Raw genomic sequence first — 62,969 nt, forward strand, 5'->3', positions numbered from 1 at the left:
AGAATGAAGCTCCACATCATTATTCCCTTGTTTTACACCCAGAAATGTGTTCAATAAGATCCATCACTACAGGGTTCAGTTAAACACAGCTAGCAAATAATATGTTGCGAGAACTTTCCCATTACCTGTTTAAAATAATAATACTGAATAGTCTTTACTCACTCAAGAGTTGATCTACGTTGACTAATTTCCTCAGTGCAGTTTTTATTTTGTTACTGAAACGTAAGTCAACTAAACAACAGTAAAAATCCTTTGTTAATATATTTCTTATTCCAATATATATATTAGGGCTGCCACGATTAGTCGACTATCAAAATCGTCGACGGCTAATTTAATAGTCGACGCATCGTTTGAAGCTTTGTAAGATCCTGAAAGACGCACGCATAAGTAGGTTTTAAGAGTGTAATAACGGACTGAAACAGAAGATGGCAGCAATACATCTACGAGGATGCCAGCTTCCGTTAAACCCCGAAGTAGAAGAAGCAACCTCCGGTATCGTTGCTATGTTCAAATTCAGGGGCCGCATCCTTCGGAGGCTGCATTTGTAGTCCGATTACTTTACAGCGATGCGACGAAGGCTGTCCAAATTCAAGGACTCCTCCAAATGCGTCCTCCTTTTCCCCAGATTTGAAGGATAGGTCTGGTGTAAAACCTTTGTGGCCCAACCTATCCCAGCCAATTCCTGTTTCCAACAATGGCGGCAGCTACTTTTACTTTTTTTAATATTACACTTAATACTCTTTCTGGGTCACAAAATAAAATTTTAACATATTTTCAGGTGAGAAAGTATCTGTGTAAACTTCAAATATTTGCTCGTTTTATCAAGATATTACATACTTGCAAAACTGCTTTGACGTTTTCTGAGACGTCTGTTATCCACTAGCTCGATAGCTAGCTGGGAGCTCGAGGGTCACTAGAGCCGCCGAGAACGGCACAACTCCAGGCATATCATTTTCAGATCACCGCGGTCTTTCGCTACTCAGGTTAAACGTAAAATATAAGTCACTTAGATAATCTAAGTCACTTAGATAAGTCACTTACATATTATATATTATATATTATATATTATATAAAGTTATTAGATTAGATATAGATAAAATAAAACTTTATTAATCCCTCGGGAGGGTTCCTCCTTTGTTTTCACACAGCTGAATAAACGTCAAACAAAAAACTGATTAAACAGAAATGTGAGATGGTCGAGATAATACACCAGTGTCCTGTTATACTTTAGATAGCAAGAAGCAGACGGCTGAGTTTATTAAACTCCACTGAGACAGCGATGACGCAAATCTGAAGGCTAGACTGTCCAATTTCACAGCCGTTTACTTCTGGCCTACCGGACCTTCTGAGGACCCGGCCCACGTAGACCGCGAAGGCCGGGTCCTCAGGAGGATGCAGCCCATGAATTTGGACACGACCAGTGTTGCCAACATAGCAACTTTGTCGCTATATTTAGCGAGTTTTCAGACCTACTTAGGGATTTTTTTTCTAAAAAGCGACTAGCGACAAATCTGGCGACTTTTTCTGGTGTTATTGGAGACTTATTTATGACGACAGTCAGTTCTTCTTTTACTCTTATGCTGTTTTGTGGATCACAAGGTTTGAAAATATTTATAAACACACACACACACACACACACACACACACACACACACACACACACACACACACACACACAAAGTAACTCCACCAGAGTTATTTTATTGAATAAATCTTTAAAGGTTTCGTTTTTTTCAGCTGCAGTGCCAGTGATGCTCTAAGAGTAAAGGATAAATATAAAAACTCAAGTCTACGTGTAAACCTGATGTAAATATGCACTTTGTTTTAATATTGTATATTACGCTAATGTTTAAAAAGCAATAAAACTGCTGTAACATTTTCCCAGCTAACAGAAAAAAATCAAATAAAATAAAGTTTAGTGTAATCATTTCTTGCTAATAATCGGGAAAACGCAGAAATATTAGACTCTACTGGAAAACCGACGGACGCTCATGTTTGCACAAAAACCTCTGACAGATCTTCCAGGAATAGCGACACTATTTTTCGGAGAACTGACAGGAGAGTGGGTGGTGATTTCATACCTGCTGATCTCTAAGCGCCATACTCACCCAGATAAGAAGTGAATCATCTTCGTAGAAAACAAAACCTCGAAATTACCAGAATGAAACAAAATCCTACTTTCTAGTAAAGGCCTCAGATGCAGGTGTGCCACAAGTAAATCACAGTGCTTGTGGCATTAACAGTGTTAATCCATTAGTGCACAGTGCACTAATGGATTAACACTGTATCTGAGTGAAGAAGTTATAACGTGCATGCATTAGTTGTAGGGCTGAACATCCTCAAATCATATCCTCCAGAGACCCCGCCTGTTCATTATGTCCTCTGCAAATCACATAAAGTTACTCTGACAGATACTATTTACCTCAGTTCTCAGGAGGATACAAAAGTGTGTGCAGAACAATAACATTTAGCGAACCGTTTAATTTATTGTTTTCGTGTTAGTGGAGAAGTGTGACTACCGACCGCACAGCAGACTATGTGTCGTGTTAAAAACCATTTCTCTGGTCCCCTCCCCAATCAGACCAGGAGTGACATGTTCAGCCAGATGTTCTCCTTAAATTGCTGGCTGTCTGAGTGGTGTCCCAGAAACGATGTGGGCTTCATAGATAATTGGCAAACCTTCTGGAGGAAACCTGGTCTTGTTAGGAGAGACGGCATCCATCCCACTTTAGATGGAGCAGCTCTCATTTCTAGAAATATGGACAAATTTATTAAACCCCCCAAAATATGACTATCCAGAGTTGGGACCAGGAAGCAGAGTTGCAGTCTTACACGCCTCTCTGCATCTTCTCTCCTCCTGCTACCCCCCCTCAAAAACCCATCTCCATAGAGACTGTGTCAGCTCCCAAACAGACAAAAAACAACCAAAAACCAGCAACAAACAACTTAAACATAAACAATTACAAAGAAAGAACAATACAGTATCCACATCTGAACCAAAGAGTAAAACGTGTGAAATGTGGATTATTAAACATTAGGTCTCTCTCCTCCAAGTCTCTGTTAGTACATGACTTAATAATTGATCAACAAATCGATTTACTGTGCCTTACAGAAACCTGGTTGCAGCAGGATGATTATGTTAGTTTGAATGAATCAACACCCCCGAGTCATTCTAACTACCAGAAACCTCGAAGCACAGGCCGAGGGGGCAGTGTGGCAGCAATTTTTCACACCAGCCTATTAATTAATGAAAGACCAAGACAGACTTTTAATTCACTTGAAAGCCTGAAAGCTTAGCCTCAGAAACCAGTCTTACTTGTTATCATCTATCGTCCACCTGGGCCTTACACAGAGTTTCTGTCTGATTTCTCAGACTTTTTATCTGATTTAGTTCTGAGCTCAGATAAAATAATTATTGTGGGTGATTTTAACATCCATGTAGATGCTAAAAATGACAGCCTCAACATGGCCTTTAATCTGTTATTAGACTCAATTGGTTTCTCTCAAAATGTAAAAGAACCCACCCACCACTTTAATCACACTCTAGATCTTGTTTTAACATATGGCATCGAACCTGAACATTTAACAGTGTTTCCTGAAAACCCTCTCCTGTCTGATCATTTCCTGATAACATTTACATTTACAATAACTGATTACACAGCAGTGGAGAGATTATCACAGTAGATGTCTTTCTGAAAGCGCTGTAACTAAGTTTAAGAATATAATCCACCCACTGTTATCATCTTCAATGCCCTGTACCAACATAGAGCAGAGCAGCTACCTGAACGCTACTCCAACAGAGGTCGACCATCTTGTTAATAATTTTACCTCCTCACTACGTACGACTCTGGATACTGTAGCTCCAATGAAAACTAAGGTCTCTAATCAGAAGTACCTGACTCCGTGGTATAATTCTCTTTGAACACAAGAACACAAGAAAGTTGTATTTTCACTGCTGTTTTATTTAAAGTGGGTGTTCAGTAGGGTGTACATATTGTGCAGCACACTCCTGTTAAAAGTGAGTTCTTTTGTCCCACCCTGGCCAAGTGCTACTCATAACATGAAGCAACTTGTGAATTAGGTTCTTTTTATTGAACATATTTTCTGTGAGTGAATGATATCCAAAAAAATTACCTTGAGCTAATGGCCAGAAAGGTTCTGAAACTAAGTAATACTACTCAACAAACCGTGAATATTAAAAGCATAAAGCTTTCTTATTGAAGACCAAGCCAAATCATTAAAATAGAGTTAATAAAATTAAACTACTGACTTAAAATGCAAAATCAGAAGTTAAATGGCCTGTATTTGTATAGCGTTTTACTAGTCCCGAAGGACCCCAAAGCGCTTTACATATCCAGTCATCCACACACAGGTGATGGCAGCTACATTGTAGCCACAGCCACCCTGGGGCGCACTGACAGAGGCAAGGCTGCCAAACACTGGTGCCACCGGGCCCTCTGACCACCACCAGTAGGCAACGGGTGAAGTGTCTTGCCCACACAACAACCGAGACTGTCTAAGCCAGGGCTCGAACCGGCAACCTTCCGATTACAAGGCGAACTCCCAACTCTTGAGCCACGATCGTTAAGTTAAAAGGTTCCTTGAGACATGAAAACAAAATACAACCAACATACAAACACTAAGCTACAAAGAGAGTAAAGAGACTGGAAAACAATGTTTGCGTGTGAGACCAAATTTTTTTCATGTATAAAAATCAAAGCTTCACACACACTACCTTCCTCAACATCGTCGTCAAGAATCATTTTGGCAAACACTGTGACGTTACACTGTTTCCTTCCTGTCATATTTTCAAGGGAAGACTGTGCAGCAACAATGGCAACAAAGTGACTCATGACACTTGATTTCTTCCTGGCTTCTGTTTGGCCACAGCAATATGTGGTACTCATATAAAATGTTGTGATATGGATAGGTAGTGTGAGTATTGTAATTTCACAAAACATATAATCATATGGAAGCATATTTCTGTCAATACAGTTAACGCTTAAATTTAAAAAACAAAAAACAAACAAAAGCAAACACTAAAATAGAACCAAATCAAACATGCTGATCTACCTGCTGTGGTGACCCGTCAGAATAATCCCTCACAAAATATGTGGGTATTCTTAAACTTCAGTAGAAACTCAATTATTCAAGTACAGTCGATTTACAAATAAAGGACTAGTCATAAGTGGCACTCATACTGTCATGGTCCTGGGTCGGTGACCCAGTGCTTTAAGTTTATTATTATCATTTTCTAGTTTATTATTATGATGATTATTATTGTTTGAGTTCTCTTCGTCACTGTCTGTATATGGTGTCACCCCGTCTGTTTGTGAATCTGTCTGTTCAGTTCAGCTTCTTGTCTGGTTCCCTTTGTTTTATTGTGAAGGTCTGTGTCTTATGTGAGTGTGATCAGATTACGTTTCCCCTGTCTCGTCAGCTGTGATTTCTCCCAGGTGTGTTCCCCTCCTGTCTCTCATCCCCTGATTACCGGTGTGTGTATTTAAGCCCTGTGTGTTCTCCTGCCTGTTGTCAGATTGTCTGTGTTACGCCGAGGTTCACGGTGTCCTGGTCGGCGGCTGCGGCTCATCCCTTTTTGTATCATCCCAGGTTTGTTGTTTAGTTTTCCCAGTTCAGGTTTCTTTAGTTTATTGTTCCCTGTTGCCTGGGCCCTATTTCAGGAAGCCGGTTTAGTGCAAACTCTGAGTAAGTATACCCTGAGTTAACGAAAACTCCGGGTTTTCGGTTTCACAAAGCGAGTTTAGATTAATCCTGAGTGAGTTACTATGACGACACACTCCGTGAAGCTAACCTGCCCCCTAGCAGGTTTACTTCAACTAACCCTGACTTTCTCCGCCTCTTTGTCGGAAACCTGACTGTAGGAAGTGTCAGACATGGCGTGCCCCTTCCTTGAAGAGCCAGTAGATGTTGAAGCCCAAATTCTCCGCAGAGCTCTCCGCCGGGAGAGAGTGATTAGAGCGCGTTCGGACATTTTATCATTTCCTGATGATTTTCTGTGTGAACGTTACCGTTTTTCAGCACAATCTATAATTTATTTGAATAACATCCTCAGGCCTAATATTGCTCATGTGACACATCGTGGACATCCTCAGTTCTGTACATATTATTTGTATTGCACTTCGGTTTTTTGCAAACGGGAGCTTTCTGTATAATATTGGTGACGCTGAGCACGTTTCCAAGGCTACCGTCTGTCGGGCAGTCAGGAATGTTACAGTTGCACTGAAACGTCTCCTGTACTCGTTTTTTGGTGTTCCCCGGTCATAGACCCACAAGATTTATCAAAGAGGGATGCCACAAAATTGCAGGTATCAGGATGAACGAAACTTGATTCATGATGTGGTGATACTTGAACTACTACTTAAATTTTACATTTATTCTCACGGTTCCCAGGCGTGATTGGCTGTATAGATGGCACTCACATTCCAATCATTGCTCCTTCAGTAAATGAAGGAGACTATGTGAACAGGAAGTCTTTCCACAGCATTAATGTACAGGTACATAGTTCCCTGTAGCATTTCAAACTAACAAATCATTTCATTATAGTAATGGATGCTAATTTGTGTTCTCTGCACTGTGAAGATCATATGTGATGCTGCCAACATTATCACAAATGTGGAAGCCAACTGCTCAGCCTCTGTGAGTGGTGGTGGTGGAGGACCCCCACCTGTTTTTCGGGCCTCCGCTTTTTTTCTGTTGGCTATAACGGGTCACATTTGAGCATACAGAGTAAGCAAATACGTACTTGTAATGTGCTCAGATAATTTCAATAAGTGCTTACAGAGGGGAAATTAATGTAGCCTCTAACTGCAATTGATTGACATCGGACAAACAGACCAAGCACTATGGCTCATAATACAATTACACCTCACCTCTTTGGACTATATTTTTATATTTCATTTTTACTTGCTGCCAGGAACGTTTGGGGCCTGTTGGGTTGCACCTGCGCTCAAATCACATCACAAAATAAAATGTATAACATAAAAAATAAAATCAAATATAATAAAATAACGTGTTAAATGGGTGTAAATCCCTAGATCAATGTTTATATTAACACTCACGCATTGACTCTGTCGGCTATGTTTTGCCATGCATGCTCCCTTTCTTTTGCAGCTGTGGCTGTGTTACTTTTTTCCCGCGGAATTTGCATGTTATCGGCATATGCTGCCATCAGAATTTCGGCCTCAAGCGCTGTGAAATACATTGACCGCGCCTTCTTTCCCTCCGTCTCCAGGGTGACTCGCTTAATCTGTGCTCCACTAATCAGGGCTTTATGCATCCTCGTGCGCGCGCTTAACTTGGGGTTAAAGCAACTCCGCGTTGACTGAACTAATTGTTATCAGCCTTTCTGAAACCGAATATTCCGAGTTGGACAGTTCGGGGTTACTCAACCCTGAGTATCGTTTTTCACTCTGAGTTTTCTAAACCGGCTTCCTGAAATAGGGCCCATTCTTCGTACCTCGCTTACTACATCCAAGATCAAATCATCGCGCTAACTCTGAGCTCGCTATTCCGGTTCCCCGAACACACCTGTTGTTGACGATTAGTATAGCTGGATGAAGTAATGTGAGATCACTGGGTGGCCCAACAGGGGCTACGCATCGATAGTAGAAACATTGATCGGCAACCCTTTGATTGGTCGGCGAAAATGTCGAAGGAGCGCGCTCGGTAATTTTTCGGCAGCAGAGCAAGAACTCTTGAGTGAGGGATTTTAGGAGTTTCAGAGTTTAATTAAAACGCAAGGGAACACTGCAAAGGCTGCAAAAGCAAGGAGAGAGGGCTGGCAGAAAGTTGCTGACAAATTAAACTCTTAAGTAATTTAATAATAACAATAATAATGGATTGGATTTATATAGCGCTTTTCAAGGCACCCAAAGCGTTTTACAATGCCACTATTCAGTCACTCTCACATTCACACACTGGTGGAGGCAAGCTACGGTTGTAGCCACAGCTGCCCTGGGGCAGACTGACAGAAGCCAGGCTGCCATATTGCGCCATCGGCCCCTCTGGCCAACACCAGTAGGTGGTAGGGTAGATTTATCATATCACACCATATTATCCAATATTATATTACATTATGTTATATTATATCCCCTTTCACATTAGAGCCACAACAGGACCCACTAGAACATGGGAACAAGTAAAAGTGAAATATAAGAATATTCTACAGAATGGTAATATTTATCACTCTTATTGCTTTTCGTCTCTTGGAAAGAGACCCTGAAATAATCTGTTTGTTCATAACAGCAACCAAGAAAAGGGCAGAGCAAAAAAAGACAGGTGGTGGTCCTGCACCCCCTCGTCAACAAGTTGGTTAAGTAAATAATACCCTCACGGGAAAATCGATATCTCTCTATGAGCACACTGTCGCGCTGAGCTAAAGGATCCTGTCTGTCCCGCAATATACGCTGAATTCTGAGGACTCTCCTTATCAATCTTGCACCTTCCGCAATGGGTGGCTCGCGTATACGGACAGGACATGGCTGCGACAGGCTTCCCAAAGCCACCTTCGCTTTTATAGCCGTGGTCTCTCATCTTGATTACACAAAGTAATTTGCAATTACTACTCTGAAATATGAATTACATCTGTAATAATCACATACATGTAATAGAATGTTAATAGTACATTTCCCTTTTTTAGGAAATGACCTGTATGTATCTGTGTGACATCAATAAAAGGATAAAGTGCTGCATTATCTTTAGTTACATTGATAATATTTATTTATGGTAAGACAGTGGTAAAATATCGCTGTTGCTTTCGTATACATGAAGCGGACATACCTGAGTGGCCGCGATCTAATCCTGTTTACATAAAGTAAACCTGCTCCCGAGCAGGTTTACGCTTACGGCTCTGTTGCTATGACAGCAAGTCCCGGATGGGCTTCGAAGAACCGAACGATCCAGGATCACGCGAAATCAGTCAACAGTCAAATCCGGCTAACTTACTTAGCGAGGTACGAAGAAGGGGCCCCAGTTTTGCCACTTACCCTGTTTGTAAATAAACTTCACTAGCATTTCATCCACTGCTTGCATCTTGGGTCCTTCTTCCTCCAACTCCGTGACACATACATCTGTTTTCTCGAGTACCCCAGCCTGCCCATGGTTATTGTAAAAAATAAATAAATAAAAACAGCAAGAATTGGTTTAATATAAACAGTCATTTAATTGCATCAAATATGAAAAAACCGTCCATTATTATTCAACTGGTGGAACAAAATATGCTTCAATCTGTCCATTCCTGGTTATTTAGGCAAATTCTCAATTTAACAGCTGAAATGAATCTGCAAATATTTTCCCAAACAAAACATTTATTCACTTATCAGCATGCTCTTCAACAATTTATGGTCATTTCCATTATTAAAAATGTTAATACATTTTATTTCCTACTAATGCCCTTAGCTCAGAAGTAAAATATTTATACATACGTTCCCACTCTAAATAGCAAAATAGCCCAAGGTAGACCCTGTGGGGTATGCTATCTATACAGTGACCAAGAGAAACCAAAATAAGTTCATGTTTACCATGGAAGGTGTCTGGAAAACATATAAAACAACATTTCTTACATAGTCTAACCTAATTTCCATGTAGTACTAATATCTTTACACTCATTTGTCTTTTCCACAGTAAATTCAGTAAAGCAGACAGAGTTATTTTTTTATCACGTTGAACCACCTGATGTGGTTTTCTGTTAAATCCGAAGAAAAACTGAGTTTAAAAATTAACTGGAGTAACCCAAATTTTAAAAATTAATAGCAAGATTGTTAAAGTTTAACACTAAACAGCCCGACGTCCTCTCTTGGTTGGCATGTTGGATGCTTGTCCTTGCTTTCTTTTTTGCTCCTGTTGTCCTGTTGTTAATATTAGAAAGAGGAAATACATTGGGTAAAATAAGTACTGCACATGTCAACAATTTTCTAAGTTAATATATTTCTAAACGTGCTGTTGTCATGAAATTCTCACCAGATGTCAGTAACAACCCATTAAAGTTATGTGTAATAAAGAGAAATGACAAACGAAAAGGTATTGAACACATGAACAAAGGAACAGGCAAAAAGACGCTTTTAGTTTTCTTACTGTCCTTCTTCCCTGCTGTTTTTCTTTCCCTCCCCTTTTCTTGAACTTGTCTACGTCTTTCCCTTTTCTATCACCTAGCCCTGTCTGTTCCAATTGTAATAACTGAAAAGTAAAAAAATAACTAAATAATAAAGCTCAATCAAGTGGACCAGTATGGCAAAGCCACAATGATCCACTTGTTTTGCATTTTAATTGGCCTTCAGACAATAATTTTGATTACTGCAGCGCCAAACGGGACAGGAATGAGAAAAAAAAGCCATTTAGTGCAAATTAAAATCAGCTGGTTTAGTCTCAACTGACGGCTTATAGAACCATGTTTCATTACTAAGGTGTCACACAGGAAACATCTCATGAAGGATGAAGCCAATGAGCAAATTCTACACCTTTGCAGCCTTGTTGTTGCAAAACATACTGATAACACTGGTTACCGAAGAATTTCTAAACCACTGAAGGTTCCAGTTCAGGATTTGAAGACTGGGGCCCTATTTCAGGAAGCCGGTTTAGAAAACTCAGAGTGAAAAACGATACTCAGGGTTGAGTAACCCCGAACTGTCCAACTCGGAATATTCGAAAGAAAGGCTGATAACAATTAGTTCAGTCAACGCGGAGTTGCTTTAACCCCAAGTTAAGCGCGCGCACGAGGATGCATAAAGCCCTGATTAGTGGAGCACAGATTAAGCGAGTCACCATGGAGACGGAGGGAAAGAAGGCGCGGTCAATGTATTTCACAGCGCTTGAGGCCGAAATTCTGATGGCAGCATATGCCGATAACATGCAAATTCCGCGGGAAAAAAGTAACACAGCCACAGCTGCAAAAGAAAGGGAGCATGCATGGCAAAACATAGCCGACAGAGTCAATGCGTGAGTGTTAATTTAAACATTGATCTAGGGATTTACACCCATTTAACACGTTATTTTATTATATTTGATTTTATTTTTTATGTTATACATTTTATTTTGTGATGTGATTTGAGCGCAGGTGCAACCCAACAGGCCCCAAACGTTCCTGGCAGCAAGTAAAAATGAAATATAAAAATATAGTCCAAAGAGGTGAGGTGTAATTGTATTATGAGCCATAGTGCTTGGTCTGTTTGTCCGATGTCAATCAATTGCAGTTAGAGGCTACATTAATTTCCCCTCTGTAAGCACTTATTGAAATTATCTGAGCACATTACAAGTACGTATTTGCTTACTCTGTATGCTCAAATGTGACCCGTTATAGCCAACAGAAAAAAAGCGGAGGCCCGAAAAACAGGTGGGGGTCCTCCACCACCACCACTCACAGAGGCTGAGCAGTTGGCTTCCACATTTGTGATAATGTTGGCAGCATCACATATGATCTTCACAGTGCAGAGAACACAAATTAGCATCCATTACTATAATGAAATAATTTGTTAGTTTGAAATGCTACAGGGAACTATGTACCTGCACATTAATGCTGTGGAAAGACTTCCTGTTCACATCCTTCATTTACTGAAGGAGCAATGATTGGAATGTGAGTGCCATCTATACAGCCAATCACGCCTGGGAACCGTGAGAATAAATGTAAAATTTAAGTAGTAGTTCAAGTATCACCACATCATGAATTAAGTTTCGTTCATCCTGCTACCTGCAATTTTGTGGCATCCCTCTTTGATAAATCTTGTGGGTCTATGACCGGGGAACACCACAAACGAGTACAGGAGACGTTTCAGTGCAACTGTAACATTCCTGACTGCCCGACAGACGGTAGCCTTGGAAACGTGCTCAGCGTCACCAATATTATACAGAAAGCTCCCGTTTGCAAAAAACCGAAGTGCAATACAAATAATATGTACAGAACTGAGGATGTCCGCGATGTGTCACATGAGCAATATTAGGCCTGAGGATGTTATTCAAATAAATTATAGATTGTGCTGAAAAACGGTAACGTTCACACAGAAAATCATCAGGAAATGATAAAATGTCCGAACGCGCTCTAATCACTCTCTCCCGGCGGAGAGCTCTGCGGAGAATTTGGGCTTCAACATCTACTGGCTCTTCAAGGAAGGGGCACGCCATGTCTGACACTTCCTACAGTCAGGTTTCCGACAAAGAGGCGGAGAAAGTCAGGGTTAGTTGAAGTAAACCTGCTAGGGGGCAGGTTAGCTTCACGGAGTGTGTCGTCATAGTAACTCACTCAGGATTAATCTAAACTCGCTTTGTGAAACCGAAAACCCAGAGTTTTCATTAACTCAGCGTATACTTACTCAGAGTTTGCACTAAACCGGCTTCCTGAAACAGGGCCTGGGTGTATGAAAGAATGGGACAAAATCACACCTGCACCCAATGCATGTGACAAGTTTCTCCGTGCTGTAGGCATCTTGATGCCGTCATCACCAACAAAGGGTTTTGTTCAAAGTATGAAATAAAATTCAGTGAGCATGTTGAAAACATTTTCCTGTGTCATTATTAGACATAAATTATGGACATGTATACTTTGATTTCATTGAATGTGTGCATTGGATGGGCTGTTACTGACATCTGGTGAGAATTTTATGTCAATAGCACCTTTAGAAATATATTTCCTTAATTCAGTTTTATTTATACAGGGTCAAACCACAACAGCAGTCACTTCAAGGTGCTTTATATTGCAAGGTAGACCCTGTAGGGTACATGCAGAGAAAAACCCAACAATCATAGGACCCCTTATGAGCAAGCAGTTTGGCGACAGTGGGAAGGAAAAACTCCCTTTTAACAGGAAGAAACCTCAGACAGAACCAGGCTCAGGGAGGGGCGGGGCCATCTGCTGCGAGCGGTTGGGGTAGTTTGAAAATCATAAAAAGTGTTCAATAGAGTGATGTTAAAGCTGACTCAATGCCGATCCCAGCCCAATAGCCAGTCCCTGATCTGCCACAGGTAACAAAAGCAGTGATGAGTAGTCAGGATGTAGCTTCCACTTCTCCTGGTTCATGTTTCTACAGTAGACTCACGTTGCAATTGTTTTAAAGTGTCTTTGGTCTGGTTTTCATCTTTGCTTTGTGTTGCAGGCCTTGTGTTCATACCTAAAAACCAAATACCAGCACTGTATGTGTGTCCTCATTAGGATAGGGATTTATGCTGGTTCGTGGGATTGTAGCCTCGGGTTTATCCTGTTACATTGAGCTTACCACTTCTCAAATATCACTGTGTGTCTCCTATATGATATATTTAACTGACATTTTTTATTGTAACAACCAACGATTTATAAAGGAAAATAATGACTATTAACAAGGTTGCCAAACTTTTGCATCCCACTGTATGTGGTATTTATGAGACATTTTTTTTAAGGTAATTTTATAGAGAAAAAGAAATGTAATGTGTAGTATAAGTACTTAGTTTCTCCTGGAAGTAATGGTAGTAATGTACTGCATTACTTTTAATAAGAGTGTTCTGTGTAATATGTGTAATATGTTACTCTTTTGAGTTATGACCTCAATGCTGATCATAGCATTGAGGTCAGCATGTAACCTTTGACCACACAGCGTGTAATTAATTTGCACAAATATATTCATTTAGAGACGGTGGTGACCCTTAAAGCGGAGCCAATGAGAACTCAATGATATCGATAATGGCATCAGAATCACTAAATTCTTATCAATCTCCATTCCTGCTGTCAAATATAAATACAGTAAGAGTCAGAGATGAAAAATAATAACCTTTTTTCTTAGATTGTCCTTCCCCAGACGCATCTTTGGTCTTCAGCTCCACCTCCACAGGGTAATGGTCACTGATGCCCAGGGCCTTAAAGAGTTGAATGACAACACTCATGGTGTCCTTTAAAATACTAAAACCTGTCAAATCATTTCTATCTTTGAGCTTAGAAAAAACTCACCTCCTCATCGGTCAGGTCAAACTCCTGCTGGAAGTTGAAGGACTTGGCCGAGTTGGGTACGATGGCGTTCAGCATGGTCTGTCCATACACAACAATTCTGTTTGACAAAGAGGAGACGCATTTCTTTTAAACAGTTAAGAACTTCATTTCTGTCTGTCTACTTTATAGCGTGAAGCGCCAATAGTTTTATTTCTCCATTTTCTGTCTCAAATTGAAAGTCACTGATGCCAATATTATTTCTTATGTGAGAGGCACTCTGAGAAAAAAATCTTTAAAACATTAAGAGTCTGGGACTACATGCCTCCACTACAGCTATACTGATTTATTTCCTGAATTCCTGCACTTTTTTTCACACAAATTTAATGTACACACAGGTAGATTTAATCAGAATTCGTGAGTCATCCAGCCTCATGTGCACGTTCCCAATACAGACAAAACAGACAAACTCTAACAAACAAATAACAACTAACTCTTATTTCCTTTTGGTCATTATGCACAATTTTTCAAAACACCAGAAGCAAAGAAATAGAAATTAGAAATATCCCAAAAGGTCGTGCCATTATATAGTGATTATATAAAAAGTTTTTTAAACTCGGGCATAGAAAGTGCTATATGTGTGTCACCTGTCGTAGGTGTTATCATTTTTGTTGCTAGCTGTGGTGTCGACATTGTCATCAATGAGCCAGTTGTAGGAAGAAGAGCAGATGCGAATCTTTTCCTTCTTCTTCTTGGAGAGATATCGTCCATCAGCATTAAAGTCCCCCAAAAGCATTATATTCTGCCAAAAAATGCCAAAAGAGAGCAGAACTCACTTAGTACAATGACAGATGTTTGTTACAGCCAGTATGTGACACTCTAATGTCTAATGGTATTAATGTATTCTTTAAATAACAGCACAAAGATTTATATGGTAGGATATATTCGTTATTATGCGATCCCGTGAAGAGCTGTCATTTATTGAGCATCACTTCATTGTAGGATACAAAGATTTATGCACTTGTGTTTTTAAAGTTTTCATTTCATTTGTTAATGAGCAAAGCAGCTTGAAGACTTCCTTCCTTATCGGTCTGTCTAAAGGATGACAAAATCAAGTAGTTAAAAATATATTATAATCTGAGTCACTATATGGATTAACAAGGTGAGATATTCAGGATCTGCTTTAAAACAAAGGTCAGATAAAGTTATTTATTAAGATTCTGAATGAAGGGAGTTTGATCTGTGTCCTGTTTTGGAGCTTAGTTCACAGTTTGTTGTTTATTCGCTGCTTGGTTAGGTTTAGAAACTAAAAGTAATTGTTTAGTTTTAGAAAGATATTGTAGTATTTCAGCTTGAAGATTTCTGCTGTAAGAGAAAATATTCAGCTATATTCTACAAATATTCTAAAAGGCAACAAATCCCAGGTAATTTCATGGTCATACGTGTCACACACCAGGCTGCATAGTCAAGAACTTAACCTTGCTATAAGGTATGTAGTCAGTATAATCACTAGCAACACCTGACCAGGTGCAGTGTTGCTTATTTGAAATAAGCCAAACCCTCTCTTTATTGCAGAAACAAACTGTGACACAAGCAGGCTGGGGGAAAGGCAGGGTGGAGTGGGTCATCATGCATTTTTTTTTTAATTTACTATAACGCCCCTTGAAACAACTGTTGTGTTGAATTGGCTCTATACAAATACAACTGAATTGGTCTGAATTTTTTAATCAAAACATAAAACTTACATCAGTTTTCCATTTCTTCCTGATGTCTTCAACTACATCATGCAGCTCGTCCAGCTCCTTCAGAGAGTCCTCTGGCTTTGTGTGGACTGGGATCAGGACCAGATCGTCCATAACTGAAATACAGTTTTTTATATTTAGATGAGAAGGTGGAGTGCTACACTATCAGGCATCACTGTCAGGCTCAGGTAACAGGCTCCCTCTGTTTGACTACACTGCCAAGGTTGTTAGTGTGAAAAATATGAAGTAAGAATCTAAAGGACAGAAATGGCTAATACAGGGTATAACCTGTGTTTATTGGGCACTAAATAAAGTTATAGTTTTTACACAGCTGAATAAACATCAAGCAGACAGCTGATTATCAGAAGTGTGAGATGTTCGAGAATATACTCCGGTGTCCCGTTATATTTTAGATAGCAAGGAGTTTATTAAACTTCACCGAAACAATCTGCAGATTTCATTAAACTTTAATAAACTATCATCTTGTCTTTATTTTTAGTTAGCACATACCTGAAACACTTCAAGCTGTAAGCTAATGATAGTTATATAAGAGCAGATGCTGCTGGTGCAATAAGCTGTACGTTTTACGTCCAATGGATGATGATCTGATTAGTCGACTAATCGCAAAAATAATCGGTGACTAGTCGACTATCAAAATAATCGTTTGTGGCAGCCCTAGTGGCAGGTAATTTTAAATGCAGCGCTTCTATCTGCTCAACACATCAGCACGTACACAAACTGTTTGTGTGCACTGTGTCGCTAGTTAAAGATCCAGCAGCTCTGTTTCAAAGGGAGAGAAAAGAAAGAGAGCTAACTTCACTCAGAGATGGAGAAAGGTAAGAAAGACAAGACAGGAGAGGAAGAAGAGAGCTTAGATTTAAAGGTAATGATGTTCAGTGGTGCTTGATAAACTGCAAATTTAAAGCTTGCGTGTAATAATAATGGATTGGATTTATATAGCGCTTTTCAAGGCACCCAAAGCACTTTACAACGCCACTATTCATTCACTCACTGGTGGAGGCAGCTACGGTTGTAGCCACAGCTGCCCTGGGGCAGACTGACAGAAGCGAGGCTGCCATATCGCGCCATCGGCCCCTCTGGCCAACACCAGTAGGCAAGTAGGGTAAAGTGTCTTGCCCAAGGACACAACGACCAGGACAGAGAGCCTGGGGATGGAACCGGCGACCTTCCGGTTACAGATACGCTTCCCAACCCCCTGAGCCACGGTCGCCCCATGTAATATCATTTTAATCAAATATTGGATTAGTGTATTTTGATACTGGGAAACATCCAGCAAAACAAACTAAGCTATACTAATATTGTGTTATTCAAATGTTACATGAAAATATTAGGTAGTGCTTTGATTCCAAGAAATGTTGTGGTTTGTGATCGCATGCCACCTGTTTTGATGTGTGGCTCCTCCCATTGGTGTGTGTGTTTTTGGCTGTATCCCAATTCAGGGTCTGCAGCCTTAAAGGCCGCATTTTAAGGCCGATTACGTCACATCAACGCGACGAAGGCTGTCCCAATTCAAAGGCTGCTCAAAATGCAGCCTCAAATGTGTCCTTCATTTCCCTGAATTTTAAGGATGGGTCGGCGTATCCTTCATGGCCCAACATATCCCAGACTTCCTAGTGCGGCGGTGGGTGTGGATAATTTTGCCAAAAAAAACGGCGGAAGCGGGGCAGCCAAGGAGTAAACTTTCAAATGTAAGTACTGAATATTATGTAACTTATTTATGTGCAAATGTTTAATAATGAAGAACATTAAAACATTACTGTTGGCCACATGTCGGCAAAGTTTTGTGACATTAGCGATGTTTCAATTCAATTCAATTTTATTCATATGGCGCCAAATCACAACAAAAGTCGCCTCAAGGCGCTTTATATTGTAGATACAGAGAAAAACCCAACAATCATATGACCCCCTATGAGCAAGTTCTACTTACTTGGTTTTAAAGCCTTTAAAATATACGCTGTTCAATAGTTCTTACAGAGAATGTGACGATTTTATGGATAATTAAATTACATAATACACAATGATTGTTGTGTAAAACATGATTACACAACAATCATGTTTTACAGTTCTGTGGTCTCAGCCTCAGATACTTACAAATCACACAAAGCTCGTGTAGAAACAAACAAATGAACAAAATGTTCTCTTTCATTTCTGTATGACATGTTTATTAAAATAATCAAATTACAGCGTTTGCATTTATGTTAGATTACTTTTAATTAACTGCTTTAGCCCACTTACAATGAAAATGTGAAAGAATCTTGTTCACGACCTGTGTAGTATGTTAACACCATTGGAAGTAAAAATAAAGTAAAAGTAAAATAGTTTTTTTTATAAAGCTCTGACTTGTATTATGAGTCTGTGGTCTGGGAGAGAGTCCTGTAACTCTCTGTCTGCAAAATACAGTAAATAATGACCAATGCTGGGCAATTATTTATATAGTTACTTAAAAGTTACTGAGTTTTGCAAACAACAAAGTTTTTTTCAGCTGTTTACCTAATAATGCAGCCAAGGCAGTTTTAAATAAACATTTCAAACTATTTACAGAACAATCAGCTGTTCTGCATCAAATCTGATGCCACACAGATTATTTGTGCCGCTCCAAAAAATAATTTCTGTCCACTATGAGATGAAGGAGAACAACAGCCTGATACCTGCAGGCCTGACAACAGCAGATGTATCACTGCTGTAACACCTGTGACATTCAGCAGTCGCCTCATTGTTCTGACACACACAACAAAACTACTGACTACACTCACACTAACTACACAAGACAACACACTAACTTTAGACTCCAAACACAAAACGTCGCGAATCTCTCACATCTCAAAACACCGCTGTCACTCCTAAAACTAAGGGACGATTGGTGAAAAGTAGCAATAGCTATAAACCTATGTGCGTTACATCAGCTTTATGTTTTGTACTTGGACTAAGTAAAACTGCACTCTCCCTTTTAACCCCCCCCCAATAAAACGTATAAAACGCTGATTTTACTGTTTCTTCCTGCAGTAAATATAAACAACGATAGTATTCAGGAAGAAAACCAAACATTGCAAAAAATTTTATCAGAACTCTGGTTTTACGTGGCCGATCAACACAATTTAAAAACTGGTATAAAGTCCACACTTTTCCCGTCAGTTGTTCCGTCTGTCCTGCTCACATCTCCAATGGTTGTACACGTTGTCATTCACTCCACATGAGCCACGCCGCTTTGCCAGCTAAAACACCGGCGTCGGCACACAAGGACGCTGTCATAGCCTGTCGACGTTGCTTAGCTGCATATATACGAATGTGAATCGCATCATGGAGCAGTCACCGGTCACTCACTGACTCACACTGCGAAACAACATGAATTTTAACTTATTTATTTACATTTTAGTTCCGGTTAGATTTTTTTGTGCACAACAATTGCGCACGCGTGCAGCTTAGATGGAACGTCGCCCCGAGGCCGGGTCGTAACAGCAGCTTTGTCCAGGATAATAAGGTTAGGTTGAGTTAATGTGGATTCACAGCAAAGCTCTGTGTTGGACTGGTGCACAGTGACTGTAGTGCTCGTGGTCAGATTTAGGTGAAACTTAAACTGATGATGTTTAGATCCATTCACTAAATTCTGACTTTATACCAGCTTTATACCCACCATCACCTCCGTCATCAAGAAAGCCCAGCAGAGGATGTACTTCCTGAGGCAGCTGAAGAAATTCAACCTGCCAACACGGACGATGATGCAATTCTACACTGCAATCATCGAGTCCATCCTCACCTCCTCCATCACCGTGTGGTACGCTGGAGCCACTATCAGGGACAAACAGAGACTGCAGCGTGTTGTGCGCTCTGCTGAGAAGGTGATTGGCTGCAGACTCCCATCTCTGCAGGACCTGTACACCTCCAGGACACTGGGGCGTGCAGCCCGGATCTCAGCTGACCCTTCTCACCCTGGACACAGTCTGTTTGACCTGCTCCCCTCAGGCAGGAGGCTCCGGTCCATTCGCACCAGAACCTCTCGCCACAAGAACAGTTTCTTCCCCTCTGCTGTTGGACACATGAACAATAACCACATGATTGTCCCCGCCACTAACACATGACCCTACGCTGTGTCACTGCATCATTTCATGTTTGGCACTGATCACCACCTGCACTCATGTATATATCTTTCTACGTAGCACTCATAATTCTTATTCTCATGTATATATCTCATGTATATCTCATGCACATATCTTTCTTTCTACATAGCACTTTAATTCTTATTGTCTGCACTGAAGCACCGCAGCAATTTCCTAATGTTGTAAACCTCAACATCTGGCAATAAACCCATTCTGATTCTGATAATAAACAGTGTAGTGTCAATGCAGGGGAAAGACATCAGCCATTATAGCTTGTCAAACTGTGTACATCTTATTGAATTCAGTTCTGTAAATCCACAAAGAGCAGCAGGTCAGCTGATCACAGCAAATACACTAAGAAAATTAGAAATGATTGTGAGCTGTGATTCTTTCCCCTTTGCTGAGCCAATACACAGATCTCAGGGTGTTTGGCACTTCCACTTGTTTTGTTTTGTAACTTAAAGCGTTACTCAAACACAGTAAAAAGCACAAACCTGTAGTTGGACAATCAAACCGCAGGATGAAGGGCTCTCTGGCAAAGGCATCTTCATCTCCAGCCTGATTATCTTCATACTGGTGTGAGTCCTTCAGCGTCACTTCATCTGGTCTGAGAGATAAACACAAATAGTCAGACATCAGTGTGTCTGGCCATGAATCTCACAAATTAAAGTCTGATTAATAACCACTGAGATGTTGTATTCGAGTGAACTTAGACTCACACACCTGTAGAAACAGACATACTGCTCCTTGTAGGTGTCTCGTCCCAGTTGTTTGCTGGCAGTTTTTTTGTAGGGGCGTTTTCTGTTAGTGCTGAGGAAAACAGAAGCAACTTAAACATGCAGTTTTCTACATAAAAATGTTGTAAATAAAATAATTAAATACACACACTATCACTGCAGGGAACTCACTCAGTTTTGTTGAGTTCTTGAAGTAACGTTTCCATGGCTTTGCCGCTCTTATCCACCACCTCCAGCAGGACAATCACACTGTACCGAGATATGATCTGGAGGAAACACATCATTTAAGTGTTACACATTTCGTCATTGATGTTGGATTTAAAGCTTTCTGTTGTAAAGGTAAAATTATTATCACCTTGGTGAGGTGTTTGACGACAGACTTGTCATGGACTTTCTTATGTCCCAGGTTCTTGCCATTAAAGGCTGCTATCTTCATTCTGACTTGATTCTGCAAGAGATCAACTCTGTTTTAGACGACCAACACACAGTGTGTGACGTGTTGTTCAAACGTCTGCTGAATCAAAACAGAGGAAGAAAATGGAGAAGCGTGGCAGAAAAAAGAAGAAACCAAAGCAAAGGGAAGAAAGAGAGACTAAAACTTAAACACTGAAAAAACTGTGGTTGGTTATTTTGCATCATGAATATACTAAAATAAGTCACTGATGACTTTCAAGCTACAACTTCCCAGGTGAAGGCCTCTACTTAACAGCACAGGAGCAACATTTGGAATTGAAAATGGAGAAGTTCCTGGCACTCCAGTTCCTCTAATGCGGTTTCTCATTACAGTAACATTTTTAAAAGTAATTAAATTCAGAGAGCAGGGATAATATATTTTTAGGTTTTACACTTGTTTTTGAAAAAGAAATTCTACTATCACACAGTATCGTGTCCAATGTAGCTAAAACATGAAAGCCTATTATTATTATATAATATGTGATGACTGTTAAACTGTATTCTCACTGCTATATCTAAAAAACTTCATCTGAACTACCGTTTTCAAACTACAACATTAACTAAAACATAAAATCACTTATTCCAAACTAGTCTGGGCCTTCAAAGCAGTGTGAGGAGGTCATGTGTGGTTGGGTCCTGCTCAGAATAAATGGATTCTAGTTGGTCTTTCTGTACATTATTTATTAGCTCATGGGTGCAACTATAATGTTGTTACTTTGATGTATTGCTTTTTTCACCTTACTAGTGTTACTGATCTCTCAAAGTGCTTTTAACTACAAGTCACACTCAAAGGCAAATGGAGAACATTCAAACCTCACACTGAAAGGCCCGGCTCGAGTTAGCTCAATGTAGCAAAAGTAAAAATATTGCTTATGCAGCGTGGAACATTTTAATGGTTTTGAATGACAGAAATAGTTTCGTATCAATAATGCATATGCAGTATTCTGAACTACTCTAAACACTTTCAGAAGTGCAGCTCATACTACTTTCAAATAATGGATATCTTATGAGTAAGATCAAATACTTAAAAGTTATTTAGTGCCTTTTATTTCACTTGAATAACAACTTTTTAACTGAGGGATTCCCTGAATGCACATTAATTAACTGGCAGGATGTAACATCTTCAGCTCTTTGTTCAGTCACAGACACTGTGGGTGTTCGAGCATTACAGCGGCACAAACAGCAGTACTCAGGTTTCATTTTGACTCCCCTTATAATGAAAGCAAAAACGCTGTTACTGATTTTAAAAGCGAGTAATTCTAACTAATGCAGATACGTATTCACTTTATAAAAGTAGTAAAACGAAAAATTTTAAAATAATACTCACGAGTGTGGCTAAAACAGCAGAATGAAAAATGAAAGAAGCAGCTAATCTGCCAGCAAACACACTGACACTGACTTCTGCAAAGACAAACTGTCTAAGCAGCAGGAAGTTCTCAACCACACACACACAAACACACACGCACACACATACATACAGCATATGGAAACCACACCACGCCCGTCTGTCTTTTATCAGCAGCTGTGTTTCCTGTGTTTGCATACAGCTGAGGGGTTTATAGTCTTTGTCCTGAGTCTCGTGACCGAGTGCTTATGTTTTTAATTATGTGAATTTTTTGTTTCAGTTAGATTTTGGTGATTTCTAGTTCTTTGGTATTGTTCTTTGTCTAACCTGTGTTAGAAGTTTCTTGTATTTCTGTTACAATGTTCTCCTGAGGGGCTTACTCTCTCTATTTTCAAAATGTTTTTGAACTTATCTAAATTGGTTGCAATTGCATTTTTTCTTAATCAACTTCCTGTCGGTACTGACTGCTCTTCTGCATTTGGGGGCAGTGACGAGTCCATTAACATTTAATGCACTATGCAAAACGAGACAGAATATAGCACTGCTGTTCTTGCGATCATCCTTTAAACCATTACTGGGGAACAAGTTACAGGGAGCCCTTCATCAGAGCCCCTAATCAACAGACTCCAACGTGAAGAAAAGCAAAATTTGTAGCTGCTCCATCCACCACTGTTTGTTTTACACAGAAAACAAAATCAGCAGTAATCAGACGTTGTATTAAAATATACAGATAAACTGTCAACTTAGTCTGATACCATGTTTAAGCCTGCTGAAGTTAATCAAATGCTGCCATCCCATTTCACATGGAGGCGATTGCAGCAAACTGGTGAATCTTAACATTTTTCAGATTAAAAGAAATAAAATAAAATACTGTGTTAATTCAATTATATTAATATTTCAAAGAAACACTTTTTTCACAAACCAATAGACATGTACATGGACCAGTAAACCTCAGAGGCAGAGTGAAGCTCAATTTTTATGCCTTAGTTTAGATTTAGTATATAATTTTATTTATTACTTTTTTGCCTTTGCCTATTGACTGTGTGAGATTATTTGTATGTTTATTTTATAAGGCTATGTTTATTTAATATTGCACGGTCTTCAGAGTGCCCAATGACAGGAAAGAAGAAAAGGAGAGCGACCGTCCTGCCTGACATCACTGACCGCACTTTAGACGCTCCGATTCTCCGACCAGAGTTCGTATCTAAGCCAGTGGCCATCTCTGTCTCTGTGCATCTCTCTGCAGCAGCAACAGGAGGCAGATCCTTCTCCGCCTTCTCTCACCTCACCTGCGTCCTTCTCAGTTCTTTTTTTTGAAAAGGCTTCTTACATGCATTATAGAAGTGTTTTAGGTAACTTAATCCCAACCAGATCCACCTGTTTTATAGCACAGCTGCTGGAGTCCCGCGCACTGTTGAATCCAGTTTGTTGGACCAATCAGCACAGCACTGATGTTAGGCAGGTGTGCACACTAGAGATCAACAGGCGTGAAATCACCGCCCACTCTCCTGTCAGTTCTTTGAAAAAACAAAACAAAACATCACTATTCCTGGAAGATCCCTCAGAGCTGTTTGTGCAGACAGCATTTAAAGTTCTCCAGTAGTTTTCCGTGAGGATTAGTAGGAAATTGTTAGCGGCCACTTTAGTTTGTTTTCTGTGAACTCTAAGCGACAGTTTTTTAAATATAGTATGATATAGTAGCTCTTTCACGGTCTTATAGATCAAAGCGTTTAAATTCAGTGTTGTGGGTAACTGTTGAAACCTCATTAATTTAACTGGAGCAGCTGTGTTGCATTCATTCTGTATTATGCGTGTAACATCTTTGTATTATTTCTATAATTATAGTTTACTCTTCCATCCTTACTCATCCAGTAACTGCTGGTACATCAGTCAGTGCGATTGGTCAGATGTTACCTGCATGTTAGGGTGATGCAGATAAAGGAAAAAATACCCTGGCTTTGTTGAACTGTGTACAGGGTCCTGGATTCATTTGACAGGTTTTAGCTTGACAATTCCTTTTTCGTGTTCAGACATGACCTCTGGAACTGCCGCTGTTCTTATGTAGCCTACTACTCGCTTACAAAAACTACACAACTATGCATCAGGTGTTTACTTTCCTCCATCCATTTTCTTATGCTTATCTGGGCCAGCAGCCTAAGAATGGAATTGGAATTGATTAGAATTGAATTACTTTATATTCTAAAATAGTGGATCATTGTCTTAACTTCACCAAATCACAAATTAAGTCATAATAAAATACTGGTAGTTATTATCCCACATTCTTACAAAAACATGCATATGAAAAACATCAATAGAACTATTGTATCTTATTATTTAGTATGCTGTATCATGTAGCTACATGTCCTTTACATAAACAAAATAACAATGATGAAAGAACACACGCTCGAGAGGCTCCAGACTAACAAATGTGGGTTGCATACCACATTATAACTGTTTTAAATGTTGCCATAATATCAGCCAAGAATCCTTGTAGAACGAGTTGGACAGTCAACATATTGTTGTAAGATCAGAAAGTATAAACAGTATGTTGAAGTCTCAAAAAAAAAAAAAATCCTGGGTGATCAGTTGATTGTGCCTGCACAGAATTGTATGTGTCCAATATATGAACTTACTGTAGGGACCTGAAGCATACACCACCATGACTGCAAGCTGTCTAAATCCACTGTCTGAAGATTTTTTGTACAGGTCTGCTCGTTGCTGACTTTCCTGTTTATATTTCATCTCTGACAGCTCAGATTAAATGCACACAGTTCCAAAGTCTGATTACAGTTTAGCCACATTTCAGTGAAGCAGATCACGTTGTTGCAACTATAATCCTGTTCGCATTTGATGTGTAGTATTGGCTCATTAATTTAACTCTTGAGAGCTCACATTTGATAGAGTGATTATTGGAAGCGGATGCCCTCTTCCTCATCTCCTTAGCCGGTGTCTGATACTTCATCGAGAGCCTTGCTTTTTTCCTTTTAGTTTCTTCTTGCATTATAATATCTTCCAGTGGAAGACAATGTTCACCTCCATCATTAATCCTGAGGGCAAGCATTCTCTCTTGAGTAAGTAAGCAATCATTTGTGTTGGAAACCAGTTTACTTGGTTTCCACGTGCCACACCATTATGGGTGTTTCCTCTCAGTACCCATATGAAGATGATTTTAAAAAAAAAAAAAAAAAAACCCTCCTGAGGCATTTATCATAACAAGAATCTTAAGAATTACATAAGAAGAATTTTTAAATTACTGGCTGTATAGCAGTGCAATTCAAACCTGCATAAAACACACACACACACACACACACACACACACACACACACACACACACACACAGAGTCAGTAGCAGACACCCCCAGTAATATTTAGGATCATTACTAGCAGATCTGCACTGGGACAAAAAAACAAAAATCATCAGCATTTTTGGTCCAGGCGGCCCACTGTGCTCATTCAAAGCAGCACACAGTGTAAATATTTGTACAGTTCCACAAAGCAGTGGTAAAGCTGAATAGTACAAGCAAAAAATTGAAATAGAATAAAAAAAAAACTGTCATATAATATTCAAATTCTACTTCGAAAACCTGGCTCGATTAGACAGAAAGAAACAGGACTGATGTCAATTAAATGTTTTATTCCCTGAAAAACAAAAGAAAAAATAGTTAAACTTAATTAACTAATAGTCACTTAATGCTTTATTCTCTCTAATTACACTTTCCGTCTTTTTCTTGCTCTGTTGGTGGAAGTATGTGTTGAATCGTGGGGAAACAAGTGTATCAGCATATCAGGCAAATGACAGATTACCAGTTCAGCCCTGTATGTAGGCAAGGCAAGGCAAATTTATTTGTATAGCACAATTCAACAACAAGGTGATTCAAAGTGCTTTACAGAGACATTAGAAACAAAAACAAATAAAAAGCATGATTTAAAATTGATTAAAACAAGCAAACAAACAAACTAACTAAACACACACATTTCACACCTGTTCGCGTGATCTGAACCCTTATCGTAAGGGGAGCTACCAGTCCTTCTGTGGACGAGCTACTTTCTATTTTAAATTCCCTGAATACTCTCTAGTATGTAGGCCAGAAAGTACAAATGGGTGCTGTGCTGCTTATTTAAAAATATAAAATTGTTACTCAGATGATAACGTTGCCTCTAAGAATTTCATATTAACCCCCTGGAAAACGCAAAGTATTTTCACGCTAGTGGAAAAACTTCAGACGCTCCTTCTGTCTGCACAAAGAGCTGGAGGGTTTTTCCAGGAATTGTGATGGGGTTTTTTCGGAGAACTGACAGAACAGTGGGCGGTGACTTCATGCCTGTTGATCTTTAATGTGCATAAGATACTGTGGGATGGACCGCGGCAAGAAATGAAACACTTTAGCCGAAAATTTCGAAGTTACCCGGATCCGACGAAATCCTGGTTCCTGGTAGAGGTCTCAGGCGCAGGTGTGCCACAGGATAAACTGGTTGGACTGTCACCGTGTCAAAGAGTAACAACAGACTAACGTCTACTCCAACAGTCCAGCAGATATAAAGTGTATGAATTATTTGTAGGGCTGACCATCCCTAAATATTTACCAAAGCAAGCAAGAGCAAAGAAATGCATTTTAAAGATATCAAATATTGAGCGCGTTTATTTCTATACAGCTGTTTGACCACCAGTTAGGCCAGTTATAAAACGATGTTCAAACCAAAAATGATGAGTTCAGAAGTTACATACCGGTCCGGCGTCTTCACAGAGGAGGCAGTCTCTACAACAGGCGGCTTATACAAAAGGAACAGCGTATCAAACGAGACATACCTGTAACAGCTATGCGCAAGGAGGAGAATGTTTTTGTTAGCCGAGAATGCGATTGGCTACCAATCAGGCAGTTAAAGGAAACGCCCAGGTTAAAAAAAAAAGAAAGACATGGACTGTCTGCCACACGGAAAAAACAGAGAACAGGTCGGCAGGTAAACTGTGACTGACGGGAGAGTTTCTGCATCCCAACAGGAAACTTCTGCTAAACAGCGGTGCGCACGGTGGAGCATTTAGCAGATAAATATCTACATATTTCCCCCAGGATCGGTAAAAACAAACAGAGCTGGAAGAGAATAAGTGTTCTTGGCTGTAGCTCAGGTCAGCTACTAACTGGAAGGTTCCTGGTTCGATCCCAGACTCCTCTGGTGTGCTTGCCAAATATCCTTGGGCAAGATACTAACCTCATGTTAGTCTCCGATGCATCCATCGGAGTTTGAATGATAGATAGCAAGCATTTAACAACTTGGAAACGGTGAATGAATTAGTTGTATGAAGCGCTTTGAGTGCTCATATAAGAGTAGAAAAGCGCCATATAAGAACAAGTCCATTTACCATTCTGTAGGTGGAAACAAACTGTTTCTTTTTACTGGATACACACACACACACGCACGCATGCACACACACGCATTAACGCGGATCGCCCCGTGCGTGGGGCTGGACGGGGCTAACGTTGACGCCGTGCATTTTTACGGCATCTGGGAAAAATATCCGGACTAAAATCTGAGCCAAATCGAACATGCTGATCTACCTCCATTGGTGACCCCTCAGCTGTGGCTTAGGGTCATTGCATTAACAAGAAGGCCAGGAGTTCGATCCCTGACTCAGCATTACCGAGTGTTCTTGATCAAGATACTAAACTACAAGTTGACCCAGATACATCAAAGGGTGTGAATGTTTAGCAAAAAAGCTATTTATGAATGTGTGTTAATGAATGAGACCTGTAGTAAGAGTATGTTAGTAGAAAAGGACTCTTTTGCCCAGCCATGGTTATTATATAAATGAAAAAAAGACATTAAAATTGTTTTAATATTAAACAGTTATTTAATTACATCAAACATGAAAAAAAAAATCAATGGATTCTGATTATACACCTGGAGAAAAACGATCGCTCCATTCATGGTTGTTAAGGCAGATTATTCATTTAACAGCTGAAAAGAGTCTGCAAACATTTTACCAAATAAAACATTTATCCACTTATCATTAAATGTAAATCCAAACCAGGCAGTCAAGTCATGTTTTGTTTCACTATGAGAACATGAGAGTTTGTTTTAGGTGTGAAGGTGGGCTCACCTGCTTTGTTTTTATAGTTTTCTTGGTTCACCCAAAGCCAATTTGAGTGAACTAGTAATTAGAATAAAGTGTTGAAAGTCAGGACGACTGCCCCTGAGGATGCTGGGAGCATTAAGGGTGATGGTAATTTTGTTCTCCAGCAGTGGAGGTGGAATATTTCTGGAGCAGAGCAGGAAGAACTAAACTTTGATGAAGCTAAAGACAAAACAAACAAAGTTGTGTCCGGATTTCTAAACGTTAAAGTAAAAATACAGAGAGCGATGATTCTTTGAGTTGTAATGGTTTCTTTCCCTCTAATAAATTCTCCTTGTTGATTTTCAGCAGGCACCCAACTCATGCTGAAGCCTAAAACTCAGATTATAGACCAGGCTTCATCACTGTGGGCGTCTTGTTTTCAGTCCAAATGTCCAGCATGTTTATTCTTTCATCTCTGAAGGCTGAGGGTCATCATCGAAGGGTCAGGGGTCACGGAATGGGTGTGTGTGTTTTAATTCGAGGGTCACTGCTCATTCTGCTGTGTGTCTGTGATGGTGGAGACTGCGCCCTGGCCTTTGCTGACATCACTGATACACGCCCACTGACCATCCATCGACTCCTTCCACAGCGTTACCTGAAAAGTTCATAAATAGTTTAATAAATAAACTATAAATAAAATCAGAGTCAGCGCTCAAATCTAATTCAACTTATTCTTTAGAGTTAAATATTAGCTTTGAGAAACAGCCATAATATCCTGAATCAATAAGGTTAAAAAAAATAAGGGCAGAGCTCACTGCAGGTTGATAAAACCATATCAATAAAATATATTCTTCCAGACTGTGGCATGTTTAGTTTGCATATAACCAAGTCAGACAGAAGGAAATCAAATGATATCTATAATTTTATGTGGATTTGGTGTAAATGTGTATTTTCTACCTTGTTGTCTCCTCCTGAAACGGCCAGTATATTTCCAGTGATCGACCAGCTGACGTGCCACACCACATCGTTGAACTTGTGGAGCAGTTTGGCCGTCCAGGTGTTGCCTGCAGGGTCGTCACACGTCCAGATAAATACTCGTCCATCCTGGAAGAATGGAAAACAATTTCCCACATAACCCCAGTGGAAGAAAAACAGGAATGGTTTGATTTTATTCAAATACTTTTTTGCAAGCTGCCAATAACACTTGCTTTTATATGATACCACATTTTATGAAGCACTACAGATTAATGTAACCCGCTTATGAACTGGTGGATCTTTAATCTCACACTTGACTGAACCGGAGGCACACTCTGGCTCCATCTAGTGGTGAAAAACTTGTACCTAAGTTATCAAAACTTTATTTATAATGTCTGAATGAACACTTTATGTTTTAGGTGCTGGAAAGCAGAATAAATTGCATGTTCTGCATGTGTAATCACATCAAATCTCACCTGAGAACAGCTGGCAATGGTGCTGGTGGGAAGACCAATAGATGGAGCCCAGCCAACATCTCTCACCCAATCACTGTGAGCCTCCAGCTTCTGATCCTCCTTCCACTGCCCATCCTCCTCTCTGCAGGCAGGAAATATCAATCAGTGACAATTAGGTTTAAGAAAAAAACAAAAACAAAACAAGAAAATGCTTCAGACCACAAGCCACCCTGAACCACACACTCATGCAGAGCTTTATTGTCTATACTTCAAGCAAGAAATGTATCTTCCTTGGATTCAGCCAATTAGGATAACCAACTAACCCAGTGTGTCTTGTGGTATGTGGGAGGAAGGAGGAGTACCCACAAGGGTACTGAAAGAACATGCAAACTAGGCACAGGAAGGCTCTAGCCACGTTTTTAAACCAGAAGCCTTTCTGCTGCGAGGTTCCACTCACCACTACCACACTTGTCACACAAGGATCACCGTGTTTGTGCTGTGGTGACATTAAATATCAAGATCAGTGAACTTTCCCCAGAGAACCGAAACTTTCTGAAGAGCGAACATCTGATTTATGTTCCACTGAAATATGTTTGTACTCCTCAGGTTTCTTTTGTAGTGTTCAATGCTTCTGATTGGTCAAGTGTTCATGTCTTACACAGCTATGTTATAATAATAATAATAATTTCTTAAATGCTTCTGAAACTTTGAGTGTGTTGCAGGAACACTGCCAGTGCTACCCATCAACCTCCTGGTATGCACCTATAGTATAAATTTGAAAATCCTTTGTGGGTTTCAGAAAAGTTGACCTTTGACCTTTTTACTGAGATTAGAACGTGTCCAAAAGTTTTAGTAGATGCACCTATGGTATGAACTGTAATTTCCTTCAGAGATTTTCAGAAAACATGAGCACTTACTTCCAGAGTTTGACCAGGTTGTCGCAGCCTCCGGAGACGAAGCGCTTGACGTAGTTTGGCTTCTGTCCCGATGGCTGATCAATCAAGCTGCCTGGAACTATAGCGGGAGCCCAGCTTACAGCGTTGCAGCCAATCTGCAGCAGAATCACAACAGTGTGTTACATCCAATGCAGGATGCTGCTAAAGTGACATTTCAAACATTCAGAGCAGTTTGTAAGTCTCACAGTGTGAGCATTGCTGATCTTCTTGACATCCCACTGCTGATCTCCAGTGAACGTGAGAAGGGAAATTGCTCCGTCTGAACTGCCACAGGCCAGGATTAGACCAAACTCATATGGACCCCAGCAGACTGAGTTCACTGTGGAAACACAGGAGGAGGCTCAATGAGACAGAGGCCTGAGGAGTCTATCAAATCTTAATGCAATAAATTGTGCTTCATTATTTTGTGAGCTGACACACCAAACTGATCTGTTAAACTTCTAATTCTACCGAGGACACAATCTACAACACCGGATTTCTGAGGAAGGGACAAAAAGAAACAAATAAAAGAGTACAAGGAGGGGAAAAAACAGCCAGAGGGACTCCAGATCAAAACACACTAACCTACTGAGAAAAATTCTCATAATCACTACAATAAAATTGAGCAATTAAAAAGGAAACATAACATGCAAGATGCCACTATAAGGTAAAGTGGCTGACAGGTAGAGCCACACCCCCCCCAAAACCCACAGTGAGGCATCTGATAAAAGACACTGTGGTGAAGGGCAATTACAAAGTGGAGCTACAGAAATGAGGAACTAGAAAATGATGGTTAAAAACCATAACACTGATACACCACAAATAACAAAAAAGGTCAGTCAATACACAGACAGTGATGGCTGGATCTTCTGTGAAAACACATTGCCCAACCCAGATTTTGTGTTTACACCTAAAGCAAAGTGATTTTCTTTGTGGTGAGAACAATAATGTGAATACAGGAAAATCCACTAAAAGTTAAAAATATTTAAATATATTTCATATATATTCGACAAGTTAGTAAAATTATTACATATACTTCAACTTTGGTGGCATTTTGCTATGAGGTTGGTTAAAAACCTAAAGTTTGAGATTCAGACTTTTTCCTTCTACCATTTAGAAAGACTGTTATCAACCTCTGAGGGCAGGTGGCAGCTGTTTTTTTTTATGTGCATTAAAGTTATATAAAAATTTTACCGTGCAAATGCAAATTCCTTGCTGACAGTTTAACCAAAAGGCATTTCCAGTGGAAACTGGCCGACATATCCTCAGCATAACCATGTATAGATTTCATTTTATTTATCGTTGCCCAACATTATACTGGTATTACCATGAATGGTATGATATGGCCCAGCCCTGTTATACCGACACAAAAATGTGGCAGGTTGAATAAGGAAAATGAATCAGAGGCCTTTTTGGTTAATTTCTGAAAAGCCTTGGACTGAGCACCCTGGATTTATTCTTGTATCCATGGAGATCCAGTAAATGTCCTAAGTGTTCAATAAAAGATATTAAATGTATAGTGTTTAGGGCTGCCACGATTTGTCGACTAGTCACGATTACGTCGACTATCAAAATCGTCGACGACTGATTTAATAGTCGACGCGTCATTTGAAGCTTTGTAAGATCCCAAAAGACCCAGGAATAAGTAGCAGGATTTAAGAGTGTAATAACGGACTGAAACAGAAGATGGCAGCACTGCATGTACAAGGATGCCAGCTGCCGTTAAACCCCGAAGAAGAAGAAGAAGAAGAAGCAGCTTTGTCCCAGAATTCATAGCGCGGCCCAGCTTAGTTTCCAACAATGGCGGTAGCTAGTTAGTTTTAATGTTACTCTTATTATTCTTTCTGGGTCACAAAATAAACGTTTAACATATTTTCAGGCGAGAATGTAGCTGTGTAAACCTCAAATATCGGCTCAGTTTATCAGGACACCACATATTTTCAAAAGCGCTCCGACGTTTTCGGAGACATCTGTTACCCACTAGCTCGATAGCTAGCAGGGGGCTAGGTCACTAGCGCTGTGAGAACACCGGACTCCTGGCAAATTGTTTTCAAACCCACCGCCGTCTTTCGCTACTCAGGTTAAATATATATGAGTCACTTAGATAAATTAAAAATGTTGTTGTTTGGCTTTTTTTTTTCAGTATTTTAGTTGTTCCTGAGTAAATCGGTTTGTCTGAGATTAAAGTTATAGTTTTTACACAGCTGAATAAACATCAAGCAGACAGCTGATCATCAGAAGTGTGAGATGCTGGAGAATTTACTCCGGTGTCCTGTTATATTTTAGATAGCAAGGAGTTTATTAAACTCCACCGAGACAATCTGCTAATTTCATTAAAATTGAATAAACTATCATCTTGTCTTTATTTTTAGTTAGCACCTTAAAAGCTTAAAGCTGTAAGCTAATGATAGTTATATAAGAGTAGATGCTGCTGGTGCAATAAGCTGTAGTTTTACGTCCAGTGGATGATGATCTGATTAGTCGACTAATCGCATAAATAATCGGTGACTAGTCGACTATCAAAATAATCGTTTGTGGCAGCCCTAATAGTGTTGTAATTGTAAATACAAAGAACATGAATTAAATAATCTGTGAGGATCTGATCTTTTCTTGTGTGAAGCCACCTGCATGTATAAGACAAGAATTGAGATTAAACTTGTATCAAACCCACCTGACGACTCGTGTCCGGTGTACTCGTACATCTTGTCCCAGGATCCGTTCTCTTCTTTCCAAATAATGACTTTTCGGTCGTAGGAACAGGAAGCCAGGATGTTGCCGAACATTGGATGAGCCCACGCTACCTGCCACACGGGACCCTCGTGGCTACAAAACACAAGAGATGCAAATTAGTTCTGTTTTTCACTGAGTACCTGGATTTGTCACCTGGCAATTAAATTACAGCAGACAAAAGTGCCAACAAGTTATATTTCATCACCACAAGTGATACAAGTTCATTTTTTAGCTTTAGACTCTTGGTTTGCTCAACAAACTGAGGCTTCATAGTAGAGCAGGGCGATATGACCAAAAATATTTATTACGATATACATTAGAAAATTTCGATAACGATATAACTGACGATATAATTGACACTAGACAAAATATTAAAGCGATATAAAAAAATTTTACCGTGCAAATGCAAATTCCTCGCTGACAGTTTAACCAAAAGGCATTTCTAGTGGAAACTGGCTGACATATCCTCAGCATAACCATGTATAATATCCACAAAACTTAAACAGAGGTTAAACACACACAGTATGGTAACATTATGTTGAAGCTCAGCACGTATCACTCCGCGAGGCTCCTGCCTACGATAGCCGTAATGCTCCGACAATCCATCAAGCGGTGCGGCTTCGTAGCTTAGCAAAGTCGTACTAAAACATTTAACAGATTTTCGAGCGCCGTGTACATAAAATCGTTTTGAGGTCAGTAAACACAACCAGAGTTCATACATAAGGCACACGGGATTATAAGGGGCACTGTTGATTGTCAGAAAAATCAAAGAATTGATTTTAAGTGTGCCGTATTTTCCAAAAAACACGGTAATAACGACGACCCGCTAGCATGCTCTGCCAAAAATAGTGCTTTGTTGTGTATCTGAGGGACAAAAGCCAAACCAGTTACACACCAGTGAAGCTGCAGCATTTTTACAAACTAGTTCTGGTTCATCTGTTTCATTCAACGATCAGCTTTCGCCCTTCTCATTCTCTGCCGCCGCCATGCTTTTTCCACCATGTGAATATGAAAACAAAGGCACTGCGCATGCACGTTTATAGAATAGAATAGAATTCAACTTTATTGTCATTGCACATGCACAGGTACAGGGCAACGAAATGCAGTTATCCATAGTCTATAACAATATTTCATTTTCTTATTGTTGCCCAACATTATACCGGTATTACCGTGAATGGTATGATATGGGCCAGCCCTACTTCTTACCCTCTGAGGTCTGCCACAAGGATCTGCCCTCCGTTTCTGACGTCAAAGATCTTGACGGTGCGGTCAGAAGAACATGTGGCGAGCCGAGTCCCGTAGTAGTCCATCTGGGCATCGTGCTGAAACAGACAGAGCAAAATGTAAAAACCTGAGTGAGAACCTCCACCTCTACCTTTCAATTTAAAGAATATTTTATACATTTTCAGCAACAAGTCAAAGTCAAAAGTAAAATGAACTTAAAAATGCTCATGGTGATTGTTCTGTGATAGTTTAAACATCATCTAACTGAAAATAAAAAGGATAAATGCTGCAACAATGATTTAGTCAAAAGAAAATACTTTATTCTCTTAAAAGGGATAGTTCGGATACTGAGGAGCTTTTGCACATCTTCCTTTGCTGGAGAATCAGCCTTAAATCTAAATAATGTGCTTTCTGTGGCTGTAGTCAGCAGCCAAAAGTAAACACAATAAATCAGTTTGCAACATTAAGAGTATTTTCACAGCTGCCATCAGACTGTTCTTTCCAACAGGGAAATGAAGCCATATCTATGAATGCACTGTATTCAAAACCGGCTTTGACACAAACATTGTCGTTACCTCATTGAACATGTTGGTCTACCACTGCCCTCTTAAGTTAGTTAATGTTATTGTGTCCCTTTCATGTTTTTGAGGGGTTACTTCAGATAAACGTGTAAAACACAAAAGTCCTACAGCAGACGTACAGGTTACAGTTTATAACAAACGTACAGCTAAGTCAAGTTCAAATGTATCTGTGGCAACAGTCACAGGGTATCAGTGGCAAGTTGTTAATGATTTGTTTCTGAAATTATTATTTTAATAGCCTTTGCCAAAGATGGAGCTCAGCTCAATGTGCTTCATCATGTATGACTTAATGATCACAATCAACAGTGAAAATCACTGTTTGTGTGAATTAACACAAAACAGGTTCAGAGTGGGCTGATGATGTTCTGCTGTGTGTCGTCACCCACTGACAATCCTGGTTTTATTGTTAATTTAATCAACTCAAATGTTCTTTTATATGTAATTTAGTTTAGTAGTCTGGACTTTATGAAACATAGTGACATATAGACATGTGAAAAAAGTCAGTTTAAAAAAAACTTTAAGTAGATCTTTGAAATAAACTTAGTACACCCTATTGTTTCTATGAAACGCTACATGTATTGGTCAGTATGTGAAATGCACAAGAGAGTACAACTGAACAAGTCTGGTTTGTTTGGAGAAAGCCTCGTCTCTCCCTAAAGAACATGGTAGCACTTCTGGAATAATGTTCTTTGGACAGACAAGATCAGGTGTAGAAGTCTAGTGAAAACCAAACTCAGCGTACTAGCACAAACATCTCTGACCAACTGTCAGCACAATGGTTAAGAGGTGCTGATTTGGGCTTGCTGTGCAGCCACTGCACATGGAAACCCTGCAGTTACAAGTCGACCATAAACTCCTCTGTATACCAAAGTATTCTATTTATTATTTATTTACTTATAAAGCACATTTAATAACAACAGAGAGTTGACCAAAGCGCTGCACAACGTAATAATTAAACAGTGGCATTAACAGCAACAACAGGTAAGAAAATTAAAAGAAAATTAGGATAAAAAGAATTGGTAACTCTTGTGCAGTATAAAAAGCCAAAGCGAAAATATATGTTTCAAAATGGGATTTAAAAGGATTGACAGTTGGGGCTTTTGTAATGTGGAGAGGTAGATCGTTCCACGTTTTCGGTGCCACAACCGCAAATGCCCAATTCCCTCTATGAACCATCCTAGACTTGTGTAAGGTAAGGAGTAAATGATCACTTGATCAAAGGCCTCTAGAGGACATATAAAGCTGCAAAAGGTCAGACAAATAGTCTGGTGCCTGACAATTTAGCGATTATTAAGTCAAAAGTAAGATTTTAAATTTTATTTTAATTTTGCACTGGAAGCCAATGAAGGGAAGCAAGCACCAGGGTAAAATGTTGGTGTCTCTTCACAGGAGTCAAAAGACGGCTGCAGCATTTTGTACAAGTGTCCTGCCAAACTGGACTGACTGACACCAACATAAAGTGAATTACAGTAATCCAGCTGAAATAAGGCAAACGCATGGATTGCTCGTTCCAAGTTTTTAAAGGATAAAAATAATCTCACCTTGGATATGAGCCTTAATTTAAAACAAGGACCGCTGAACAACTGAATTAATTTGTTTCTCAAATCTAATTTTGTTATCCAAGAAAACCCCCAGATATTTTTTATTCTGGAGTCAAATGTGAAGTCATCAGTCCGACAGCTAAAACTTGACTGAAACAGGGTCATGAATTAGGACAATGATCCTAACAGAACAGTATCAGTCTCTGATGATCAGCTAGCAGTGTCAGATCGCAGCAATATCAGTTTGTTACAACTGGGTTCAAGGACAATGGATAACACGTTACAGTGATAATATTTACTGACGTTTCATTGTACACATGTTTCTATCTCTAGTTATCACGCGTAAAAGCTCACTTACAGGTACTTAAAACAAGAAGGCTAACATCAGCTGTGATTAGCAGCTAGTTTCGGTTAAATGAAAAAGGGAAAAAAATGGAAAACTTACAATCATGTCCTCGTGAGAGGTGTCCACGGTATTAATAACAGAAACCTGAAATGAGCAAACATTATATAATCACAAATACTGCACATGAATTAAAATGTTCATTGATTTTCCTGCTACTACTAGCCATTTTGCTAAGGAGCTACTTGGACTTGGGCACGTCAGCAGCTAACGGTAACCGGGAAAATGCCACAAATGTCAGCGAACAGCTTCACCGGTGGCCTAAATGCAAAGTTATCAAACTCACCATGACCGTGACTGACACAGAAACCCCGAACAACACGAGTAATCCTCCTTTTTTAAAAGAAACCGGCTTCACCGACTACTCCGACGTGGCAACAAGTAAGATAACCGCTTCCCACAGAGTCCAACTGCACTTCATACCGGCGGAAACAACAACCAGTAAACAAGTGTTCCGCATAAGCGTTTAGACGAGATCACCTTAACCTTGTTTAGAAGCTAAATATGAACACATTCTAAATAAATTAAAATCCGATCCCTCCCATATTAGTGAAAATATTTAAAAAAGCTACATTTTCTCTTTTTGAACTGATTTTTAAACATACAAATATCTCTTTCATTAAATATGGGCAGTTTCTTGTCATAATTTTGTCTTTTTTTGTCAGGTGACTCTGTTTTTGTTTCCACTCAAACCTCACCCAAACTTCGATATAATAATAATAATTTGTTAATTATTATTATTATTATTATTATTATTATTATTATTATTATTATTATTATTATTATATTATATAATAATAATTATTATTATTGTTGTTATTGTTATTATTACGTGGTTACATGAAGAACACAGTTAACCCAAACTGTGCTGCATGTGTGAGTTATCAATAAAGTTGAGGAGAAAAAAATCTAAACGGCTACTGTAATTGTTGTTGAATTTGTTTATCAATAAAGTTGGGATAAAACTCCAAACGGTTAATGCTAACCGATAACCGTCGGCATTTTTTTCGGCAAATTAGCGTAAAAATAAGACTTGAAACTCGGTTTATCGGCACATTACCGCCTCCGTATGGCCGGTTGGACTCCGTGTGTCCACACGGCGGCGCCACAAAGCTGAACCACTTTCCCTTGCCGTCTATTTTTGGCCGGGCACGCCGAGTGTCGGGTTCCATCAGGCCGTCAGCTCTCCTCTCTGCCCCCCCTAGCCTCGCCATGTTGTCGGCTTAAATCTGGTGGCCAGTTTTCTGAGTTTACCGTTGGAAAAAAACTTTTTCTCAGCCTGAGTGACAGCCTAAACAGTGGAAAGATGTCGAGTGTGTCCTACCACATCTCCAACCTGTTGGAGAAAATGACCTCCACTGACAAAGACTTCAGGTAAGAAACAGTGAGCAGCTCTCACAGTGAGATGACACTTTTTTAAAACCCCCACTTGTGTGTGCCATTTTACCACAGAGGAGACAATAGTGCCCTCTATACAGTCTTAATTACTTTTATTTAATCGACACATCATTTATTAGTTTTCTCTACCTGAAAACAAAAAATAGATGTAACAATTTTACCTAACCAAGGTTACGTTTTCATAAAAAACTCCAAATATTATATTAATATTATTGACTAATTTAATCATTATCAAAATATGTTTGTAAATATCTGTGTCGGCTGTGATTTTTTTTTAAAGTACTCAATTACAGAAATTGGAAGTAGGGATTTTTTGCTAACATGATAAATTCATGATCTAAATAGTTTTATATTTTGATAAAGTGAGTCGTTGTTGTCCAGGTAGATAGCAGTAGGTTCAAGAATGTTGGAGATTTTTGTTATTTTATTTTGTCTTAAAAATCTTTTAATACATTGCAAAATATCTTTGGAGATGTTTTTAACACTGGAGAACACATATTGGGTTTACTGCCATGTATGACCAAGAAAAGTATATTCTGCAACTGTTTTACATGTTTTGATAACTCTTTGAGTGTTATAAACACATCTATAAGCCAACAACAACACAAGTATAGATTTGAATTACTTAATAATACCAACCTCTACCTCTCTCTTTGTTGTCATTGAATTGATGAGCTAAATATTTATTGGACAAGTAATGTGCACATCTTTACTGAAAGACCACAATTGTAACAGAAGTGTCGAAAAAGCATCTAATTAAAGAATAAATAGACATCTAAACAAATCTAGACACTTAATTCATTATTTGACCCTTTTTTGAGGCAGTAATGAAAAGAAGGATTACTGAAAGGATTCACAGATCAGTTTATTGACTTTGGTCTCTATGTGTGTGTGTGTGTGTGTGTGTGTGTGTGTGTGTGTGTGTGTGTGTGTGTGTGCAGGTTCATGGCCACCAATGACCTGATGCTGGAGCTGCAGAAGGACAGCATTAAGCTGGACGAGGACAGCGAGAGAAGAGTTGTGACCATGCTGCTCAAACTGCTGGAAGACAAGAATGGGGAGGTGCAGAACCTGGCTGTGAAATGGTAAAAATCTCACTCGTACGCACAGTGTGAACCGGTGCCAGAAGTCAGTGTCCTGGTGTGTTTTCTTTCCTTAACTCCACAGTCTGGTCAGGGGTCAAAGGTTAGCTTCAACCACGGGCCCTTTAGTTCATGTAAACTGTATTTTATTTATCCAGATTTATTTTTGGATTCCTAGAAAGGTGCTCTTTGTAACTATCCTCTGTGGAAGGGTTAACTAGGTTTAACCACCAGAGGGCTGCATTATCCCCAACCCTTGAGTTATAGACTATTTTAAGTTTTACTGTATCATCTACTCCCATTTACTCGAAAGTCTGTTTCTGGAAACTTTTGTCTTTTGAATAAAGGTAATGGAAAGTGACAGCATTATATCAGAGTTCAGCGGGGAGCCTCCCACTGTTACCAAAGTGCTTGCTCATAGGGGGTCATATGATTGTTGGGTTTTTCTCTGTAAGTATTATTGTAGGGTCTACCTTACACTATAAAGCACCTTGAGGTGACTGTTGTTGTGATTTGGCGCTGTATAAATAAAACAGAATTGACCTGAATTGAATTAAATAAGGATAAGAGTGTTAATATGTCTGTGAAGGTTCTCAGTCATCCAGGTCATCGTAGGCTAAGGAGCTTGCAAAGAAAAGCGTCTGGACTTGTTTAAGTTGCTTGAAGACGTTTCACCTCTCATCCGAGAAGCTTCTTCAGTTCTAAGGTCAAATGGTGGAGAGTCCCAGATTTAAACCCAGTGGGAGTTTCCCCCCAAAGAGGGACAAAGGACCCCCTGACGAGCCTCTACCTAATCACATGAGCCAAGGTGTGAAAGCGGGTGTAGGTCCCAATCAGCCAGGGTTTCGGGTGAGCTCATTCTGAAACCTGGCCCCACCCTATCATGTGATTTCCTGAGGTCAGATGGCCCACTTCCTCCATGTAAAGGTTGGCTACAAAAGGTGACACGGGGGAGCCCATGGCGCAGCCATGTTTTTGTCTGTAGAAACCCTCGTTATATTTGAAATATGTAGTGGTGAGGCAGAGGTCTAACAGTGTGCAAATCTGATCGGGTGTGAAGTTGGTCCTGTCCTCCAAGGAGCTGTCTTCTTGTAGTCGTTTTCTGACAGTCTCCGCTGCCTCCGTGGTGGGTATGCAAGTGAAGAGGGAGACTACATCAAAGGACACCATGGTTTCATCTGGGTCCAGGGTAAGTTTCTGGACCTTGTCGGTGAAGTCGGTGGAGTTCTTGATGTGATGTGGGGTGTTCCCCACAAGAGGTGCTAGGACAGTAGCAAGGTGTTTCGAGATGTTGTAAGTGGCTGAGTTTATGCTACTGACAATGGGTCTGAGTGGGACAGCTTCCTTTTGGATCTTAGGAAGTCCGTAAATGCAGGGTATGGCATCCCCTGGGTAAAGGCGGTGATATGTAAGGCGGTCAATGATTTTGTCCCTTTCAAGGTCTTGAAGGCAAGCTATAAGAGTGTTAATGCACTAAAATGAGAGTGGTACCTTCATTTCTGCTGGACTTAAAGTATTGATGGTGTCTGTGTAGCAGGCTGCGTGTTAGATAGCCACCTTTTTGTTTTTGCAAAGTGCTTGGTTAGATACTACAGGTCATATTTCTATCACATAATTATTTAAACAAATAGTGGTTTGAAACAAAATTATGACATTTTTTAACTTGGTGTGTTTGTTTTTAAGCCTGGCGCCTCTGGTGAGCAAAGTGAAGGAGCCCCAGGTGGAGACGATGGTGGACGTGCTGTGTTCAAACATGACGTCGGACAAAGAGCAGCTGAGGGACATTTCCAGCATGGGACTGAAGACCGTGATCGCAGAGCTGCCACTCACATCCTCAGGTGAGCGCTCACTGTCCTCCCACCTGTCTCCTCGTCGTGATGATCAGCTTTTAATGGTGGATTTCCATCTCATGTTAAAGGGGCAACTTCGAGAGTATGAAGAGCATCAATAATACATGGCATAGAAGCAAAGCTTACATTGTAGACAGTCATTCATATTTTACTTTAATAAATTTGTAATTTTCCTGGGACTGCATGTAAAAGTGTCTGAAATTACCTACACAGCTACAACATGCCATATTTGTGTTTTCACTAAATAATAACCAATAATTGTAAATTGTCACTTTTTCACCATTAATTTTTGCACACTTTCGCTGCCATCTGGGCTTAATTGTCACAATTATTCAGCAACTACAGTCCTTAATGTGAGCTGAAATCAGGATGTCTGATCATTTGAAGGCAGTGAAAGCTCAAAGTTCTTTAAACATCCTTGTTTTGGGTTGGATCCACAGGTTTGACTCTGACAGGCAGCGTGTGTAAGAAGATTACCTCCCAGCTGATTGGTGCCATGGGGAAACACGATGATGTGTCTGTGCAGTTAGAGGCCCTGGACATCCTGTCGGACATGTTGGGAAGGTAAAAACAAGATCTCGGTCCAAACGTGATGACTGTCCCACATTAGAAAAGTACCAGCTCAAACACACACACACACACACACACACACACACACACACACACACACACACACACACGGTACACGTTGCTGAACTTTTAAGCTTTTCACTGTTTGCTTTTTTTCCACAGGCTGAGTGGTGCACTGGTCAGTTTCCACAGCTCTCTGCTCTCCAGCCTGCTGCCTCAGGTGAGAAACACTCAGCCGCTCAAATGTTAACTGTGGTTTTACAGTGTAGTGCTACCATGACAACCCAAAAAATCACTGTCATCTGTTTTTAGACATAATTATTACTATACTTAAGATAGCAGGATATTTTTCATATTATTATAAGAAACCCGTTTTTATAAGAATCGTGCACATCACTTTCTCTCATTTCACGTTGCTTTCAGTATATTTACTGTATGCTTTAACAGCTTTATGATGACTTTCATTCATTTTGTTGTACAGTTTATTTGATTGTATTTTTACTCATTTGTCCCTTTATCTGCTCGTTAATGTTTCTTCATTCATTCGTCATTTGGATGCTGCAGTTAACCAGCCCCAGAATGGCGGTCAGGAAACGCTCCATCTTAGCTCTCGGTCACCTGGTGCCCTGCTGCAGCCCTGCCCTCTTCTCCCAGCTGACAGAACACCTGATGAAAGAGCTGGCCAAGGGTCCGCCCACATCAATGACAAGAACATACATCCAGTGCCTGGCAACCATTAGTCGTCAGGGCGGCCATCGAGTCGGTGAGCTGATGCTGTGTTTATGCCGCCTTCAGTGCTGAATGGGGAAACAAACTAGTAGGACAGTGACCGGTCTTCTGAAAGGTTTCAGATGTTGATAGTCCAGCGCTCCTGTATTCTGACTGTTTTTTATAGAATACATCTTCTTAGTTTCACTAATGTAGCAAATGTTCCACACTCAGACATGTAAATGCCTTTCAGATGATCTAGAATTCAATTTAGCACTGATAGCTAAGATGATGACTTTCCTCCAACTTTCCCTGTAGGGGGAAGTCGGCTCTTGGCCCTTCATCTGGTGCCCTTGCACTGTATGAAGCCCCCACATGGCTGCAGACTCGTGGATCTTTTTAAACTTTGGTTCTTCATGCATTTTTTGTGTCATTTAGTGAAGAAAAACATCTAAAGTGTAGATTCTTTTCCCATTCTTTGTGGTTTGTAGGTGAACATTTAGAGAAGTTGATCCCAATGGTGGTAAAGTTCACCGGAGTAGAAGATGATGAGCTGAGAGAGTATTGTTTCCAGGCCTTTGAAGCTTTTATACGCAGGTACAAACAAAGTCATGTTTCCATCACTTTAGGGGACAATATTTTCACGCTGATTTCCCACAGAGTTACACTGACTATAACCAGAAGCTCTACAGACCTAACCCTGTTCTAATTGTTACCTTGAAGCAAGTCTTTATATACATTCACTATAGCAGTGTTTCCCAAACTTTTTTTGCTAAGCCCCCCTTTGCTTTACAAGAAAAATGCCCCCCCCCTTCTCATGCACACGCACAAACACATCCTCCAACCACACACACCCATATTTTGCTCCCTTTCACACCTCAAACATTTAGTAAACAATTAAGGAAATACAAGTAAACTGCAATAAATTACAGGTAGTAATAAAATAAGCTACTAACTCTTTTACACTACATCCACACCTACACGGGTATTTTTGAACACGCAGCTGTTTCGTCCACACGTAAACGGCGTTTGGAATCACCTAAAACGGAGATTTTTTAAAACTCCTTTTTTGCGTTTACGTGTGGACGAGGAATACAGACTTCGTCACGCAATGTCAAAGGTATGAGCCTTTTTTCACGTCACGCTGTGCGCCACGTTATTGTTTACATGAGATGAATTGCAGAATGGCAGATAGAGACAATACTGTTAATCTGACTGTCTGCAGTTTTTACACACTTACATACACACACACACGCAGTTACTGTCTCTCTATTTAGAAAGGCAGAGGCGTCACCGTGTGATTATTTTACGTGTAGTTGGGTTTTTTTTCATGTGTAATAATATTCAACATTGCTATCAATACATTTTTCAAAAAATGCCTCTCTGTGCAAAATGGATTTAAAAGCATAAACAGCTGTGGGATACTGTTAGTCCGTGATTTGAACAGCCCAGCGCTGCTCCCGACGCAGGGAAAACCAACCCTGCAGGGAGACCTACCTCAGCACTTGTGCAGGTGAAGCCAAAGAGCAGACATGCTTCACCATATTTTCAAGTCTTTGGCTTAGAATGAAGTTGGTTTGGAAACATATTCAGCGATGCTTCATCTCCTGCTTTGCGTTTGTGGAGGCGCCCCGTGCTAGCAGTGTCCAAGCGTTTTGTTTTTTTCCCCCCCTTTTCATACGCCCCCCCCTGTAATGGCTCTGCACCCCCCCCCCCCCCCCCCCCCATAGGGGGGCGGGCCCCACACTTTGGTAAGGTCTGCACTATTGGGACCTCTGTTCAGTCCATGTTGTAAACAGGTCATTGTCCCCTCAGCATGACCCACAGGCGTACATACCCACACTCCGTGTCCTTACTGTGGCTCTTTCTGTTACTTCCTGATTGGCAGGTGTCCAAAGGAGATGTCGCCTCACATTGCCACAGTGACTCAACTTTGTCTTAAGTATATGACCTTTGACCCCAACTACAACTATGATGACAACGAGGAGGAGGATGAAGATAGAATGGACATAGATGATGAGCTTGAGGAAGGTGTGTGAGATCTGTGTGTCTGTGAATAGAAATTTAGCAGAAAAACTATTAACAGGAAGCAAATAACAGGAACATACAGAACATGATGGTAATCAATCATCATGTTTTAGGTGTCTAGTTTTGAATTAATCCAGCGATTACGATCTGTACATCCATGGTTACATTCCAAATGGCCAAATGATAACTGATCATTTGTCCGTTTTCAGTGGCGTGAAAATGTGAACAAATGAGAGCTCAGAGAGAACAACAGTCCTTACCTGCAGCTGACACCACAGCAGGACAACCTTTATTCTTTAATGCTGTTTTCTTGGTTCCCAAATAGGCCTCTATGTTGTTGGTGTTTACATTTTCATATGTATTTTAAAACATAAATATCAGTCTTTAAAGCAGGTCTTTATAACTGACATTGAAGCATGAAATGTTCGTATGAACACAGACTACATTAAAAACACTGAAGTTAAAGACATTTAGGCTGCATATGGATGATTTTTGTACCTGTATTCTTTAAGTGAGTTTATCTGATTTAGAAAGAACTTTTCAACAAAAGCGGCTGTTTTTGTTCAGATTGAGTCTGTCGATTCTTAAAACTATTACAAACTTCACACAACAAAATGTGAGATCTTTTGAGTTTTGCTGTCTTCCATCCGTCACCTGTATGAAGCAAATCGAGTTTATTCTCGTTTCACGACTTCACTCAGAGTCAGACGACGAGTACAGTGATGACGATGACATGAGCTGGAAGGTGCGGCGCTCTTCCATCAAGTGTCTGGAGGCGTTGATCAGCACGCGTCTGGACCTCCTGCTCTCCTTCTACTCCTCCATCTGCCCCGCTCTGCTGGCACGATTCAAGGAGCGCGAGGAGAACGTCAGGGCCGACGTCTTCACTGCTTTTTCAACGTTGCTGAGACAAACACGGGTGGCATCGAGTCGCCACAGCCTCATCGTGTCTGGTTCAGATCCCGGGGTGAGAAGAGAGGAGGAGCCGGCAGTCGCCTTGCTGAAAAAACAGGTGCTGAGAAGTTTTTGGATGGAGTTTAATTGAGTTTCACAAGTAGAGCTGAAAAGTAGATAAATTTAAATTACATTTTTAAAGGTGTCATTGACTTACCTAAAATTCAAAGATGTTTGGTATTTAAATTTAAAAGGCAGGCTACAGAGTCGAGACTACCTAACAGTCCAGGCAAATCAGCTGATCTTTGCTCATTTCTAGCATCATCTTTTTATTCTTGGACTCCATCAGAGTAGCTCTTTATGATTTACAATTCCAAATGCCTGCATGCTTATCCCATATATGAGCCTAAACAGACCCTTCACTTTCTGTCTGAAAAAACCTGCTTGAGCTTCTTCGCCTTTAAACAAACGTGTCCATATCTAAGATGTTGCAGTCTTCCAGTTCTGCTGAGCGTCTCGTAAATATGAATTGCAGAAATAAATTGTGCGGCGATTTGTGTGTCCAGGTGCCGGCGACTGTAAAGGCCCTCCACAGACAGCTGAAGGAGAAGAGCATCAAATCCCGACAGGGTTGCTTCTGTCTCCTCACTGAGCTGGCTCACACTGTACCGGGAGCCCTGGAAGAGCATATACCTGCCCTGATACCTGGTAGGCACACACCTACACACACACACAACCCCATTCAACTATCTTAGTGAGGTCCTTCAGTGACATAATGCTTTCCCTAGCCCCTTACCCTAACCATTAAAAATGATTGCCTAACCCTTACCCTAAACCTAATCATAACCTAATTGTAACCCAGACACTAAAACCACATTTTGAGCCCCAAAAATGCCTTTAAATGCCTTCAAATTTGTGAGGACCGGGTTGCGTGTCCTCACAAATGACTGTTGGTTCTCACAAGTATAGTAGAATCCAGATTTCGGTCCTCACAAAGATAGCTAGACAGGAACACACACACACACATGCATTACAAATTAATTCTTAACCGTCAAACTGGTCAGAAACTTTCACTCTCTTTTCAGCAAAGTCACATAGACTTTAAGGGAGATCTTTAAGATCTTTAAGATCTAAAACTCACACATTTCCTACAACCGGCTGTTCCTAAGTCTCCCAGTAGCTTTTCTCTTTCACTTCAGCTGCTGTATTTTGGCTCCTTACTCCCACTCTTTCTTTCTTTTTTTCTTTCTGTTCCTGTCCCCTCCTTCCTGCAGGCATCGTCTTCTCCCTGACAGACAAATCCACCCTGTCCACCATGAGGATCGATGCGCTCTCCTTCTTCAACGTCCTGCTCCTCTCCCACCCTCCTCAGGCCTTTCAGCCACACATGCAGGTTTCAAAAACTTCTTTTAAGGCTTTGTCTTGAAACCTGTACACTGTCTCTCATAATGACTCGGGGGATCTGCAGCTTTAAAAAGTTGAATCACTAAATTTTTCAACAATAATGAGAATGTAAAGACTAACTTGTGCTGTGACCCCTGCAGGTGCTGCTGCCCCCAGTGATTGCATGCATTGAGGACACGTTCTATAAAATCACCTCAGAGGCTCTGCTGGTCATCCAGCACCTGGTCAAAGTGATGAGACCGCAGGGACAAGCAGGAGGATTTGACCCTAAACCGTTCGTTAAAGAGGTGAAATAGCTCAGGACTGTTTTGCTTTCTGGTCTGAGGCGGTTTAATTTAATTGTGCTCCATAGCATCCTGTCTATTTATCATTTTTCATGTGTTGTGGGAGCAAAGAATTAATGAAAAACGACTGTGAATGGCAGGTTAAATACTGTGATTTGTCTAAGGAAAATGGACAAACATGACTTTGCCGGTGCTTTCCTGCTTGCCTGAATCAAAGTATTTCTACAGAATTATAGATTTTAAAAACATCTGAAACAAACTGTGATCAAAAGGTTCTGTGACTGCTCCCTCTTCATGGTCTCTGACATCGCTGGTTCATACTTTGGCACCAGGAATTTTGTGCTGCTGTGCTGGTGCCTTCACAAGGCTTTCCTGATGTGTGGAACAGGTTCTACCTTTTCTTTATAATTTTAATTTATTTATTTTTCCCAAAGGTGTTTTCTGTAACGATGAAGCGGCTCAAAGCAACAGACATCGACCAGGAAGTAAAAGAACGAGCGATTTCCTGTATGGGTCACATTGTTTGTCACCTTGGTGACCACCTGAGGGCAGAAGTTCAGGCAGTCTTGGCGATCTTTCTGGAGAGATTAAAGAATGAGATCACAAGACTAACAGCAGTTAGGACCATCACCCTCATCGCTGCCTCTCCGTTAAAGGTTTATTATGACTTTCGTTTTGTTTTTTTAATTTAATGAACACATTATTTAATTTGAAAGATTTTAGTAACTTCCTGTCCTTTTCTACAGATCGACATGTCACCCATCCTGCCAGAAGCGCTCTCTGTGCTGGGATCTTTCTTGAGGAAGAATCAGCGGGCGTTGAAGCTCGGGACGCTGGCGTGTCTGACGGCGCTGGTCACTCATCACGCTGCCAGCATTAAACCTGCAGCCCTGGAGCCCGTGCTGAGCGAACTTCCTACTCTGGTGGATGAGAGTGACATGCATGTTTCACAGGTACAGGCACTGAACCGAACATGCACATGAATCAGGTCAAGAATTAAATCTATAGAATAAAAATTTTTTTCATAAATGAATCAACATGCATGTGCATGACATTTGAACTTAGACAGACAGTGACAGGAAGTTTTACTTTTTGAGATTGCCTTTTAGAAAGCAGTAATGTGCCTATTTTATGTCGTATTATGGTAAAAAATGTGTAATTGCAGATTTTTGGAGGTGGTTCTTTTTGTTCCATCATATAGTTCACACCAAGAAAAACATATACATTTAGGAAGTGGGTTAAGGAATATCAAACATAAAGTTTAGGGCTCAGATTACATGTGTTGGTGGAAAGCGGGGATCTTATTCTGCTCATTTTGATTTTTATTTAGATTTTTTCTCCTTGTTCTCTGTTAGCGTAGCTGCATGACTCAAAAGTTCACAGGCCGCTGAGTCAGCTTTCCTTAAAACAGGATGTTGCCTGCAGACATTGTTGGACACATGAAACATGTTGTGGTTGAATCTACCTGTAGTTTGCCTTTGTTTAGGTGTCCATCACCTTGCTCACCGGTATGGCCAAAGCCTACCCCTCGACTCTGGCTAAGATCAGCTCGTCTGTTCTGCCGGGAGTCTTCAGACTCATCCATTCACCGCTCCTGCAGGGTAGCACTCTGGAAGCAATACTCGAGTACTTGCGAGCACTGGTGCTGTCCAAAACCAGTAATCTGAGCTACAGGTGAGATAGGATGTGGTTGTGAATCTCTTTGGGTCATTTATCCTAATAACACTGGACAGATCAACAGTTTTGGAGTGGGAAAGCTGTTTAGTGCTGAGGATTATTGCTAATGGCTTATTTATAATGTTTTCGTTAAACTATAATGAATTTTAATCACTGATATGAATCAAATGTTTTTAAATAGTTGTTGGAAAGCCTCTAATTTAGCCCACATTTTTAAAAGAGCAGCAGTGCATCATTCCAGTGTTTCCCTCAGGCATGTAAACAGTAGTTATCTCATCAAATGCCATGAAAACCTTCCAAAAGCCACAGTTCAAATGTGTTTAAGTGATTAGAAGTCATTATTTTATATTATTAGACAGCAAGAATATGAAACAGCGCATTGAAACACCATCAGATTCCCAGGAGTCCACATTAAATCACATCCCCTGGGTGTAGACGTCAGTGTGAGTGTTATCTCCAAGAAATGAATATTCATGTAATTACCATCTGCAGGGGAACTCCAAAGTTTTTACAGATAAATATCAGTTCAGTATTCGGAGGGAGGAATACTCAGTCTGTTGTGTAATGTCTTCTCTGGCTTTGGAGAAGTTTGTCTGGTCTGAGAAAATAAGCATGAGTCAGTTTGTTCTGTGTTGACTTTGAGATAATTAAACCAAACCAGGAGAATGACACAACCTGATAACATCTTCTATTTAAAGTGGCAGTAAAGCAAGTCTTTCCCCTGAAGGTTTGTCAGATAAGAGTCAGACTCTGCACTCACAAGCTGCTAAAGTCTTGTTTAAAACATGTTAATCATGACCACAAGTGACCTGGTTAGCCTCAACTAACCCAACATTGCATCAGCAAGTCATGTTGATGTTCCTGTACTGCCGATTAACATATGAGCAAGATGTATAGTGTGTCTTCCTCCGACTGTGTGTATATTTCAGTCCATGTGACCTTCATCAGATTAATTATATTCTATCATTTGTGTACATACTGTCCATATACCTGAAAATGCTTTTTGTTCAGGCAAAGCTTGATCTTGGATCCAGACCAGACGAACATTCAGTTGGGGTGAAATGCCTCAATCACTGCAGTACACTTATTTTCGTGTATGATATATTTTTTACAGAATAATATAATAATGGTCAGCGCAAATGCTTGGTTGGATTCTACTCTGACAGGTCTACGTTTTCCGTCTGCACTCTTCCTGTTTGCTCAAGATTTTTTATTTCTATCTGTAATTTTTCTTAAAGATCTTTAATTATATTGTTTGATATGAATCAGAACATTTTTCCCAGCACCTTTGTTAAACTATAACTGGAAGATTTAATCAGATCAGTCCATTTAGTGTTAGCAACATATCAACACAAATACTACACCCGGGATTATAATCCTCTCCTCTCCTCTCCTCTCCTCTCCTCTCCTCTCCTCTCCTCTCCTCTCCTCTCCTCTCCTCTCCTCTCCTCTCAGTCAGTTGCTGAAGTCTCTCATGGAGCCGTTTCACAGATCTCAGTCTTCTGCAGATGGCAGCATCGTCCATAGGCAGTCCTACCACTCAGTCGCTCACTGTGTGGCTGCTCTGTCCTCTGCTTCTCCCAAAGAGACTCCTGGCACTGTGGCCGGCTTCATACAGCAGGTGTGAGAGTCTGGCATTTGTACTCTGCTTTAGCTTCAATGGAGGTTTCCTCTAAGAATGTGACACAAACAGACATGAGATATAAATTTGTTAGACAAATTTCGTGTTTGTTTGTTTTATAAAATTTGATCTGAAACTGTCCTCTTAGAAGCCACCTTTGTTTTCTTTGCTGTTATTACTTTAACACTTACCTCATTGAAATTCTGCCCTCTCCTCTCCTCAGGTGAAGAATCCCGGCTCTCCAGAGGCTGCTCGTGTCCTCGCCCTGTTGTGTCTGGGGGAGGTGGGGAGGAAGGGCAGTCTGGGAGGAAGTAAGGAGGTGCAGGGAGTCATCTTGGAGGCTTTCTCTTCCACCAGTGAAGAGGTAGGACACACTATCCACATCTGAATATTTAAATTTTTCATTCACAATGAATAAATTTATCTTTTAGTTAAAAGAAGAGCTTCTCCAAATCCGATTGTTTATTTTCCACAAAGGAAAACTGATTGTTTCCCCCACATCACAGTTACATTTCCTTGATATTGAAACCTAATTAGTCAAAAAGTCCGTTTTGTTTTTTACCCTTTTACTGCTTTGATATCAGTGCCAGTTGTTTGTTTTACTACTTATTAGGTAAGTGCTTCTTCAGTGTCTGATAGTTGTTTCACAACGGCCAGAAACAGGAGGTGTGAAAACAGAGCTTAAAGAAGATTTAGAGATCTGACAATCAGTAAAAAAGATCCTTCAGAATGAGATGTTGCTTTAGCTCTGTGGAGCAAACTGTGTGGAGAGTAGAGTGGGTTAGTTCAGTCGATGAATTAATGCGGCAAAGGTTAAATAAGCTCAGACAGCCGACTGTGTGGACATCTTGTTTGTGATTTCAGGTGAAGACGGCAGCCTCCTGCGCTTTAGGCAGCATGGCCGTCGGCTGCCTGAGCGATTACCTGCCCTTCCTCCTGAAGGAGATCTCAGCCCAGCCACGGAGACAGTACCTGCTCCTTCACTCCCTCAAAGAAGTCATCAGGTGTGTGTTCTGTTGAATGTTTGGCTAAATGTGTGTGTGTGCATTTAATTCACCATAATCTGTTGTTGTTCTCTGAAGCAGGTGATCATTGAAAAGCATCATTTATGAGTTCACTGCAGTTTAAGTGTGAATTTTGCAGTAACAGTTTAATATTTAAGCTGATAAAAATGATAGATTTTGCCAAAAAACTTTGCAAAGCTTTGCAACAAAATTTGCATGACATATGTTGAATAAAATAAGTTTAAAGTTTTCTTAAAGTTTCCTTCCTCCCCTCTCTCTTTGTTCAGTGTCTGTCCAGCCTCCAGTCTCTCGCCCCATGTAGAGTCTGTGTGGGCCTTGCTGTTTCAGAACTGCGAGTGTCAGGAGGAGGGCACCAGGAACCTGGTGGCTGAATGTTTGGGAAAACTCACTTTAGTCAATCCGGCAGCACTTCTGCCTCGACTTAAACAACAACTTAAAACTGGTAGGATGATATTTAAGAACTGTTTTATATTTTTGTTTTTTATGTCAGATGCAACAAATAATGCAGAATTAACATCTTCATGGTCAATCTCTGTTTCTGTACATGGTCTTGACATTTTGTATTAATATGGCTTCAATATGAATGAGAAAAAAATATATACAAAAATCTTTATTTTTGTTACATTGTCTCCACAGGTTCTCCTTTAGCTCGCAGCACCGTGGTAACAGCCATCAAGTTCACTATTGTTGACCACCCGGCACCTATAGATTCACTGCTGAAAGACTGCATAGGTAAATGTTTGCATCCCATGTTACTTCATTACTCTTCATCTTTTTACAGTAAAGTGGGAACATTTTTCTAAGATTCAGTTTCATGGTGAAACGTTAATGGCTCACATATGCAGATTTGCAGAGGTAGCCGAGCAATTCTGGTGTTTCCCTTTGGAAAAGGCTGTGTGAAAGCAAGTTCTAAACCTAAAACTTTAATTGCTGACCTGGTCCAACGGGTAGACTGGAACACTTGTAGATGGTGATGGTGCGATGAAGCTCCATGAATGTGTCGAATCTTTCCGAACAATTGCTCATTTTGAAGTAATGACATCTACTGTTCATTCGATGTACAGCAGCCCAGCTGTGATAATACATGTGGGGTGCATACCAGCGGATATCAGGTTCTGTATTTTATTTTTGCTATACACACAGACACCTCTAACCAACCATCCTCTCTGAGATTGATTTGAGAAGATGTGTGTCATTATTAGGAGATATCATGTCTAAATGCTCCCTAACTGCGGATATTTTTCACCTTGTTGGCTCCATAATGTTCTTATAATCTCCTTGCAAGCTTGTGATGATCCTCAGAGTCACGCCAGATCCAGTTCACACAGAAAATTAAAATTCCTGCATCTTTTCAACAGCTCGAGGCACATCACGAAGCAGTGATCTCATGTCAGAGAAACAAGCCTCATTTTGTCAATGCTGTCAGATGTAACATCACTCATTGTAGATGTATGCTCTCCCTTTCAATTCCTGAAGAATCACACTGCATTGAAATACAGGCTTGTACCGGTAGTATCATTACACATAGTATAACATGTCTCATAATCAGATTGACTCGCCTTTCAAGCAGAATCAGAATACTTTATTAATCCCTGAGGAAATTATGTGGTTACAGTGTCCCCAAGACAATAAGAACAGCATAGAATAAGTTGTTCCTCAGCCTGCTGTCCCAGCATGCAACGGCATAGAGGATGGCGCTGGCCACTCTGGTAGAGTGTAGTGGTGTTTTTAACCCAGTCCAGCTTATTATCAACGTTTATTCTGAGGTATTTATAGTCCTCCACTTTGTCCTCCTGGATTGAAACAGGTTTCCTGATCCCCATAAAGTCCACAATCAATTCTTTGGTTTTTGTCACGTTGAGCTGCAGAGGATTCTGCACAATTGAGCAGGTAGATGAATAGGGTCCTCTGCTCCGACGCAGGGCTGGTAAGCGAAATGAAGGGGATCCTGATGTGGCCTGACTGTAGCTCATAGCAGGTCAAGGATGAGACTTTCCAAGGGTCTGTAGTCCTGGGGGCCACTGGGACAGATGTCTTCCACAGCACCAGGACTGTCTGCAAACTCAAACTCATCAGGAACAGTTTATACACAGGCCTTGAGAACACGAGGACTCACCCTGTCTGGTCCAGCAGACTTGCCTGAGTGGAGTCTTCTCATTTGTCTCAAACCTGTGTGGCCATTATAGGAACTGCAGTTTTCCCCCTTCTTTGTTGGTAGCATTTTTCAGCCCCACAGATTGATGCTTGGATGTGTTGACAGATAAGTGATACACTGACTACAGATAAGTTCCTCATATGATCCCACTTAAAAACCAAAACAAATGTTCATTTAATCTTAAATATAAACTGAAGTCTAATGCTGACTCAAATATAAAAACCCAGATGAGGCTCTGAAAAATAAAAAGCTGTGATGTCATCTCTGTGTGACAGGTGACTTCCTGAAGACCCTGCAGGATGAGGACATCAATGTGCGACGTATCGCCTTGGTAATGTTTAACTCAGCAGCTCATAACAAACCGTCTCTGATCCGCGGTCTCCTGGGAAGAGTGCTGCCTCACCTCTACAAGGAGACCCAGATCAGGAAGGACCTCATCAGAGAAGTGAGTTAGCTGATTTAGAAGCAGCAGGCGTTTCTGTTCATGCTCTGTGCAGACGTTTTACTGTTTGTGTGCTGCAGGTGGAGATGGGTCCGTTCAAGCACACTGTTGATGATGGGTTGGATGTGCGTAAAGCTGCATTTGAGTGTATGTACAGTCTTCTGGACAGCTGCCTGGAGGGGCTGGACATCCTGCAGTTCCTGGATCATGTAGAGGAAGGACTCAAAGACCACTATGATATCAGAGTGGGTGGAAAAATAGTTAAAGTAAAAATGATCCACCTCTTTACCTTCTGTCCTGTGGAATGATTTCTGGGGTGTTCAGTAGCACCAGCAATCAGAAAATAATGATTTATTTTTGATCATTTTCTCCTTGTTTTTAATATCACTGTGCAGATGTTGACCTTCCTGATGCTGGCCAGACTGGTCTCTCTGTGTCCTGCTGCTGTTCTCCAGAGACTGGACAGGCTGGTGGAACCACTTAAAGCGACCGTCACCACCAAAGTACTCAAACAGACACACAGTCTTAGAAATCAACACTTCATTAAAACATTATGATTCAGAAAATTAAAAAAAACTGCATGGATTGGAGTTGATGGTCTCTTAAACACAACTTACCAGAAATTATTTATAAAAACCGCATCCTTACTCTCTATGAACCTTTTTTTATAGTTTAAAGGTAAAATACACAGAGATCTTTACAAACCTGGAGTTGTAACCTTGAGTTTCCCTCTGCCTTGAAATGAAGTCTCCGTCTCCTTCCTCCACCTGCAGGTGAAGGCCGGTTCTGTGAAGCAGGAGTTTGAAAAGCAGGAGGAGCTGCGGCGCTCGGCCATGCGTGCTGTCGCCGCCCTGCTGGCTGTACCTGAGGTGGAAAGAAGCCCCAGCATGGCCGAATTTGCCAATCAAATCAAAACCAGCACTGACATGGCGTCTATCTACCAGAGCATCAAGGGAGGGGAGGGTGGGGGTATAGGAGCCACAGAGAGCATGGATATGAGCTAGAAACATGCTGGAGATGTTCATGAGAATGTTTTTATCGATGAGCTTTAGGCACAGCACATTAAACTGATCTGTGTTTGTACAGTGTCAGGTTTCATTTTCAGTTATTTTGTTCTTCATATTTTGTTCCTTCCAGCAGGAGTTCGGTTTAAATTAGTTCACATGAATTAAAGTTGTAGCAGCAGCCTCCTGGGTCTTTCAGATTTTCTCATGGATTTGTTCAGGATCTAAAAAAACATACATTTGGTTTTATGCTATATGAAAATGGGACATCACAACACCACAGCAGACATCTGTGTTTCACTCACGAAGGAAATTTGTTCACTGAGTGTGACGTGCTTTTCAGTCAGCTGTCTGTGTGAAGTGCAGACTTTTCCCTAGTTTTGTAAGATTTATAAATAAATTGGTATATTAAAGTAAAACTGAGCATGATTACATCCTTTACAGGTTATTCGAGCTGGTTCTTTTAGATGTTTATAAACAAAATTTGTATTTTTCACATAAATAAACAACTGTGACAAATCAAATTTGTATTATGTTTTTATTATATTTATATTATGTTTGTATTTAGAGTTCTGGGGTAACACGTAGCACAAACAACAGAGCGTATAAGGACGTCATACAACTAATGCATTGTTTGCATTTTGCATTGTTATAACATTGTCTGGATTAATGTAATATCAATGGAAAAGTGTAGAAATATATAGAATCTTTTTTTTTTGTATTTTTTACGTTATAGGACAATAAAATTGTGAAAAAAACATGAAGGATTTGTTTTCAATGGAGCTGAGGACTGAATGGTTCAACAGAGTAATGTGAGCCTCAGCTTTTAAACATGACAGGAAATAACCAGCAACATTCATGATCTATACTTCAGTGACACATTATTAGAAAAGAACTAGTAATTAATTGTCCTATAAGGCAGCGGTCCTCAACCACCAGGCCACGGACCCGTCTGTGAGTCATTTGCAACCAGGCCGTGAGAGTTGAGCCTTGGGTGTGAAATTTATGGTTTTCTAAATTTCTTTTTTTTTGCAACTGCACTGTAAGAAATGTATGTAAAAATTACCCTAGAAAACTGTAAAATGGCAACGGTAAATTACCATTAAATCAAAAAGAGTAAATGATGATGATTGACAAACGGTGATTTGCTTTTATTTTTACACTACTAATATGTTGAAAATATATTAATTTACAGTAATATGGCACACTGTCTTAGAAAACAACAGGAAAAATCTGTAACATTATCTACAATTAATCACCCTACAATTTACATAATAACTCTGTATGAATGACAATCTTTGCTGCTTTTTTCATTTGAATTTACAAGTTACAACTGTATGTTAATTACTCGAAACATACCGTGCTTTTAATTTTTACCAAAATAGGATACCGTTTTGTGTTCTACATTTACAGTTCATCTTTCACCGTGAAATTCTGGCAACCACAGCTGCCAGTAATTCTCTGTAAATTCCGGTCTGTGGCGCAAAAAAGCTTGTGTACTTTGAGACTTGTAGAAGTCTGTCCAGGCTGTACGCTACGACTGCTAGAATTTCACTCAGAAAAGTGAAGTGTTAGCCACTTTGAGCTCTCCACAAACTGAAGTCAATCTGATGTAATCCCACCTCAGATGGTTAAATGAGGCCCTAAAAAACCCAAAACACACACACAAATAAAAGCTCCAATGTAATGAAAAAAAGAGGAGTTAATTTATTAATAAAAATCCATTTTGTACATTATGAAAGGACGCACAAATGAATTGCTCCATGATGTGTGAAATAATGTCACACAGAAAAACAATATTTAAGAAGAAACTAAAGCCAGTGACTCACAGACTAAAATAAATGTGTGTTCACATTTTATAATATTCATTTTTTAAAACAGCAAGTGTTGCTGACAAAAGCCTATATTTACTACATGTTTTAGATCTGTTGGCTTTTCACTTCTTATTAAGGTGTAAAGTGTGTTGCTCTGAAGTAAATTACAGGTTTTAAATAAAACTTGTCAATTAAATGTAAAAACTGTTTAGCAAGTTTTCGAGACAACAGAAGGACCACCTGTGCTGCAGGCCTCGCTAACTATCCACAGAAATACTTGTCAAACATATTTCTAATTTAAATGTTATTAATCTTCAGCAGTTAAATGTTGGATCTAAGATGTTCGTCTGCCTCTTTGAACAGTACTAGTAGCAGCGGCATCTTTCTCTCAGATGAAAGTTGTGTTAACTGGCATCTCTCTGCTTTTTAACTAATGAAATGATTTATGTAAATGCTAGTTTCATATAATCAGGGCCAGAGCAATACATAAACACATACTGAACATGCTTAAAGGCAACGTACAAGTAAAAAGGGAATAGAAAAAAATGTGTTAAAGGTAACATTAAGCTGTGGAGACCATGACCATGGTCTCCATCTTCTGCCATAAAGTTGAGAGGTTTAACACAGGAGTCTATTTGGAGAAAACCTGAATTAGTCATTAGAGGAGCTGCAGCTTTTGGTACTTGTGTTGGCTTAACTTTTCAGCCTTGGATGGTGAATTTTCACTGAGTGTGGTACTGTGCTGTGCTTTTTTGTGTAGATATTATGTAGTACAATTTTATGCTACACACTAGCTCATTTATTTTCCTTTGTGCTCCATTCCTCTTCAGACACATTAAAAAAAGAAAGGTTTTATCATTGTATTTTAATGATTTTGGCCACAAATCCTCATTTCTATTTAGCATGAACCATGCAATAATTTCTGCATTTTATGTTTTTGATTTTGTGATTGTATGTAAAATAAAATGAGAAAGATCTTATTATAAATGATTTTCCGAAATTGAAAAAATGTCAGAGATATCTGAAGACAAACCATGTGATGACTATAAGCAGCAACATCAGCACATGCAGACAGTGAACCACAACTGAAATCACAGACCCCGGGTCTGTGGACAAAACCAGAAATAGAAATCAATCCATATTTAATCAATCTATCATCAATACTCTGCTTTGAAGGAGATGCATTTTGCTCCATATTTTAAAAATTATGCAGATATATTCTAGTAGAGCATGTTTTACAGATCAAATTCAAATACCCTCAGCTTGGGTAGAGGCCCCGGCCTTCTGAGACCCTGAATACGTAGTTTTAGAAACTGAATGGATGAATGTAATCAGTCTGTTTACAGTGCTGCTTATGGAGACTTGATTTAGTTTATGCTCTATCTGAAAGAAACTATTTAGCTCCTCCCCCTTTAAGACAGCTTTCCTTTTAAGGAAGTCTTGAACTGTTAGTGGGTGGGGCTTCTGTGCATCAGAGGCGAGACAGATCATGTTTTTCAGATTTCTGTTCCCTTTTGGACTAACTGGGTAAACAAAAGCATGCCTTCTACACTTCCACTCACACTTTACTACATTAGGAATGAAAACTCTGTGACATGCTGCTCCAATATTAGAAAATAAACCCTCCTAAAACAGTTTGTAGAACAGTCTGAGACCTGAACCTTCTCATTATTTAAAACGCTGGCAGTGTTTATTATGAACATGCACCAGTTTAAAAGTAGATTCATACTATTGTTTAAACTTTGGTCATATATCTAATGCAATATTAGTCTTTAGGCCTCAAAAACAACCAACAGTTGACTCTGTGCCAGCTGATGAGGTTGTGCAGTGAACTGTTGATTTGGTTGGTTACTCCAAAACTAAACGACCAGAATGGTATTCAAGAGCATACATGTTTACATGTATGTGAAAAAAGTCACAAAAACATATAACAGATCCACTTTAGCTGGTAAACCTGATGAAATGTTTGTAATAGAGATTTCTGAGAGCTGAAGACCGGGGCTGTGTTCCAGAAAGCAGCTTCAACAAATTGTAAGTGTAAATTTAAACTTGAGGAAGTCAAAAGATGGTAACTCTGAGTTTCAGTTTTTAGTTCCAGAAAGGATGATCCGAATTCTTTCAGCGAGCTCTGACTGATTACACTAAGCGAAAGGTTTTCATTATATTGGAACTGTTTATTGTTCTTTTTAGCTACTAAAGAATAGTTAAACACCACATGTACTGCTACTATCACTACTACTACTTCTTCTTAACAACATCCACACATTTCTTACCAGGTTCCAATAACATGTTCTTAATGACAGGACATAAGTTTGATCTTTGATAAAATACATTTGTAGTACCCACGACCTGCCTGTTCAAGATGTTTAATGACCACCTTGAGATTTTTATTTTTTTTTCATGTTACAGAGAAAATCAGCCTGTATTTTCTGACACATCCTTCTGTGAGCTTGCTAAGGTTGTTCTGCTGGGAATAAATGTATCAATATAATCATATTTTTTTATTTGTTTTTGGTTATCTGCAGCTGAATTGAACCCATGATGCTGCATATGCAGCCACTTCAAAGAAGGCCTCATAACCTGCAGAGCAAAGAGAAATGTGATGTACAGTTATTGAATTTGTGTGTCTGAGAACTTCAGTTGGTTGTAGACGTCCTTCTTATACAGATAGGACTTGTAGAGTTCAGACACTGAAATATAGTAAACATATATATGCATATACAGGATCTTTAGTGATCCTGTCATCAGAGAGACGACGAGTCGCAGGAACTTCATCGTGTTGGTTTTGGAAGTCTGCAGTTAGTTTCCTTCGGTCACTTTGTCTCTTCAGTCTGTCGCTCGCCAGTGTTGTTTCGTAAATTTCTCTCAATTGTTCTTAATTTTCTTTTGAACGCAACTCTTTTCTCATCATACTTTGCATCCTCTCATTGTATACATGATGTGGTGTATGAGAGAAAGACAATAACAGGAAGTCTATGACACACTGGTTATGCAATCTTTTTTCACAACATCCCACTGTGTTGCAGTTTCTTCTGAAAACACTCTAACTGTGCCTGGTTCTTTGCTTTGAGGTTAGATGAACAGAGGGTTAAAGTAGAATGTGGTCTAACTCTGGAAGAAGGCAGTGTTGGAGAGGTAGCTGCAACAACGATGACTTCATTTCGAACTAAAAGATGAACTGCAAATACCTTAAATTATTCCATAATTACAGACACAAGCATGTGATAGAAAGAAAAATCAAAATTCAAGAGGACAGATACAGAATTTTTAAACAAATGCATTCACTTGTTTAGAACATTTATTCTGAATGCAGCGAGAGATGGTAACAAAAGGCTGCATATGCTGTACATTTTAGAGCAGTCACACACACACACACACACACACACACACACACACACACACACACACACACACACACACACACACATGCACACTTTTTTTATAAATCCACATGCAGCCAGTTGTGTTTAAGTTGGCATAAGTGATTACTTATACCTAGAGCTGGGTGGTTAGCTTGCTACCAAGATGCTGATGATGAACAACAAGCTTAAAATAAAATGTTTTGTTGAAAAAACGCAAAAGCTGACAGTTTGTCTTCGAGGAGCTTCAGCAGAACACAAAACGCCTGCTGTGGGCCGTGCTAATTATCATCAGAAATACTGTTATAGTATATTAAATATTTCAGTTGTATTAATCTTCCTTGAGTATCATTCTCAATGTGACATTAGCAAACAAAACATCTTTATTTCTTCTGTAAAGTTGAGTGTTTTAACACAGACGTCTTTGGTGACCAATCTCTATCTAGACAACGTCAGGTGGTCATTAGAGGAACTGCAGTTTTTGGTTCTTCATCACTGGCTTGAATTTATGCAGCGTAGAGCAAATGTGATTTGAATGTTGCATGACATAGATGAATATGAGTAGTCATGCATTCAGATTTTATAAATGCACAGCGACATACTAACATAACACATAACAACAAAACAGATTTTTCTTCATGATCCATTGCTCCTTTTCCCCCAGTCAGTAAGAGTAAATAAAGATGTCAACTCAATAACAGTTTAATAACAGCTTAGCTGACTTGTTGTAGCACGATTTGTTTGAAGTGACTTGAAACAGTAACAACACCATCACATACAAACAGGGAGCCACAGCAGGAATGACCCTGTCATGAATTTGTGGTTCAAAAGCAAAAAACCAAATGACATTCATCTTAAAAAATCTATTATGTAAAGCAGAGGTGTCAAAAAGAAATATGAAGAAGCATACGCTCACTTAATCCCACCCTGTCCAACTAAAATCAATCTATCTATCTATCTATCTATCTATCTATCTATCTATCTATCTATCTATCAGGGGTGCAACAATACTCGTATCGATATTGAACCGTTCGATACAGTGCTTTCGGTTCGGTACGCATATGTATCGAACAATGCAATTTTTTTTATTTATTTTATCAACTTTTCTTCTGACAATGCTGTCTGTGTTGAGCGCTCAGTGGATCTGCGTTCGACTACTTCGCCTAGGCTGCACTGTCAAGTGCAGATCCACTGAGCGCAGCGCAAACTAGCAAGACAGACCATCATCTCATGACCCAACCAGAAACCGTCGATTACTGCGGAAGTGCGTGCACTTCTGAGGACCCGAGACTCTGCCTTCAAAGCGGGAGATAAGGTGGCGCTTAGAAGAGCTAGGGCCGAACTTTCTCGGGCCATCAGAGAGGCGAAGCGTGTATACGTCCAGAGAATCCACAACCACTTCAAGGACAGCGGCGACACACGGTGCATGTGGCAGGGCTTACAAGTCATCACTAACTACAGGATGACATCACCTGCCTGTGACGGTGACGGCTCCCTCCCAGATGTGCTGAACAGCTTCTACGCTCGGTTCGACAGGCAGAACGACGTGGCGGCGAGGAAGTCCACCTCTCCTCCGAACGACCAGGTAAAGCTGCTGGACCAGACAACATCCCAGGCAGAGTGCTCAGAGAATGTGCTGAACAGCTGGCAGATGTTCTCACCGACATCTTCAATATCTCTCTGAGCAGTGCTGTCGTTCCCACGTGCTTCAAGGCCACCACCATCGTCCCCGTGCCCAAGAAGTCTTCTGTGTCCTGTCTCAACGACTACCGTCCTGTTGCACTTACACCCACCATCATGAAGTGCTTCGAGCGGCTCGTCATGAGACACATCAAGACCCTGCTGCCCCCCTCACTGGACCCACTGCAATTTGCGTACCGCCATAACCGCTCAATGGACGACGCCATCTCTACTGCACTCCATCTTGCCCTCACACACTTGGAAAAGAAGGATACACATGTTCGAATGCTGTACATAGATTTCAGCTCAGCATTCAACACGATCATCCCCCAACAACTGATCGGAAAGCTGAGCCTGTTGGGCCTGAACACCTCCCTCTGCAACTGGATCCTGGACTTTCTGACCGGAAGGCCTCAGTCAGTACGGATCGGGAACTGCACCTCCAGCACCACCACACTGAGCACTGGGGCCCCACAAGGCTGTGTGCTCAGTCCTCTGCTGTTCACACTGCTGACTCATGACTGTGTAGCAACACACAGTTCGAATTACATCATTAAGTTCGCTGATGACACGGCCGTGGTGGGTCTCATTAGCAAGAACGACGAGTCAGCGTACAGAGAGGAAGTGCAGAGGCTAACGGACTGGTGTAAAGACAACAATCTGTCTCTGAATGTTGACAAGACAAAAGAGATGGTTGTTGACTTTAGGAAGACACGAGGCGACCACTCACCGCTGAGCATCAACGGCTCCTCTGTGAAGATCGTCGACAGCAACAAATTCCTGGG

The 62,969-nt window shown here is 40.2% G+C and overlaps 3 protein-coding genes across 4 annotated transcripts; 1 reads left to right on the forward strand and 2 right to left on the reverse strand.

Annotated features, from left to right (window-relative positions):
- Positions 1-9,161: 9,161 nt before the first annotated feature.
- LOC146575059 (deoxyribonuclease-1-like) lies at positions 9,162-27,323 on the reverse strand. 2 transcript variants are annotated; one of them, XM_085275257.1, is made up of 10 exons: positions 27,020-27,323; positions 20,850-20,942; positions 20,666-20,760; positions 20,481-20,567; positions 20,252-20,364; positions 15,646-15,758; positions 14,548-14,702; positions 13,925-14,021; positions 13,749-13,833; positions 9,162-9,866 (listed from the first exon to the last, which is right to left on the reverse strand). In XM_085275257.1, exons 2-10 carry the CDS (start codon positions 20,928-20,930, stop codon positions 9,793-9,795), a joined length of 900 nt encoding a protein of 299 aa, XP_085131383.1. In that variant the 5' UTR covers positions 20,931-20,942; positions 27,020-27,323; the 3' UTR covers positions 9,162-9,792. The 2 variants fall into 2 exon arrangements, with proteins under 2 accessions (XP_085131383.1, XP_085131382.1); XM_085275256.1 differs by lacking the exon at positions 27,020-27,323 and adding an exon at positions 22,275-22,401.
- A 795-nt stretch (positions 27,324-28,118) lies between these two features.
- sec13 (SEC13 homolog, nuclear pore and COPII coat complex component) lies at positions 28,119-37,627 on the reverse strand. Its single transcript, XM_085275259.1, has 9 exons — positions 37,476-37,627; positions 37,232-37,276; positions 34,647-34,762; positions 33,382-33,533; positions 30,917-31,050; positions 30,693-30,826; positions 29,797-29,917; positions 29,303-29,449; positions 28,119-29,000 (listed from the first exon to the last, which is right to left on the reverse strand). The coding sequence occupies exons 1-9, from the start codon at positions 37,476-37,478 to the stop codon at positions 28,890-28,892; spliced, it is 963 nt and encodes a 320-aa protein (XP_085131385.1). The 5' UTR covers positions 37,479-37,627; the 3' UTR covers positions 28,119-28,889.
- A 514-nt stretch (positions 37,628-38,141) lies between these two features.
- Positions 38,142-55,856, forward strand: cand2 (cullin-associated and neddylation-dissociated 2 (putative)). The gene is made up of 24 exons (XM_085275260.1): positions 38,142-38,563; positions 39,529-39,672; positions 41,353-41,507; positions 41,960-42,083; positions 42,252-42,309; positions 42,654-42,852; positions 43,289-43,394; positions 44,686-44,828; positions 45,527-45,837; positions 46,286-46,427; positions 46,994-47,112; positions 47,264-47,410; positions 47,842-48,063; positions 48,154-48,360; positions 48,894-49,081; positions 50,540-50,705; positions 50,929-51,069; positions 51,570-51,709; positions 51,997-52,172; positions 52,367-52,462; positions 54,161-54,330; positions 54,408-54,572; positions 54,723-54,830; positions 55,101-55,856. Exons 1-24 carry the CDS (start codon positions 38,496-38,498, stop codon positions 55,329-55,331), a joined length of 3,726 nt encoding a protein of 1,241 aa, XP_085131386.1. The 5' UTR covers positions 38,142-38,495; the 3' UTR covers positions 55,332-55,856.
- The last annotated feature ends 7,113 nt before the right edge of the window (positions 55,857-62,969 follow it).

Source organism: Mchenga conophoros, linkage group LG5 (genome assembly GCF_057382185.1).
Source record: "Mchenga conophoros isolate Kocher_MC1m ecotype Shallow Benthic linkage group LG5, M_conophoros_male_GT1.1, whole genome shotgun sequence".
Lineage (NCBI taxonomy): Eukaryota > Metazoa > Chordata > Actinopteri > Cichliformes > Cichlidae > Mchenga > Mchenga conophoros.

What these genes read in the sequence shown, in the direction of transcription:
- LOC146575059 (XM_085275257.1), bottom strand. Translation starts at nt 20,930, where the DNA reads ATGAAGATAGCAGCCTTTAATGGCAAGAACCTGGGACATAAGAAAGTC. An exon ending in CAAGAACTCAACAAAACTGA is followed by an intron (nt 20,568 to 20,665) that starts GTGAGTTCCCTG and finishes TGTTTTCCTCAG; the next exon opens with CACTAACAGAAAACGCCCCT. An exon ending in AGGACAATCTAAGAAAAAAG is followed by an intron (nt 9,867 to 13,748) that starts GTTATTATTTTT and finishes TATTAACAACAG; the next exon opens with GACAACAGGAGCAAAAAAGA.
- sec13 (XM_085275259.1), bottom strand. An exon ending in CTTGTGGCAGACCTCAGAGG is followed by an intron (nt 33,534 to 34,646) that starts GTAAGAAGTAGG and finishes TGTGTTTTGTAG; the next exon opens with CCACGAGGGTCCCGTGTGGC. An exon ending in CACCGGACACGAGTCGTCAG is followed by an intron (nt 31,051 to 33,381) that starts GTGGGTTTGATA and finishes GTGTTTCCACAG; the next exon opens with TGAACTCAGTCTGCTGGGGT.
- cand2 (XM_085275260.1), top strand. Translation starts at nt 38,496, where the DNA reads ATGTCGAGTGTGTCCTACCACATCTCCAACCTGTTGGAGAAAATGACC. An exon ending in CAGAACCTGGCTGTGAAATG is followed by an intron (nt 39,673 to 41,352) that starts GTAAAAATCTCA and finishes TTTGTTTTTAAG; the next exon opens with CCTGGCGCCTCTGGTGAGCA. An exon ending in TAAACAACAACTTAAAACTG is followed by an intron (nt 52,173 to 52,366) that starts GTAGGATGATAT and finishes TTGTCTCCACAG; the next exon opens with GTTCTCCTTTAGCTCGCAGC.